General features: G+C 43.4%; 1 protein-coding gene across 1 annotated transcript; it reads left to right on the top strand.

Moving 5' to 3' along the window:
* The first annotated feature begins 37,768 nt into the window (after window positions 1–37,768).
* Window positions 37,769–68,528, top strand: LOC144250125 (dihydropyrimidinase-related protein 2-like). The gene is given in 13 exon segments (XM_077792587.1): window positions 37,769–37,854; window positions 45,225–45,389; window positions 47,306–47,367; window positions 47,626–47,706; window positions 48,202–48,270; window positions 52,534–52,654; window positions 60,279–60,435; window positions 60,935–61,076; window positions 62,667–62,779; window positions 62,781–62,832; window positions 65,477–65,656; window positions 66,431–66,596; window positions 67,998–68,528. Coding segments are annotated over 13 exon segments (1,446 nt in total). The 5' UTR covers window positions 37,769–37,808; the 3' UTR covers window positions 68,090–68,528.
* Window positions 68,529–72,089: the final 3,561 nt, after the last annotated feature.

The following is a 72,089-nucleotide window of genomic DNA, read 5'->3' as shown; positions in this document are numbered from 1 at the left end:
TTCGAGTTTTTCAATAAAAACTTCTTTCTCATTTATGACTTGTGTCAATCGCTCCTCTTCTTCTATATAAGATGCCAAAATTTCCTCAGTTTCTTTTTCATCAGCAGTCATTTGCTCAATATTCTTTTTGAGTCCTGCTATTTCAAAGTCCTTCTCTTGATTGAGTTGAACTGCACATTCGTGTTTCAGCTTTAAGGCCGAGGTATTCCAATCATGTGCATTGGAGAGTTCCTGAATAGTCTGCCTGTGATTATTTGCTTCTTCCAACAGTCTTTTTTCTGCCTGGTGCAGTTTGGCTTCAGTCTCTTCTTTGTCTCTTTTGAGAGTCTCCGTGATAGTGTCTTTTTCTTGAGAGATTTGATTGTAAGCAGCAATAGATTCTTCCAACTTACGCCTTACATCGTCACGTGCTAAAATCAACATTTCATTTTTCGTCTTGAGTTCAACAGCAACTTTCGTTAAGTTTTCGTTGAGCTGTTCCTCTTCAGAAAGATTTTGACTTAGGTTGCTAGCTTCAGCTTCTCGTTCTTTAGGCATGTCATCCTTACAATGACTGTTAGAGTCTTCATTCAGAGAGGTTCGATACTTACTCTTAAACCCAGACAGCTCCTCTTCAAGTTGTCTAATGTGATCCTTAAGCCCCAGGTTTTCCTGCTGGATGTTTGAACTATTTTTTTGTGACTGATTTAGCTGATCTACTAAATCTTCTACTTTTCCTTCAAGCTTCTGCTTGGTTAAATGCAAATCACTGAGGCTCCGTGCATTCTCAGTTAACTTCTCCTTCTGCACATGCAGCTCTTGGGATATGTTCATTTGCTCATCCTCAAGTTGATGAACTCTCTTTTTTTCATCATCGAGATCTTGTTCCAACTTCTTGATGACAAGGTCTCCTTCATTTTGTTGTTTTGATAGCTCATCTTGTATCAAAATCATGTGCTCTGTAGCTTCCCGATTCCGATGATCCAGTTCTTCTAACTCAGCCATCAGCATTTTCTTTTCATTGATAGTCTGATTCAGTTCTTCCTCCTTTGCCTTCAAGTGAAGTTTTAAGTCTAGTAATTGTACATTCAAATTCATGTCCGTTGAAGCTCTGTTTTTCATGACTTGATAGTCACGGCTCAGTTTTGACAGTGACATCTGAAGTTCCTCTTTTTCTTGACTCAATGATGACTTCTCTTTTTCTAGAGCTTCAACATGCATTTTAAGTTTCAGATTGTCTTCAGCAAGACGGTTATCCTGGTTTAAACCATTTAGTCTCACGATTTCCTTCTCCGCATCAGCCAGGGCTCGTTGAAGCCTGAACACTTCTTCCACTGCTGAATGCTGAGGAAGGGTTCTTCCCTTTTCTGCCACAGTAGAACTCTGCTCCCAAACTGAAATTTCATGCTGATGATCATATATGTCTGGACTTTGGTTTGGTTGAAGAGTCTTGATAGTATTTAGTACTTTGCAGATTTCACTTGAGTCAGAATGGTGCGTTCCCTGAGCCTCAGCAATCTGCCTCGAGTGGCCAACTTCAGATTCATGTTTTGCAACTTCAGTTGGTAATCCGTTTGTTTCTTGTTGTGATAAAATTATGTCACTAAAGTCCGTGTCATCATCACGAAAGGCTGAAAAATGACTACCGACCAGGGAACCGAACGGAGCCGGTGCAGTTGTTGTTGGTACACCACAAGCTCCCGAGCGTACTGATTGAGCAGCTGCCTGTAGTTGGAACATTTGATCTTGCAGTACAATCTGTCCTGCTTTAGGATGGCTGATCTCTACCTCTTTCTGTGGCAGTTGATTCTGGGAACTTACAGACTGATGGTTTATTTGTAGCTCTGATGCTTCATGCTTTTCTTCCAGGTCAGTACAGCACTTTTTCGGTCCTTCATTCTCACATCTTAGTGTGGAATCAGTAGTTTCCATTTCCTTTCTCGAACAATGATGTAAAGCTGCTTCTGGGTCTCCTAAGTCATCCAGAAGCATTTCCCTGTTGAAGGTGGAGCTCTGGCCGGTGAGGAAAGCCAAGCTGCTCCCCACCTGACCCAAGAAGTGGCCCAAGCCTGAGCCCAGGCCTCCAAACCAGGACCACATCGTGGCCACTTCAGTGATCCATCGGACCAGCTCTGAGAAGCGCGTCCATCACCATCCACTTCTCTGCCCCGAACGTCCTCCGGCGTTGCCGGGGTCGATTATGACCCAAGCGCTCAGAATTCCTCAGAGCGCGGGGTTCCTGGGGCTCCACCAACACTAATCATCCCTTCCTGCCTGTAAACTCAGAAGCCTGTCCTGCGCTTTGACCAGGGACTGGCATCCAGTAGCACACTCACCCCCTGCAGGGCCTCTGCTTCTTCCCTGCACTTGCCTGTCAGCTATTGGCTCACAGGATTGGGCAGGGTTGGCTGGGAGGAGCTAGAGATCCAGGAAAGTGTCCCAGTTTGAGTCCCAAGGCAGTGTGCTGTGGAGCCAGGAAGAATCAATGTTGTAGATGAAATCCAAAGGTAGTTCACTGGACAGTTCCCTCTTGTCTGGGAGAGGTGGGCTTTTTGTCCCATTCAGTTGCATTCAGTTGACGAGGTGAGGTCTCGATCCACATTAGAGAATGGAATCTATTTAACTAAAAGTCCCCGATTCAAAAGTAAATCTCACCCCATAACACCAGCACAGACACACCCAGAATAAAAGTTGGCCAAGTATCTGGGCATCGTAGCCCAGACGAGTTAACATATAAAATTAACCATCACAGAGTCTTAATCAGTCTCAGAATTCAAATTATAATACGGATTAAATTTCACTAAAGAACCATCTTTACCCTTTCCAAAAGTAAACTTTTGCTGTTAATCTATACATTTTCGAGTTCATTTTAATATTATTTGGTCCTTGTTGATTCTGATTGAAGTTTATTTAAGTGCTCAAAAATTCCGCTTAAATTTCACTTAAGAAAAATTTGTTTTAGAGCCAATAGGTTGATGTTCACTTCACCTATGGTTGTTTATCAGTGCCAAATATAATCCAGGTTTCAAGAGTACAGAGCGAAATAGAAAGTTGAGAAATTTTCTACTATGGAGTAACAATCCTAAATGTAATTCCCATACCTCTAAGGATCAGAAGGAGTTAAGATAAGGCCCTGCTTTCCAAGGTGTTTAAATTCCAACAAGTTAATGAGGAGGCAGTTTTGTAGAGTTGGGGACAAAGCAAAGAGAGGAAGCACGTGGGCTGTAACAGACAGACCAGTTGGGACCAAAGCAATTTTGGAGCTAAACTGACAGAATGCATTTATGAAACCTCTCTCACAAGCATGAGTTGAACAGTAAATGAGAACATAGTGTGTGTAGTTCTCACCTGATGGCTGGTGCAGAGAAAGTGGCCAACAAATGGAGCCTGCTGCCACTTTGTTCATATTTGCCTTTTTGTTTCCTTTAGGATCATTTTCCTTATTACCCTTTAGAAGGGGTTTGGGTTTGCTCCCATTACTCTCTTCCCAGAGCCCATATTCAGGAGACTCTTTTCCTTGAGCTGTTCTTTCTATATGTCTGTTCAGGAAACAAAACCCCAAGGTGGCAGAAATAAAATTTAAAAAAAGGAAGAATTTTTGGAAAATTAATGGTTAAATAGATTCTAAGGATCATATGAATCACCTCATAATGTCTCTTGCCTTCAAGATAGAGCAAGTAGACATAATTACTCAGATTGCTATCAGAAACTAGTGACTGCATTTGTGTCCTGTGCTAGAAAAGGAAATCTTCTTGGTCCTTCTTATTCATCTCCAAATCTGAGAGAGAAGTCAGGCCTGTGTTAGTCAATGTCTCCTCATAAAAGACTAAAATAAAAATTTAAGCCCCTTTTAGCATCTGCTGAAGTGAGAATCCACGCTGTACCCCAGCTGTGTCTACTGTTGAAGAAGGCATCAACAATACCAAGTGTCCTTTTCTCCCTTTAGACCATTCCTCCTGTGTGTGTGTGTGTGTGTGTGTGTGTGTGTGTGTTAGAAGACTTTTTCATCACTTTGACAACATACCTGAGAAAATTAAATGAGTAAATATTTATTTTGGTTCAATTTCAGGCTCCATTGCTGTGGCCTGAAGTGAGGCAGATTACCATGGCAGAGAGCCTGGCTTCAAAACAGAGCTTCTCAACTCATGGAGATCAGGGAAATGGTGAGGGGAAGAGAGGACTGAGGAATATGATGTACCCTTCCAGGGAATCAACTCCAGTGGCCTACCCTCCAACTAGGCCCTACCGCCCACAGTTTTGACCAACTCCCGATAGTCCTGTCCAATCATGAACCCATCAGTGGATTGATCCACAGACGAGGTTAGAGCTCAGGATTCAATTCACCTTTCTGTAGAGTCCGTTCTGAATGCTGGTGGATTGGGGTCCAAGCTTTCAACACATGACCTTTGGGCAACATTCCAGATCCAAATTATAGCAGGGTGCCTCCTTCTCTTTAGGTGTTCTGTGTTTGTTTATTGTTTTAAATCACAAATAATGATCCTTTTTCAGTGTAAGACCTATCCCATTTGGCTTGAATCTGGTTCCAGTGGTTGTTGCTCCTCCTGCTGAAAGGCATTTCTGATCACTCAGATTCGGTCTTCTAGCATGGTTCACTCTGACCACAGCTGTTTGTCATTTTGTATTTCTATCTGAGAGAGATACCTACCTAGTGTATTCGAAACTGACCGTCCAAATAAAAGCATTTCTCTTCTTCTCAATATGTTTGGAATATTCCTGGAAACTATGGGGGATATGGAGGGAAAACCCTGGCTCATTCGCGAGCACACGTGACAAAAAGGATCCAGTAATCATAAGTGTATCCTTATACATATATTCAGCGCCCAAAAAGTACAAGGTATTGTGGTAGATATTGTGAACAACATAAAGCTGTGTTATATACATTTCCTGCTATGAAGTGCAATTGAATACAGTCAGTCAATGGAGAAGATGTTACATAGAGTGATCCTTGAAATATAATGCAAGGTCAGCCATTGACGACTGTGGTGGTGAGGATCTCATATGGGGGAAAAGACTAAGTAAGAAAGAATAAAGCCAGAAGTAGAGAGCCCTGAATAATGTGGCTTTGTTAAAACACAGTTGAAGGTTAAAGTAAGGAAAGCTTTTTGAGTCTATAAACATAGGGTGATAAATTCTATGCAAGATATTAAGTTTGTACTTCTTTTAATACCTCATGATTCATTCAAACATTTTCTTATAGATTTCAGTAGAATTTTTAAATCTCTTTAATATGGGCCTTGTCTCGTTTCTTTTTTTAAATTTTTATTGGTTGCTTAAAAAAAAAATTACAATGATCTTGACATATCATATTTCATACATTTGATTCAAGTGGGGTATGAATTCTTATTTTTACCACGTGTACAGTTTGCAGGATCACATTGGCTGTACGTGCAGGTTTATACATACTGCCATACTAGTGTCTGTTATATTCTGCTGCCTTTCCTATTCCCTCCCTATCCCCCCTTCTGTCCCCTCCCCTCCCATAATCTCTCTCTACCCCAGCTACTGTAATTCATTTCTCTCCTTTTTTCCCCCTTTCCCCTCACATCCTCTTCTATGTAATTGTGTGTAACAATGAGGGTATCCTTCCATTTCCATGAAATTCCCCTTCTCTCTCCCATTCCCTCCCACCTCTTGTCCCTTCTAATTGGTAGTCTTCTTTTCATGCTCTTCCAGCCTGCTCTGTTTTGAGTCCCCCTCCTTATATGAAAGAAGACATTCAGCATTTCTTTCCTAGGGATTGGCTAACTTCACTTAGCATAATCTCCTCTAATGCCATCCATTTCCCTGCAAATGCCATGGTTTTGTTATTTTTTAGTGCTGAGTAATATTCCATTGTGTACAAATGCCACATTTTCTTATCCATTCATCTATTGACTGGCATCTAGGTTGGTTCCACATTCTAGCTATTGTGAATTGTGCTGCTGTGAACCTTGATGTAGCTGTATCCCTATAGCATGCTCTTTTTAGGTCTTTGGGAATAGTCCGAGAAGGGGAATAGCTGGGTCGAATGGTGGTTCCATTCCCAGCTTTCCCAGGAACCTCCATAATGCTTTCCAAATTGGCTGCACCAATTTGCAGTCGCACCAGCAATGTACAAGTGTACCTTTTCCCCCCACATCCTTGCCAGCACTTGTTGTTGTTTGACTTCCTAATGGCTGCCATTCTTACTGGACTGATTTGGTATCTTAGAGTGGTTTTAATTTGCATTTCTCTGATTGCTAGAGATGGTGAGCATTTTTTTCCGTGTATTTTTTGATTAATTGTGTATCCTTCTCTGAGAAGTGTCTGTTCAGGTCCTTGGCCCATTTGTTGATTGGGTTGTTTGTTTTCTTAATGTTTACTTTTTGAGTTCTTTGTGTACTCTGGATATTAGGGCTCGGCACATTTGTATCTTTAAGAATTGGCATAATCAATGAAATGTTCCGCACACGTTTGTAGGAAGATTAACATAACACTCCAGTGACAATACAGTAGTAGAAGGATTGATTTGGACTGAGAAGTTGTTCAGTGAATGATATATTACCCATAAATTTGAATTCTCATTATCATAAAGAAGCAAGGTGGAAATAAGAATTTAAGAGTGTTGGGTCTATGGCTCAAGTAGTAGCTCGTTCACCTAGCATGCGTGAGGCATGGGGTTTGATCCTCAGCACTACATAAAAAAAAAAAAAATAAATAAAATAAAGATGTTGTGTCCACTAAAGGCTAAATAATAAATATTTTTAAAATAGAATTTAAAATAATAGTCCATAAATGTTATGTACAAACTGTGAAAGTAGATTCGTCAACAGATTGTCTGCCTCGAACTAGAATCAGTTGCCTACTGATTTGCCTGGATGATGTTCTCAATTCTGGTTTTTTTTTTTTTTTTTTTTCTTTCATTCCACTGGGCAAACATCTGCCGGGCTTTCTTGATGGCAACATAGTGATTACTGAGCTCCACCCTATTAGAAATACAACTAGTTTTCAACTCATGAAAGTCTATAAAAGCCACTTTTTTAGAAGTCTCTAAACTTTGGAACTATTCAATGATACTCTATTTTTGCCAGCAATAAACTATATATATATATATATATATATATATATACACATATTTATATATATATATATTTATTTTAATGTAAAGGGCAAGGTAGTGAACAGACACTTCACAGAAGAAGCAATACAATCAGTCAATAAATATATGAAAAAATGTTCAACTTCACTAGTAATGAGAGAGATGCAAATCAAAACTACTCTAAGATTTCATCTCACTTCAATCAGAATGGCAATCATCAAGAATATAAGCAACAGTAAATGTTGGCGAGGATGTGGGGGAAAAAGGTACACGTATACATTGCTGGTGGCACTGCAAATTGATGCAGCCAGTCTGAAAAGCAGTATGAAAATTCCTCGGAAAACTGGGATCGGAAGCACCATTTGACCCAGCTGTCCCACTCATTGGTTTATAACTAAAGGACTTAAAATCAGTATACTAAAAATTCATTAAATTTCATTTAAATTAATACAATTTAACAAAGTCAATTTAAATAACATTTAATATAGATTAAATCATTTAATATGAACTATATAATAAAAATATTAATAAGATTAATTTTAATAAAAATCCACTTAGTGGTTTTAGAAACTACAGGTATCAGAGAAATATTAGCTATATATTCTACTTTTGTCTGCTCTCTCATTTTGCCTAACTTAAGCTAGAAACTTTTGTTTATCTTTTATCTTAATTTACCAAGATAAAAATGGGAAGACAAAACACCCAGTAGCTACACACATCAGCTTTTCCTTTGTTTTTTTCTAAATTTTGCCTTAACATTTACATTATTTTATCCAGTATCCAGGTATTTTCTTATGTTTTTATGTTAAAAGCATATGCCGTTTGATTTCAATCTCTTTTCAAATACATATATCTAAATCCCTGTTGCTTCTGCCATTATAGTATTTTAATTTAATTCCATCTTGATTTTTGCTTTAATCTAACAATTATTTGGAATTGTTTCTATGGCCCTAATTTCATTGTATATGGAATTTTTTTTTTTTTTTTTTTTTTTTTGAGGAGTCAAAATTCTTCTAATTTTAGATGCACAAGGAATTGCAGCCTGTGTGATAACACCTTTACGGAATTGGCTGGCGTTTTCATTGTGGTCTAGGGCATGGTAAATTTTGGTGGCTGTAGCCTGTGTGTTTGAACATGATATGTAGTTTTGTGTGCATGGTACAACTTCTTGGTATAGCTCCTCAGTCAGGCTTCTTAAGTGCATTACACAGCTCTTCTCTATCCCTCCCTGCTTGTTGGTGGTTCCTTGTTTGGGTTCTGAGAGAGGGATGTTCAGTTGATGCCTTTTATTCTGCAGGGTTTCCCATGTTTTTGCTCTATGTACCCCACGGTGTGGTACCCCAGATAACTATCTTATTGTTGTCCTGTGCTCTGTGATCCCTGGTATGTAATACTGAAAGCATGAAGCAGCCTGTTACCTCTCAGCTTCTGCAAGTGAACTGTTTCCTTGCACGTTCTATGTTTGCTTTTGTCTTTTCAACTTGATCTACTCTTTCATAATCTATTTTTGTGTTCAGTCCTTGAAATTCTCATTCTTATTTTGGATCACTGAGCATTTCAAATGTCCTTTTCTAATTTCTATGAGGATTTGGTGGTAGAAGGAGAAAGAGAGGTGAAACATGCTCATTTTCAGCCTTTAAGATTGAACCTCAAATCTTAGTGTAGTTTTGATTTTCACTTCTCTAAGTGCTAGTGATGATGAGCATATTTGCATAAATTTGTTGATTAATTTTATATCATCTTGGGAGAAGTGTCTGTTCAGGTCCGTGGCCCATTTATTGAATGGGTGATTTTATTTTATTTTATTTATTTATTTATTCGTTCGTTCATTCATTCATTCATTCATTCATTCATTCATTCATTTATTTATTTATTTATGTGTGTGTGTGTGTGTGTGTGTGTGTGTGTGTGTGTATGTATTTAGATTTGTGAGTTCTTTCTATACCCTAGAGATTAGTGCTCTATCTGATGTGTGATGGGGCAAAACTTTTCTCCCAAGATGTAGGATCCCTATTCACCTCCCAGATTGTTTGTTTTGTGGAGAAGAAACTTTTTTAGTTTGAATCTATCTCATTTATTGATACTTGATTTTAATTCTTGTGCTATAGGAGTCTTATTAAGGAATTTTGGGACTAATCCCATATGATTGGAATTAGGGCCTACTTTTTCTTCTGTTACATGCAAGGTCTCTGGTTTTATTCCTAGGTCCTTGATTCATTTGAGTGGAGTTTGGTGCATGGTGAGAGATAGGGGTTTAATTGCACCTCCCTCCAGTTAGAATGTCAGCGATTTTTGAAAATGGCAGCTATGATGAAGACAACAACAGTAAGTGTTGGTGAGGATTTCAGGAAAAATGTACACTCCTACACTGTCGGTGGGACTGTAGATTGGTGCAGCCAATATGGAAAGCAGTTTGGCGGCAATTCCTTGGAAATTTGGGAATAGAACCACCATTTGACCTAGCTATCCCTCTTTTTGGTCTATACCCAAAGGACTTAAAAACTGCATACTACAGGGACACAGCCGCATCAATGTTTATAGCAGCAAAATTCACATTAGCTAAATTGTGGAAACAACTTAGTAGATGAATGCATAAAAAAAAAATGTGGCATTTATACACAATTAATATCACTCAGATACTTACCCTCTCGCTCAGTCCAGGAGACGCTAGTGCCCTTCACTACCTCTGTCAGAGCCTGGTTCGGACAGCTGGTGCCTCGGAGAGGACAGGCTGATCCTGCCTGCCTCCCATGTACCCTTTGTCACAGGGAGCGACATTCATGTGAGACCAAGTAAAATCCAGTCATAGACATTAATAGAATATCTCAAAAAAGTATTTAATAAAAAGGCTAGCAAATACAGGGTCTTTAATGAAACTTTAATAAAATTTATGAGACAAGGAAACTGAAAGCACAATATTTTCTTAGGAACTTTTCTGTTTGGTGTTATTCTTTACAATATAGCAGCTTTTCCTAAGAATGCAGGGAGTATGAAATTTCTAAGGCTATCTTGCTGTGTTCTCCATTAAACCCCTTGTCTTAAAAAAACCTTGGATCTAGATTAATCTTTGTAATTTTCTGAGTACCTGTATAACATATTTTTCTCAAGAATGCAGTGAGGTCGCCGTTTCCAAGAGCTCTTCAATTCTGAAATATAAGAAGTGTGTTTCCAGGCATTGAAACCCAAAGGCTCACCTAGACACAATGGAGTGAGCAGAATATATAAAAATCTCTCATGACAAATCTGAACTCTGCTTTTCCCAACCGTGTGAAGTCTACTGGAATAAGATTCCAAGTAATTTGGCAAGTCGAAGCCAAATATATACTTTGATATTCTTCTCGGGAGTAAGCCGTGTGATGTTACAGGAAGGCAGATTTTAGTGCTGAATTTCTGATCGTATCCCCCCAAAAGTTGTTCCATGCATATCATGCAAGAATGTAACCTCCAAAAAATAAATAAATAAAAGAGAGGACATTTGACGTAAGAAGGCTGGATAATATTTGCATGTTCGTGTATTTTTACCACACATCATACCTTCTTATTTCTTCCTTGCTCTGATTTGAAGCATATGCTTTCATTTTTCATTTTGGCTTACCGTGTTATCACTTAATAATAATTCAGTAAATTTACTTAGAACAAGAAAGTCACCTAATGACTCATGTCTTAGAGATGCTTTCAAATAAAAGTAATTGTGCATTTTGTACCATAGAGTATTCCCAGTGTTTCCTAGAATTGTTGCAACTGATGCTGGAGGCTTTGAAATAGAGCAGGAGGCATAAGGGCCGTGGCTTGTGACCCTTCCCAAAGTATGTAAGATTGATAGACATTGAATGCAAATAAACAACTATGCATCATTGAATTTTTTCCTGTCACTAAAATGCTAGTAGAGCTCAAGGAATTGTGAGCCTCTTTGTCTGCAGTACAGGAAAAATAAGAAATTTAAAGACTTGAGTTACATACAATTTCTGATAACATACCTTAGGTTGGTTCTCAGCTTAAAAAACACAAAAAGAGAAATGTCATCATTTTCCATAGCATTGGGAAACTTTTCATAGGTGGGAAACTTTACTATCAGAGCTCATCGGTTCTCAGACATTTATATGTTTTGAATACTTGGCCAATGTGCCTTTGGGATGCGTCCTCCAGTTGTTGTTTCAGTGATTTTGTTCATGCCTAACAACTGATGGCATCTTAATTTTGGTAAAATAATGTAAATGTTAAGGTGAAATTTAGAAATAAGAAAGGAAAAGCTGATATGTGTGTAGCTACTAGGTGTTTTTCTTCCTTTTTTTTTTATTTTTGTAAAGTAAAGCAAAAGATAAACCAAAAGGTTCTAGCTTAAGTTAGGTAAAATCAAAGAGGAGAAAAAAGAAGATAATATTGCTAATACTTCACTGCCACCTGTAATTTCCAAAACAACTAAGAGCATTTTTATTAAAATTAACTTTATTGACATTTATATTAAATTATATAGTCAATATTAAATAATTCAATCTATATTATGTTAAATTTACTTTGTTAAATTGTATTAATTTAAATAAAATTTAATGAATTTTTAAATATAAATCATACTATAATTTAACATAAGTTAATAAACAATATCAATTAATAAAATAAATTTAAATCAAACCATCGTATTAATAAAAGAAATTTAAATAATACTACTAATAAAATTAATTTAAATTAGATTGATTTAAATTAGATTAACTTATATTAAATGATAGTATAATTTATATTTAAAAACATATTAAATTTTGTTTAAATTAATTTTAATAAAAACGTTCTGAATGGTTTTAGAAACTACGGGTGTCAGAGAAGTATGTGCTATGCAATCTGCTTTTTCGCTTCTCGGATTTCACCTACTTAAGCTAGAAACTTTTGATTCATCTTTTACCTTAATTTATCAAAAGGTTATAACTACTCCTGTTGTAAAGCTTTTCATCTTCCAAAAACTGTTGTCAGCTTATTTCTCTCCCCAACTTGTTTTGATCAAATGTTTTATAAAATGTGTTTATAAGAACGATTGTAGAGCCCCCAATAGTATGTAGATAAGCAGTCCAGATATTTAATGATACATTCTTACTAATTAACTTTTCCATTGGCAATGGATCATGTGATCCCACTTCGGGGTTGCCTCATAAAAATACTCTTCCTTCTGGACATATTTATCATCTGGAAAACTGAATTAATGTGAAGTGACTTTCGTAGAGAAATGGAAATCAGCAAAATGGATAGGGGTCATAGAATTTGGATTCAAAGCATCTTAGAATTTATCCACTAAGCTTCCTGTTTAGGTCCTCCCCATTGGAATTTTCGCTTGGTAGTTGTACAATGTTATCTTGGATAAACTAAATATTCTCAACGTTTTGCAACATTATATTTGGTTTTCATGTACTCTAAATCTGAGACATCCTTCTTATGGGTTGGATTTCTCTCGTTTCCTGTGATTGCATGTATCGTTTTTATCTTAATGCCATTAAGTGAGGTTGGAACTAGTGGTTCAAGAAGGCTGCTCTGTACAGTGGCTCACAAAAGTACATCAGAATTGATAACTGGTGATGATTATCTGCTACATTGGAACAAAATTCTATAAACAAAAAGTGCTACAAAAAACAAAAAACAAATTTTTTAAAAAGTACTATAGCAAAAAATCACAACAACAACAACAACTAAAGAAATAAAATAAAATACCTAGTAGCTATACACTTACATATACCAGCTGTTTTGCTTTCTCTTTTTGTCTACAAGCACATGCGTGCTTTTTCAAAAGGCCATGCTGTAAAACATCAAAAAGGGTTATGGCTTCTTTAGAATAATGCTAAATATTTAGAAGATCCTGGAGTACAGCTCTGGCCCTGTTGTGCAGGGACACTGGCGACGGTGTAAAGGTGGGCATGAAATCTGCAATGGGTGTGAAAAGAGGACGCCCAGGTCCACCAAGTCCAACTCCAGCGAGGTTACTAAGAGGCACCGCTGCAGAACGTGGGACCAAGAGTGGATTCCCGTTGGTGCTTCTGCCAGCTCTTAATTTGGCTCCATCTTTAACATTTCCTGGTAAAGGGGTTCTGAAAAAGAACTCTGAAGCACGGGTTGGGGTTGTTGATTTGGTTTCGGAGGTGTGCTGGGGACACTTGTTGAAGCCCCTCCAAGGCAACTCCTCATCCACTTTCTGACACCACCATAATCTTTATTCAACAAGTGCTCCATTTCGTCCTTCGGAACGTCCAGGATGCTCCCCATCAACTGCAATACTTCACGACGACGTTTGCCTTTTGTTATCTGGAAATGAGCGATTAGAAGGTTTCGCATGAGGACTTTGTCCACTTTTCCTTCTGCGCTGTTGACCAAAGTCGACAATTTCTGTTGTGCGTGGTCCAGCATTTCTTTTCGGAGCTCGTTTTGTTTTTTCAGTTCTGCCATCTGCTCTTCCTTGAGATCTAAGTCTTCTCTCAGCCTGGAAGCAGAATCCCACAGAGCATTCGCTTGATCCAAACGTTCCTGCAGTGATGTTACTTCTCCTTCTAGCTTTTCGGCCTTGTTCTTCCATTCAGCTATTGACTGTTTTTCTTTGGCTAGTTCAGCAGAATGCAGAGCTTTCTCTTCTTCTTGGAAGTGTTGAACCTCGTTTTCTCTTAGGATTTTTACTTTGGTCTCTTGAAAAATATCAGAATTCAGTGTTTGAGCGTCTCCTCTCTCTCCAGGCAACTGGGCTTTTAGTTCTTCAATAGTTTTCTGCAAGTTCTTAATTTCCTCCTCTCTTTCTAAAATTAACTGGCTATGCGCAGCATTCATCTGCTCATACTTGTACTTAAATTCATGCATTTCCTCCTTCTGCTCCTGTAAAGACTGAAGTAGTTGCATTTTATGCTGGTTTTGATTTTCAATTATATTCAGATGGTCTTGAATTTCATCTTCCAGATGATTTTTGACTATGTTCAGTTGAGATACCTCCAATTCTAGTTCTGTGATAGCATCAAGAGCTTCAGGCTCAGCCACTGGTGCAGCTTGATTGTGCTGTTCCGTAAGTATTTCCAGTTCTACTCGCAGATAGTTGTTTTCTGCTCTCATGTAGGTAAGACTTTTGTCCTTTCTTTCAACGGATTGCCTTAAAGTTTCATTTTCTCTTAAGGCCTGAGAACACTTATGTAAATCCTTTTGTAGTTGTGAAATTTTTTCTTCGAGTTTTTCAATAAAAACTTCTTTCTCATTTATGACTTGTGTCAATCGCTCCTCTTCTTCTATATAAGATGCCAAAATTTCCTCAGTTTCTTTTTCATCAGCAGTCATTTGCTCAATATTCTTTTTGAGTCCTGCTATTTCAAAGTCCTTCTCTTGATTGAGTTGAACTGCACATTCGTGTTTCAGCTTTAAGGCCGAGGTATTCCAATCATGTGCATTGGAGAGTTCCTGAATAGTCTGCCTGTGATTATTTGCTTCTTCCAACAGTCTTTTTTCTGCCTGGTGCAGTTTGGCTTCAGTCTCTTCTTTGTCTCTTTTGAGAGTCTCCGTGATAGTGTCTTTTTCTTGAGAGATTTGATTGTAAGCAGCAATAGATTCTTCCAACTTACGCCTTACATCGTCACGTGCTAAAATCAACATTTCATTTTCCGTCTTGAGTTCAACAGCAACTTTCGTTAAGTTTTCGTTGAGCTGTTCCTCTTCAGAAAGATTTTGACTTAGGTTGCTAGCTTCAGCTTCTCGTTCTTTAGGCATGTCATCCTTACAATGACTGTTAGAGTCTTCATTCAGAGAGGTTCGATACTTACTCTTAAACCCAGACAGCTCCTCTTCAAGTTGTCTAATGTGATCCTTAAGCCCCAGGTTTTCCTGCTGGATGTTTGAACTATTTTTTTGTGACTGATTTAGCTGATCTACTAAATCTTCTACTTTTCCTTCAAGCTTCTGCTTGGTTAAATGCAAATCACTGAGGCTCCGTGCATTCTCAGTTAACTTCTCCTTCTGCACATGCAGCTCTTGGGATATGTTCATTTGCTCATCCTCAAGTTGATGAACTCTCTTTTTTTCATCATCTAGATCTTGTTCCAACTTCTTGATGACAAGGTCTCCTTCATTTTGTTGTTTTGATAGCTCATCTTGTATCAAAATCATGTGCTCTGTAGCTTCCCGATTCCGATGATCCAGTTCTTCTAACTCAGCCATCAGCATTTTCTTTTCATTGATAGTCTGATTCAGTTCTTCCTCCTTTGCCTTCAAGTGAAGTTTTAAGTCTAGTAATTGTACATTCAAATTCATGTCCGTTGAAGCTCTGTTTTTCATGACTTGATAGTCACGGCTCAGTTTTGACAGTGACATCTGAAGTTCCTCTTTTTCTTGACTCAATGATGACTTCTCTTTTTCTAGAGCTTCAACATGCATTTTAAGTTTCAGATTGTCTTCAGCAAGACGGTTATCCTGGTTTAAACCATTTAGTCTCACGATTTCCTTCTCCGCATCAGCCAGGGCTCGTTGAAGCCTGAACACTTCTTCCACTGCTGAATGCTGAGGAAGGGTTCTTCCCTTTTCTGCCACAGTAGAACTCTGCTCCCAAACTGAAATTTCATGCTGATGATCATATATGTCTGGACTTTGGTTTGGTTGAAGAGTCTTGATAGTATTTAGTACTTTGCAGATTTCACTTGAGTCAGAATGGTGCGTTCCCTGAGCCTCAGCAATCTGCCTCGAGTGGCCAACTTCAGATTCATGTTTTGCAACTTCAGTTGGTAATCCGTTTGTTTCTTGTTGTGATAAAATTATGTCACTAAAGTCCGTGTCATCATCACGAAAGGCTGAAAAATGACTACCGACCAGGGAACCGAACGGAGCCGGTGCAGTTGTTGTTGGTACACCACAAGCTCCCGAGCGTACTGATTGAGCAGCTGCCTGTAGTTGGAACATTTGATCTTGCAGTACAATCTGTCCTGCTTTAGGATGGCTGATCTCTACCTCTTTCTGTGGCAGTTGATTCTGGGAACTTACAGACTGATGGTTTATTTGTAGCTCTGATGCTTCATGCTTTTCTTCCAGGTCAGTACAGCACTTTTTCGGTCCTTCATTCTCACATCTTAGTGTGGAATCAGTAGTTTCCATTTCCTTTCTCGAACAATGATGTAAAGCTGCTTCTGGGTCTCCTAAGTCATCCAGAAGCATTTCCCTGTTGAAGGTGGAGCTCTGGCCGGTGAGGAAAGCCAAGCTGCTCCCCACCTGACCCAAGAAGTGGCCCAAGCCTGAGCCCAGGCCTCCAAACCAGGACCACATCGTGGCCACTTCAGTGATCCATCGGACCAGCTCTGAGAAGCGCGTCCATCACCATCCACTTCTCTGCCCCGAACGTCCTCCGGCGTTGCCGGGGTCGATTATGACCCAAGCGCTCAGAATTCCTCAGAGCGCGGGGTTCCTGGGGCTCCACCAACACTAATCATCCCTTCCTGCCTGTAAACTCAGAAGCCTGTCCTGCGCTTTGACCAGGGACTGGCATCCAGTAGCACACTCACCCCCTGCAGGGCCTCTGCTTCTTCCCTGCACTTGCCTGTCAGCTATTGGCTCACAGGATTGGGCAGGGTTGGCTGGGAGGAGCTAGAGATCCAGGAAAGTGTCCCAGTTTGAGTCCCAAGGCAGTGTGCTGTGGAGCCAGGAAGAATCAATGTTGTAGATGAAATCCAAAGGTAGTTCACTGGACAGTTCCCTCTTGTCTGGGAGAGGTGGGCTTTTTGTCCCATTCAGTTGCATTCAGTTGACGAGGTGAGGTCTCGATCCACATTAGAGAATGGAATCTATTTAACTAAAAGTCCCCGATTCAAAAGTAAATCTCACCCCATAACACCAGCACAGACACACCCAGAATAAAAGTTGGCCAAGTATCTGGGCATCGTAGCCCAGACGAGTTAACATATAAAATTAACCATCACAGAGTCTTAATCAGTCTCAGAATTCAAATTATAATACGGATTAAATTTCACTAAAGAACCATCTTTACCCTTTCCAAAAGTAAACTTTTGCTGTTAATCTATACATTTTCGAGTTCATTTTAATATTATTTGGTCCTTGTTGATTCTGATTGAAGTTTATTTAAGTGCTCAAAAATTCCGCTTAAATTTCACTTAAGAAAAATTTGTTTTAGAGCCAATAGGTTGATGTTCACTTCACCTATGGTTGTTTATCAGTGCCAAATATAATCCAGGTTTCAAGAGTACAGAGCGAAATAGAAAGTTGAGAAATTTTCTACTATGGAGTAACAATCCTAAATGTAATTCCCATACCTCTAAGGATCAGAAGGAGTTAAGATAAGGCCCTGCTTTCCAAGGTGTTTAAATTCCAACAAGTTAATGAGGAGGCAGTTTTGTAGAGTTGGGGACAAAGCAAAGAGAGGAAGCACGTGGGCTGTAACAGACAGACCAGTTGGGACCAAAGCAATTTTGGAGCTAAACTGACAGAATGCATTTATGAAACCTCTCTCACAAGCATGAGTTGAACAGTAAATGAGAACATAGTGTGTGTAGTTCTCACCTGATGGCTGGTGCAGAGAAAGTGGCCAACAAATGGAGCCTGCTGCCACTTTGTTCATATTTGCCTTTTTGTTTCCTTTAGGATCATTTTCCTTATTACCCTTTAGAAGGGGTTTGGGTTTGCTCCCATTACTCTCTTCCCAGAGCCCATATTCAGGAGACTCTTTTCCTTGAGCTGTTCTTTCTATATGTCTGTTCAGGAAACAAAACCCCAAGGTGGCAGAAATAAAATTTAAAAAAAGGAAGAATTTTTGGAAAATTAATGGTTAAATAGATTCTAAGGATCATATGAATCACCTCATAATGTCTCTTGCCTTCAAGATAGAGCAAGTAGACATAATTACTCAGATTGCTATCAGAAACTAGTGACTGCATTTGTGTCCTGTGCTAGAAAAGGAAATCTTCTTGGTCCTTCTTATTCATCTCCAAATCTGAGAGAGAAGTCAGGCCTGTGTTAGTCAATGTCTCCTCATAAAAGACTAAAATAAAAATTTAAGCCCCTTTTAGCATCTGCTGAAGTGAGAATCCACGCTGTACCCCAGCTGTGTCTACTGTTGAAGAAGGCATCAACAATACCAAGTGTCCTTTTCTCCCTTTAGACCATTCCTCCTGTGTGTGTGTGTGTGTGTGTGTGTGTGTGTGTGTTAGAAGACTTTTTCATCACTTTGACAACATACCTGAGAAAATTAAATGAGTAAATATTTATTTTGGTTCAATTTCAGGCTCCATTGCTGTGGCCTGAAGTGAGGCAGATTACCATGGCAGAGAGCCTGGCTTCAAAACAGAGCTTCTCAACTCATGGAGATCAGGGAAATGGTGAGGGGAAGAGAGGACTGAGGAATATGATGTACCCTTCCAGGGAATCAACTCCAGTGGCCTACCCTCCAACTAGGCCCTACCGCCCACAGTTTTGACCAACTCCCGATAGTCCTGTCCAATCATGAACCCATCAGTGGATTGATCCACAGACGAGGTTAGAGCTCAGGATTCAATTCACCTTTCTGTAGAGTCCGTTCTGAATGCTGGTGGATTGGGGTCCAAGCTTTCAACACATGACCTTTGGGCAACATTCCAGATCCAAATTATAGCAGGGTGCCTCCTTCTCTTTAGGTGTTCTGTGTTTGTTTATTGTTTTAAATCACAAATAATGATCCTTTTTCAGTGTAAGACCTATCCCATTTGGCTTGAATCTGGTTCCAGTGGTTGTTGCTCCTCCTGCTGAAAGGCATTTCTGATCACTCAGATTCGGTCTTCTAGCATGGTTCACTCTGACCACAGCTGTTTGTCATTTTGTATTTCTATCTGAGAGAGATACCTACCTAGTGTATTCGAAACTGACCGTCCAAATAAAAGCATTTCTCTTCTTCTCAATATGTTTGGAATATTCCTGGAAACTATGGGGGATATGGAGGGAAAACCCTGGCTCATTCGCGAGCACACGTGACAAAAAGGATCCAGTAATCATAAGTGTATCCTTATACATATATTCAGCGCCCAAAAAGTACAAGGTATTGTGGTAGATATTGTGAACAACATAAAGCTGTGTTATATACATTTCCTGCTATGAAGTGCAATTGAATACAGTCAGTCAATGGAGAAGATGTTACATAGAGTGATCCTTGAAATATAATGCAAGGTCAGCCATTGACGACTGTGGTGGTGAGGATCTCATATGGGGGAAAAGACTAAGTAAGAAAGAATAAAGCCAGAAGTAGAGAGCCCTGAATAATGTGGCTTTGTTAAAACACAGTTGAAGGTTAAAGTAAGGAAAGCTTTTTGAGTCTATAAACATAGGGTGATAAATTCTATGCAAGATATTAAGTTTGTACTTCTTTTAATACCTCATGATTCATTCAAACATTTTCTTATAGATTTCAGTAGAATTTTTAAATCTCTTTAATATGGGCCTTGTCTCGTTTCTTTTTTTAAATTTTTATTGGTTGCTTAAAAAAAATTACAATGATCTTGACATATCATATTTCATACATTTGATTCAAGTGGGGTATGAATTCTTATTTTTACCACGTGTACAGTTTGCAGGATCACATTGGCTGTACGTGCAGGTTTATACATACTGCCATACTAGTGTCTGTTATATTCTGCTGCCTTTCCTATTCCCTCCCTATCCCCCCTTCTGTCCCCTCCCCTCCCATAATCTCTCTCTACCCCAGCTACTGTAATTCATTTCTCTCCTTTTTTCCCCCTTTCCCCTCACATCCTCTTCTATGTAATTGTGTGTAACAATGAGGGTATCCTTCCATTTCCATGAAATTCCCCTTCTCTCTCCCATTCCCTCCCACCTCTTGTCCCTTCTAATTGGTAGTCTTCTTTTCATGCTCTTCCAGCCTGCTCTGTTTTGAGTCCCCCTCCTTATATGAAAGAAGACATTCAGCATTTCTTTCCTAGGGATTGGCTAACTTCACTTAGCATAATCTCCTCTAATGCCATCCATTTCCCTGCAAATGCCATGGTTTTGTTATTTTTTAGTGCTGAGTAATATTCCATTGTGTACAAATGCCACATTTTCTTATCCATTCATCTATTGACTGGCATCTAGGTTGGTTCCACATTCTAGCTATTGTGAATTGTGCTGCTGTGAACCTTGATGTAGCTGTATCCCTATAGCATGCTCTTTTTAGGTCTTTGGGAATAGTCCGAGAAGGGGAATAGCTGGGTCGAATGGTGGTTCCATTCCCAGCTTTCCCAGGAACCTCCATAATGCTTTCCAAATTGGCTGCACCAATTTGCAGTCGCACCAGCAATGTACAAGTGTACCTTTTCCCCCCACATCCTTGCCAGCACTTGTTGTTGTTTGACTTCCTAATGGCTGCCATTCTTACTGGACTGATTTGGTATCTTAGAGTGGTTTTAATTTGCATTTCTCTGATTGCTAGAGATGGTGAGCATTTTTTTCCGTGTATTTTTTGATTAATTGTGTATCCTTCTCTGAGAAGTGTCTGTTCAGGTCCTTGGCCCATTTGTTGATTGGGTTGTTTGTTTTCTTAATGTTTACTTTTTGAGTTCTTTGTGTACTCTGGATATTAGGGCTCGGCACATTTGTATCTTTAAGAATTGGCATAATCAATGAAATGTTCCGCACACGTTTGTAGGAAGATTAACATAACACTCCAGTGACAATACAGTAGTAGAAGGATTGATTTGGACTGAGAAGTTGTTCAGTGAATGATATATTACCCATAAATTTGAATTCTCATTATCATAAAGAAGCAAGGTGGAAATAAGAATTTAAGAGAGTGTTGGGTCTATGGCTCAAGTAGTAGCTCGTTCACCTAGCATGCGTGAGGCATGGGGTTTGATCCTCAGCACTACATAAAAAAAATAAATAAATAAAATAAAGATGTTGTGTCCACTAAAGGCTAAATAATAAATATTTTTAAAATAGAATTTAAAATAATAGTCCATAAATGTTATGTACAAACTGTGAAAGTAGATTCGTCAACAGATTAATTGTCTGCCTCGAACTAGAATCAGTTGCCTACTGATTTGCCTGGATGATGTTCTCAATTCTGTTTTTTTTTTTTTTTTCTTTCATTCCACTGGGCAAACATCTGCCGGGCTTTCTTGATGGCAACATAGTGATTACTGAGCTCCACCCTATTAGAAATACAACTAGTTTTCAACTCATGAAAGTCTATAAAAGCCACTTTTTTAGAAGTCTCTAAACTTTGGAACTATTCAATGATACTCTATTTTTGCCAGCAATAAACTATATATATATATATATATATATATATATATATATATATACACATATTTATATATATATATATTTATTTTAATGTAAAGGGCAAGGTAGTGAACAGACACTTCACAGAAGAAGCAATACAATCAGTCAATAAATATATGAAAAAATGTTCAACTTCACTAGTAATGAGAGAGATGCAAATCAAAACTACTCTAAGATTTCATCTCACTTCAATCAGAATGGCAATCATCAAGAATATAAGCAACAGTAAATGTTGGCGAGGATGTGGGGGAAAAAGGTACACGTATACATTGCTGGTGGCACTGCAAATTGATGCAGCCAGTCTGAAAAGCAGTATGAAAATTCCTCGGAAAACTGGGATCGGAAGCACCATTTGACCCAGCTGTCCCACTCATTGGTTTATAACTAAAGGACTTAAAATCAGTATACTAAAAATTCATTAAATTTCATTTAAATTAATACAATTTAACAAAGTCAATTTAAATAACATTTAATATAGATTAAATCATTTAATATGAACTATATAATAAAAATATTAATAAGATTAATTTTAATAAAAATCCACTTAGTGGTTTTAGAAACTACAGGTATCAGAGAAATATTAGCTATATATTCTACTTTTGTCTGCTCTCTCATTTTGCCTAACTTAAGCTAGAAACTTTTGTTTATCTTTTATCTTAATTTACCAAGATAAAAATGGGAAGACAAAACACCCAGTAGCTACACACATCAGCTTTTCCTTTGTTTTTTTCTAAATTTTGCCTTAACATTTACATTATTTTATCCAGTATCCAGGTATTTTCTTATGTTTTTATGTTAAAAGCATATGCCGTTTGATTTCAATCTCTTTTCAAATACATATATCTAAATCCCTGTTGCTTCTGCCATTATAGTATTTTAATTTAATTCCATCTTGATTTTTGCTTTAATCTAACAATTATTTGGAATTGTTTCTATGGCCCTAATTTCATTGTATATGGAATTTTTTTTTTTTTTTTTTTTTTTGAGGAGTCAAAATTCTTCTAATTTTAGATGCACAAGGAATTGCAGCCTGTGTGATAACACCTTTACGGAATTGGCTGGCGTTTTCATTGTGGTCTAGGGCATGGTAAATTTTGGTGGCTGTAGCCTGTGTGTTTGAACATGATATGTAGTTTTGTGTGCATGGTACAACTTCTTGGTATAGCTCCTCAGTCAGGCTTCTTAAGTGCATTACACAGCTCTTCTCTATCCCTCCCTGCTTGTTGGTGGTTCCTTGTTTGGGTTCTGAGAGAGGGATGTTCAGTTGATGCCTTTTATTCTGCAGGGTTTCCCATGTTTTTGCTCTATGTACCCCACGGTGTGGTACCCCAGATAACTATCTTATTGTTGTCCTGTGCTCTGTGATCCCTGGTATGTAATACTGAAAGCATGAAGCAGCCTGTTACCTCTCAGCTTCTGCAAGTGAACTGTTTCCTTGCACGTTCTATGTTTGCTTTTGTCTTTTCAACTTGATCTACTCTTTCATAATCTATTTTTGTGTTCAGTCCTTGAAATTCTCATTCTTATTTTGGATCACTGAGCATTTCAAATGTCCTTTTCTAATTTCTATGAGGATTTGGTGGTAGAAGGAGAAAGAGAGGTGAAACATGCTCATTTTCAGCCTTTAAGATTGAACCTCAAATCTTAGTGTAGTTTTGATTTTCACTTCTCTAAGTGCTAGTGATGATGAGCATATTTGCATAAATTTGTTGATTAATTTTATATCATCTTGGGAGAAGTGTCTGTTCAGGTCCGTGGCCCATTTATTGAATGGGTGATTTTATTTTATTTTATTTATTTATTTATTCGTTCGTTCATTCATTCATTCATTCATTCATTCATTCATTCATTCATTTATTTATTTATGTGTGTGTGTGTGTGTGTGTGTATGTATTTAGATTTGTGAGTTCTTTCTATACCCTAGAGATTAGTGCTCTATCTGATGTGTGATGGGGCAAAACTTTTCTCCCAAGATGTAGGATCCCTATTCACCTCCCAGATTGTTTGTTTTGTGGAGAAGAAACTTTTTTAGTTTGAATCTATCTCATTTATTGATACTTGATTTTAATTCTTGTGCTATAGGAGTCTTATTAAGGAATTTTGGGACTAATCCCATATGATTGGAATTAGGGCCTACTTTTTCTTCTGTTACATGCAAGGTCTCTGGTTTTATTCCTAGGTCCTTGATTCATTTGAGTGGAGTTTGGTGCATGGTGAGAGATAGGGGTTTAATTGCACCTCCCTCCAGTTAGAATGTCAGCGATTTTTGAAAATGGCAGCTATGATGAAGACAACAACAGTAAGTGTTGGTGAGGATTTCAGGAAAAATGTACACTCCTACACTGTCGGTGGGACTGTAGATTGGTGCAGCCAATATGGAAAGCAGTTTGGCGGCAATTCCTTGGAAATTTGGGAATAGAACCACCATTTGACCTAGCTATCCCTCTTTTTGGTCTATACCCAAAGGACTTAAAAACTGCATACTACAGGGACACAGCCGCATCAATGTTTATAGCAGCAAAATTCACATTAGCTAAATTGTGGAAACAACTTAGTAGATGAATGCATAAAAAAAAAATGTGGCATTTATACACAATTAATATCACTCAGATACTTACCCTCTCGCTCAGTCCAGGAGACGCTAGTGCCCTTCACTACCTCTGTCAGAGCCTGGTTCGGACAGCTGGTGCCTCGGAGAGGACAGGCTGATCCTGCCTGCCTCCCATGTACCCTTTGTCACAGGGAGCGACATTCATGTGAGACCAAGTAAAATCCAGTCATAGACATTAATAGAATATCTCAAAAAAGTATTTAATAAAAAGGCTAGCAAATACAGGGTCTTTAATGAAACTTTAATAAAATTTATGAGACAAGGAAACTGAAAGCACAATATTTTCTTAGGAACTTTTCTGTTTGGTGTTATTCTTTACAATATAGCAGCTTTTCCTAAGAATGCAGGGAGTATGAAATTTCTAAGGCTATCTTGCTGTGTTCTCCATTAAACCCCTTGTCTTAAAAAAACCTTGGATCTAGATTAATCTTTGTAATTTTCTGAGTACCTGTATAACATATTTTTCTCAAGAATGCAGTGAGGTCGCCGTTTCCAAGAGCTCTTCAATTCTGAAATATAAGAAGTGTGTTTCCAGGCATTGAAACCCAAAGGCTCACCTAGACACAATGGAGTGAGCAGAATATATAAAAATCTCTCATGACAAATCTGAACTCTGCTTTTCCCAACCGTGTGAAGTCTACTGGAATAAGATTCCAAGTAATTTGGCAAGTCGAAGCCAAATATATACTTTGATATTCTTCTCGGGAGTAAGCCGTGTGATGTTACAGGAAGGCAGATTTTAGTGCTGAATTTCTGATCGTATCCCCCCAAAAGTTGTTCCATGCATATCATGCAAGAATGTAACCTCCAAAAAATAAATAAATAAAAGAGAGGACATTTGACGTAAGAAGGCTGGATAATATTTGCATGTTCGTGTATTTTTACCACACATCATACCTTCTTATTTCTTCCTTGCTCTGATTTGAAGCATATGCTTTCATTTTTCATTTTGGCTTACCGTGTTATCACTTAATAATAATTCAGTAAATTTACTTAGAACAAGAAAGTCACCTAATGACTCATGTCTTAGAGATGCTTTCAAATAAAAGTAATTGTGCATTTTGTACCATAGAGTATTCCCAGTGTTTCCTAGAATTGTTGCAACTGATGCTGGAGGCTTTGAAATAGAGCAGGAGGCATAAGGGCCGTGGCTTGTGACCCTTCCCAAAGTATGTAAGATTGATAGACATTGAATGCAAATAAACAACTATGCATCATTGAATTTTTTCCTGTCACTAAAATGCTAGTAGAGCTCAAGGAATTGTGAGCCTCTTTGTCTGCAGTACAGGAAAAATAAGAAATTTAAAGACTTGAGTTACATACAATTTCTGATAACATACCTTAGGTTGGTTCTCAGCTTAAAAAACACAAAAAGAGAAATGTCATCATTTTCCATAGCATTGGGAAACTTTTCATAGGTGGGAAACTTTACTATCAGAGCTCATCGGTTCTCAGACATTTATATGTTTTGAATACTTGGCCAATGTGCCTTTGGGATGCGTCCTCCAGTTGTTGTTTCAGTGATTTTGTTCATGCCTAACAACTGATGGCATCTTAATTTTGGTAAAATAATGTAAATGTTAAGGTGAAATTTAGAAATAAGAAAGGAAAAGCTGATATGTGTGTAGCTACTAGGTGTTTTTCTTCCTTTTTTTTTTATTTTTGTAAAGTAAAGCAAAAGATAAACCAAAAGGTTCTAGCTTAAGTTAGGTAAAATCAAAGAGGAGAAAAAAGAAGATAATATTGCTAATACTTCACTGCCACCTGTAATTTCCAAAACAACTAAGAGCATTTTTATTAAAATTAACTTTATTGACATTTATATTAAATTATATAGTCAATATTAAATAATTCAATCTATATTATGTTAAATTTACTTTGTTAAATTGTATTAATTTAAATAAAATTTAATGAATTTTTAAATATAAATCATACTATAATTTAACATAAGTTAATAAACAATATCAATTAATAAAATAAATTTAAATCAAACCATCGTATTAATAAAAGAAATTTAAATAATACTACTAATAAAATTAATTTAAATTAGATTGATTTAAATTAGATTAACTTATATTAAATGATAGTATAATTTATATTTAAAAACATATTAAATTTTGTTTAAATTAATTTTAATAAAAACGTTCTGAATGGTTTTAGAAACTACGGGTGTCAGAGAAGTATGTGCTATGCAATCTGCTTTTTCGCTTCTCGGATTTCACCTACTTAAGCTAGAAACTTTTGATTCATCTTTTACCTTAATTTATCAAAAGGTTATAACTACTCCTGTTGTAAAGCTTTTCATCTTCCAAAAACTGTTGTCAGCTTATTTCTCTCCCCAACTTGTTTTGATCAAATGTTTTATAAAATGTGTTTATAAGAACGATTGTAGAGCCCCCAATAGTATGTAGATAAGCAGTCCAGATATTTAATGATACATTCTTACTAATTAACTTTTCCATTGGCAATGGATCATGTGATCCCACTTCGGGGTTGCCTCATAAAAATACTCTTCCTTCTGGACATATTTATCATCTGGAAAACTGAATTAATGTGAAGTGACTTTCGTAGAGAAATGGAAATCAGCAAAATGGATAGGGGTCATAGAATTTGGATTCAAAGCATCTTAGAATTTATCCACTAAGCTTCCTGTTTAGGTCCTCCCCATTGGAATTTTCGCTTGGTAGTTGTACAATGTTATCTTGGATAAACTAAATATTCTCAACGTTTTGCAACATTATATTTGGTTTTCATGTACTCTAAATCTGAGACATCCTTCTTATGGGTTGGATTTCTCTCGTTTCCTGTGATTGCATGTATCGTTTTTATCTTAATGCCATTAAGTGAGGTTGGAACTAGTGGTTCAAGAAGGCTGCTCTGTACAGTGGCTCACAAAAGTACATCAGAATTGATAACTGGTGATGATTATCTGCTACATTGGAACAAAATTCTATAAACAAAAAGTGCTACAAAAAACAAAACAAATTTTTTAAAAAGTACTATAGCAAAAAATCACAACAACAACAACAACTAAAGAAATAAAATAAAATACCTAGTAGCTATACACTTACATATACCAGCTGTTTTGCTTTCTCTTTTTGTCTACAAGCACATGCGTGCTTTTTCAAAAGGCCATGCTGTAAAACATCAAAAAGGGTTATGGCTTCTTTAGAATAATGCTAAATATTTAGAAGATCCTGGAGTACAGCTCTGGCCCTGTTGTGCAGGGACACTGGCGACGGTGTAAAGGTGGGCATGAAATCTGCAATGGGTGTGAAAAGAGGACGCCCAGGTCCACCAAGTCCAACTCCAGCGAGGTTACTAAGAGGCACCGCTGCAGAACGTGGGACCAAGAGTGGATTCCCGTTGGTGCTTCTGCCAGCTCTTAATTTGGCTCCATCTTTAACATTTCCTGGTAAAGGGGTTCTGAAAAAGAACTCTGAAGCACGGGTTGGGGTTGTTGATTTGGTTTCGGAGGTGTGCTGGGGACACTTGTTGAAGCCCCTCCAAGGCAACTCCTCATCCACTTTCTGACACCACCATAATCTTTATTCAACAAGTGCTCCATTTCGTCCTTCGGAACGTCCAGGATGCTCCCCATCAACTGCAATACTTCACGACGACGTTTGCCTTTTGTTATCTGGAAATGAGCGATTAGAAGGTTTCGCATGAGGACTTTGTCCACTTTTCCTTCTGCGCTGTTGACCAAAGTCGACAATTTCTGTTGTGCGTGGTCCAGCATTTCTTTTCGGAGCTCGTTTTGTTTTTTCAGTTCTGCCATCTGCTCTTCCTTGAGATCTAAGTCTTCTCTCAGCCTGGAAGCAGAATCCCACAGAGCATTCGCTTGATCCAAACGTTCCTGCAGTGATGTTACTTCTCCTTCTAGCTTTTCGGCCTTGTTCTTCCATTCAGCTATTGACTGTTTTTCTTTGGCTAGTTCAGCAGAATGCAGAGCTTTCTCTTCTTCTTGGAAGTGTTGAACCTCGTTTTCTCTTAGGATTTTTACTTTGGTCTCTTGAAAAATATCAGAATTCAGTGTTTGAGCGTCTCCTCTCTCTCCAGGCAACTGGGCTTTTAGTTCTTCAATAGTTTTCTGCAAGTTCTTAATTTCCTCCTCTCTTTCTAAAATTAACTGGCTATGCGCAGCATTCATCTGCTCATACTTGTACTTAAATTCATGCATTTCCTCCTTCTGCTCCTGTAAAGACTGAAGTAGTTGCATTTTATGCTGGTTTTGATTTTCAATTATATTCAGATGGTCTTGAATTTCATCTTCCAGATGATTTTTGACTATGTTCAGTTGAGATACCTCCAATTCTAGTTCTGTGATAGCATCAAGAGCTTCAGGCTCAGCCACTGGTGCAGCTTGATTGTGCTGTTCCGTAAGTATTTCCAGTTCTACTCGCAGATAGTTGTTTTCTGCTCTCATGTAGGTAAGACTTTTGTCCTTTCTTTCAACGGATTGCCTTAAAGTTTCATTTTCTCTTAAGGCCTGAGAACACTTATGTAAATCCTTTTGTAGTTGTGAAATTTTTTCTTCGAGTTTTTCAATAAAAACTTCTTTCTCATTTATGACTTGTGTCAATCGCTCCTCTTCTTCTATATAAGATGCCAAAATTTCCTCAGTTTCTTTTTCATCAGCAGTCATTTGCTCAATATTCTTTTTGAGTCCTGCTATTTCAAAGTCCTTCTCTTGATTGAGTTGAACTGCACATTCGTGTTTCAGCTTTAAGGCCGAGGTATTCCAATCATGTGCATTGGAGAGTTCCTGAATAGTCTGCCTGTGATTATTTGCTTCTTCCAACAGTCTTTTTTCTGCCTGGTGCAGTTTGGCTTCAGTCTCTTCTTTGTCTCTTTTGAGAGTCTCCGTGATAGTGTCTTTTTCTTGAGAGATTTGATTGTAAGCAGCAATAGATTCTTCCAACTTACGCCTTACATCGTCACGTGCTAAAATCAACATTTCATTTTCCGTCTTGAGTTCAACAGCAACTTTCGTTAAGTTTTCGTTGAGCTGTTCCTCTTCAGAAAGATTTTGACTTAGGTTGCTAGCTTCAGCTTCTCGTTCTTTAGGCATGTCATCCTTACAATGACTGTTAGAGTCTTCATTCAGAGAGGTTCGATACTTACTCTTAAACCCAGACAGCTCCTCTTCAAGTTGTCTAATGTGATCCTTAAGCCCCAGGTTTTCCTGCTGGATGTTTGAACTATTTTTTTGTGACTGATTTAGCTGATCTACTAAATCTTCTACTTTTCCTTCAAGCTTCTGCTTGGTTAAATGCAAATCACTGAGGCTCCGTGCATTCTCAGTTAACTTCTCCTTCTGCACATGCAGCTCTTGGGATATGTTCATTTGCTCATCCTCAAGTTGATGAACTCTCTTTTTTTCATCATCTAGATCTTGTTCCAACTTCTTGATGACAAGGTCTCCTTCATTTTGTTGTTTTGATAGCTCATCTTGTATCAAAATCATGTGCTCTGTAGCTTCCCGATTCCGATGATCCAGTTCTTCTAACTCAGCCATCAGCATTTTCTTTTCATTGATAGTCTGATTCAGTTCTTCCTCCTTTGCCTTCAAGTGAAGTTTTAAGTCTAGTAATTGTACATTCAAATTCATGTCCGTTGAAGCTCTGTTTTTCATGACTTGATAGTCACGGCTCAGTTTTGACAGTGACATCTGAAGTTCCTCTTTTTCTTGACTCAATGATGACTTCTCTTTTTCTAGAGCTTCAACATGCATTTTAAGTTTCAGATTGTCTTCAGCAAGACGGTTATCCTGGTTTAAACCATTTAGTCTCACGATTTCCTTCTCCGCATCAGCCAGGGCTCGTTGAAGCCTGAACACTTCTTCCACTGCTGAATGCTGAGGAAGGGTTCTTCCCTTTTCTGCCACAGTAGAACTCTGCTCCCAAACTGAAATTTCATGCTGATGATCATATATGTCTGGACTTTGGTTTGGTTGAAGAGTCTTGATAGTATTTAGTACTTTGCAGATTTCACTTGAGTCAGAATGGTGCGTTCCCTGAGCCTCAGCAATCTGCCTCGAGTGGCCAACTTCAGATTCATGTTTTGCAACTTCAGTTGGTAATCCGTTTGTTTCTTGTTGTGATAAAATTATGTCACTAAAGTCCGTGTCATCATCACGAAAGGCTGAAAAATGACTACCGACCAGGGAACCGAACGGAGCCGGTGCAGTTGTTGTTGGTACACCACAAGCTCCCGAGCGTACTGATTGAGCAGCTGCCTGTAGTTGGAACATTTGATCTTGCAGTACAATCTGTCCTGCTTTAGGATGGCTGATCTCTACCTCTTTCTGTGGCAGTTGATTCTGGGAACTTACAGACTGATGGTTTATTTGTAGCTCTGATGCTTCATGCTTTTCTTCCAGGTCAGTACAGCACTTTTTCGGTCCTTCATTCTCACATCTTAGTGTGGAATCAGTAGTTTCCATTTCCTTTCTCGAACAATGATGTAAAGCTGCTTCTGGGTCTCCTAAGTCATCCAGAAGCATTTCCCTGTTGAAGGTGGAGCTCTGGCCGGTGAGGAAAGCCAAGCTGCTCCCCACCTGACCCAAGAAGTGGCCCAAGCCTGAGCCCAGGCCTCCAAACCAGGACCACATCGTGGCCACTTCAGTGATCCATCGGACCAGCTCTGAGAAGCGCGTCCATCACCATCCACTTCTCTGCCCCGAACGTCCTCCGGCGTTGCCGGGGTCGATTATGACCCAAGCGCTCAGAATTCCTCAGAGCGCGGGGTTCCTGGGGCTCCACCAACACTAATCATCCCTTCCTGCCTGTAAACTCAGAAGCCTGTCCTGCGCTTTGACCAGGGACTGGCATCCAGTAGCACACTCACCCCCTGCAGGGCCTCTGCTTCTTCCCTGCACTTGCCTGTCAGCTATTGGCTCACAGGATTGGGCAGGGTTGGCTGGGAGGAGCTAGAGATCCAGGAAAGTGTCCCAGTTTGAGTCCCAAGGCAGTGTGCTGTGGAGCCAGGAAGAATCAATGTTGTAGATGAAATCCAAAGGTAGTTCACTGGACAGTTCCCTCTTGTCTGGGAGAGGTGGGCTTTTTGTCCCATTCAGTTGCATTCAGTTGACGAGGTGAGGTCTCGATCCACATTAGAGAATGGAATCTATTTAACTAAAAGTCCCCGATTCAAAAGTAAATCTCACCCCATAACACCAGCACAGACACACCCAGAATAAAAGTTGGCCAAGTATCTGGGCATCGTAGCCCAGACGAGTTAACATATAAAATTAACCATCACAGAGTCTTAATCAGTCTCAGAATTCAAATTATAATACGGATTAAATTTCACTAAAGAACCATCTTTACCCTTTCCAAAAGTAAACTTTTGCTGTTAATCTATACATTTTCGAGTTCATTTTAATATTATTTGGTCCTTGTTGATTCTGATTGAAGTTTATTTAAGTGCTCAAAAATTCCGCTTAAATTTCACTTAAGAAAAATTTGTTTTAGAGCCAATAGGTTGATGTTCACTTCACCTATGGTTGTTTATCAGTGCCAAATATAATCCAGGTTTCAAGAGTACAGAGCGAAATAGAAAGTTGAGAAATTTTCTACTATGGAGTAACAATCCTAAATGTAATTCCCATACCTCTAAGGATCAGAAGGAGTTAAGATAAGGCCCTGCTTTCCAAGGTGTTTAAATTCCAACAAGTTAATGAGGAGGCAGTTTTGTAGAGTTGGGGACAAAGCAAAGAGAGGAAGCACGTGGGCTGTAACAGACAGACCAGTTGGGACCAAAGCAATTTTGGAGCTAAACTGACAGAATGCATTTATGAAACCTCTCTCACAAGCATGAGTTGAACAGTAAATGAGAACATAGTGTGTGTAGTTCTCACCTGATGGCTGGTGCAGAGAAAGTGGCCAACAAATGGAGCCTGCTGCCACTTTGTTCATATTTGCCTTTTTGTTTCCTTTAGGATCATTTTCCTTATTACCCTTTAGAAGGGGTTTGGGTTTGCTCCCATTACTCTCTTCCCAGAGCCCATATTCAGGAGACTCTTTTCCTTGAGCTGTTCTTTCTATATGTCTGTTCAGGAAACAAAACCCCAAGGTGGCAGAAATAAAATTTAAAAAAAGGAAGAATTTTTGGAAAATTAATGGTTAAATAGATTCTAAGGATCATATGAATCACCTCATAATGTCTCTTGCCTTCAAGATAGAGCAAGTAGACATAATTACTCAGATTGCTATCAGAAACTAGTGACTGCATTTGTGTCCTGTGCTAGAAAAGGAAATCTTCTTGGTCCTTCTTATTCATCTCCAAATCTGAGAGAGAAGTCAGGCCTGTGTTAGTCAATGTCTCCTCATAAAAGACTAAAATAAAAATTTAAGCCCCTTTTAGCATCTGCTGAAGTGAGAATCCACGCTGTACCCCAGCTGTGTCTACTGTTGAAGAAGGCATCAACAATACCAAGTGTCCTTTTCTCCCTTTAGACCATTCCTCCTGTGTGTGTGTGTGTGTGTGTGTGTGTGTGTGTGTGTGTGTGTGTGTTAGAAGACTTTTTCATCACTTTGACAACATACCTGAGAAAATTAAATGAGTAAATATTTATTTTGGTTCAATTTCAGGCTCCATTGCTGTGGCCTGAAGTGAGGCAGATTACCATGGCAGAGAGCCTGGCTTCAAAACAGAGCTTCTCAACTCATGGAGATCAGGGAAATGGTGAGGGGAAGAGAGGACTGAGGAATATGATGTACCCTTCCAGGGAATCAACTCCAGTGGCCTACCCTCCAACTAGGCCCTACCGCCCACAGTTTTGACCAACTCCCGATAGTCCTGTCCAATCATGAACCCATCATCAGTGGATTGATCCACAGACGAGGTTAGAGCTCAGGATTCAATTCACCTTTCTGTAGAGTCCGTTCTGAATGCTGGTGGATTGGGGTCCAAGCTTTCAACACATGACCTTTGGGCAACATTCCAGATCCAAATTATAGCAGGGTGCCTCCTTCTCTTTAGGTGTTCTGTGTTTGTTTATTGTTTTAAATCACAAATAATGATCCTTTTTCAGTGTAAGACCTATCCCATTTGGCTTGAATCTGGTTCCAGTGGTTGTTGCTCCTCCTGCTGAAAGGCATTTCTGATCACTCAGATTCGGTCTTCTAGCATGGTTCACTCTGACCACAGCTGTTTGTCATTTTGTATTTCTATCTGAGAGAGATACCTACCTAGTGTATTCGAAACTGACCGTCCAAATAAAAGCATTTCTCTTCTTCTCAATATGTTTGGAATATTCCTGGAAACTATGGGGGATATGGAGGGAAAACCCTGGCTCATTCGCGAGCACACGTGACAAAAAGGATCCAGTAATCATAAGTGTATCCTTATACATATATTCAGCGCCCAAAAAGTACAAGGTATTGTGGTAGATATTGTGAACAACATAAAGCTGTGTTATATACATTTCCTGCTATGAAGTGCAATTGAATACAGTCAGTCAATGGAGAAGATGTTACATAGAGTGATCCTTGAAATATAATGCAAGGTCAGCCATTGACGACTGTGGTGGTGAGGATCTCATATGGGGGAAAAGACTAAGTAAGAAAGAATAAAGCCAGAAGTAGAGAGCCCTGAATAATGTGGCTTTGTTAAAACACAGTTGAAGGTTAAAGTAAGGAAAGCTTTTTGAGTCTATAAACATAGGGTGATAAATTCTATGCAAGATATTAAGTTTGTACTTCTTTTAATACCTCATGATTCATTCAAACATTTTCTTATAGATTTCAGTAGAATTTTTAAATCTCTTTAATATGGGCCTTGTCTCGTTTCTTTTTTTAAATTTTTATTGGTTGCTTAAAAAAAAATTACAATGATCTTGACATATCATATTTCATACATTTGATTCAAGTGGGGTATGAATTCTTATTTTTACCACGTGTACAGTTTGCAGGATCACATTGGCTGTACGTGCAGGTTTATACATACTGCCATACTAGTGTCTGTTATATTCTGCTGCCTTTCCTATTCCCTCCCTATCCCCCCTTCTGTCCCCTCCCCTCCCATAATCTCTCTCTACCCCAGCTACTGTAATTCATTTCTCTCCTTTTTTCCCCCTTTCCCCTCACATCCTCTTCTATGTAATTGTGTGTAACAATGAGGGTATCCTTCCATTTCCATGAAATTCCCCTTCTCTCTCCCATTCCCTCCCACCTCTTGTCCCTTCTAATTGGTAGTCTTCTTTTCATGCTCTTCCAGCCTGCTCTGTTTTGAGTCCCCCTCCTTATATGAAAGAAGACATTCAGCATTTCTTTCCTAGGGATTGGCTAACTTCACTTAGCATAATCTCCTCTAATGCCATCCATTTCCCTGCAAATGCCATGGTTTTGTTATTTTTTAGTGCTGAGTAATATTCCATTGTGTACAAATGCCACATTTTCTTATCCATTCATCTATTGACTGGCATCTAGGTTGGTTCCACATTCTAGCTATTGTGAATTGTGCTGCTGTGAACCTTGATGTAGCTGTATCCCTATAGCATGCTCTTTTTAGGTCTTTGGGAATAGTCCGAGAAGGGGAATAGCTGGGTCGAATGGTGGTTCCATTCCCAGCTTTCCCAGGAACCTCCATAATGCTTTCCAAATTGGCTGCACCAATTTGCAGTCGCACCAGCAATGTACAAGTGTACCTTTTCCCCCCACATCCTTGCCAGCACTTGTTGTTGTTTGACTTCCTAATGGCTGCCATTCTTACTGGACTGATTTGGTATCTTAGAGTGGTTTTAATTTGCATTTCTCTGATTGCTAGAGATGGTGAGCATTTTTTTCCGTGTATTTTTTGATTAATTGTGTATCCTTCTCTGAGAAGTGTCTGTTCAGGTCCTTGGCCCATTTGTTGATTGGGTTGTTTGTTTTCTTAATGTTTACTTTTTGAGTTCTTTGTGTACTCTGGATATTAGGGCTCGGCACATTTGTATCTTTAAGAATTGGCATAATCAATGAAATGTTCCGCACACGTTTGTAGGAAGATTAACATAACACTCCAGTGACAATACAGTAGTAGAAGGATTGATTTGGACTGAGAAGTTGTTCAGTGAATGATATATTACCCATAAATTTGAATTCTCATTATCATAAAGAAGCAAGGTGGAAATAAGAATTTAAGAGAGTGTTGGGTCTATGGCTCAAGTAGTAGCTCGTTCACCTAGCATGCGTGAGGCATGGGGTTTGATCCTCAGCACTACATAAAAAAAAATAAATAAATAAAATAAAGATGTTGTGTCCACTAAAGGCTAAATAATAAATATTTTTAAAATAGAATTTAAAATAATAGTCCATAAATGTTATGTACAAACTGTGAAAGTAGATTCGTCAACAGATTAATTGTCTGCCTCGAACTAGAATCAGTTGCCTACTGATTTGCCTGGATGATGTTCTCAATTCTGGTTTTTTTTTTTTTTTTTTTTTTTTCTTTCATTCCACTGGGCAAACATCTGCCGGGCTTTCTTGATGGCAACATAGTGATTACTGAGCTCCACCCTATTAGAAATACAACTAGTTTTCAACTCATGAAAGTCTATAAAAGCCACTTTTTTAGAAGTCTCTAAACTTTGGAACTATTCAATGATACTCTATTTTTGCCAGCAATAAACTATATATATATATATATATATATATATATATATATATATATATATATATATATATATATATTTATTTATTTTAATGTAAAGGGCAAGGTAGTGAACAGACACTTCACAGAAGAAGCAATACAATCAGTCAATAAATATATGAAAAAATGTTCAACTTCACTAGTAATGAGAGAGATGCAAATCAAAACTACTCTAAGATTTCATCTCACTTCAATCAGAATGGCAATCATCAAGAATATAAGCAACAGTAAATGTTGGCGAGGATGTGGGGGAAAAAGGTACACGTATACATTGCTGGTGGCACTGCAAATTGATGCAGCCAGTCTGAAAAGCAGTATGAAAATTCCTCGGAAAACTGGGATCGGAAGCACCATTTGACCCAGCTGTCCCACTCATTGGTTTATAACTAAAGGACTTAAAATCAGTATACTAAAAATTCATTAAATTTCATTTAAATTAATACAATTTAACAAAGTCAATTTAAATAACATTTAATATAGATTAAATCATTTAATATGAACTATATAATAAAAATATTAATAAGATTAATTTTAATAAAAATCCACTTAGTGGTTTTAGAAACTACAGGTATCAGAGAAATATTAGCTATATATTCTACTTTTGTCTGCTCTCTCATTTTGCCTAACTTAAGCTAGAAACTTTTGTTTATCTTTTATCTTAATTTACCAAGATAAAAATGGGAAGACAAAACACCCAGTAGCTACACACATCAGCTTTTCCTTTGTTTTTTTCTAAATTTTGCCTTAACATTTACATTATTTTATCCAGTATCCAGGTATTTTCTTATGTTTTTATGTTAAAAGCATATGCCGTTTGATTTCAATCTCTTTTCAAATACATATATCTAAATCCCTGTTGCTTCTGCCATTATAGTATTTTAATTTAATTCCATCTTGATTTTTGCTTTAATCTAACAATTATTTGGAATTGTTTCTATGGCCCTAATTTCATTGTATATGGAATTTTTTTTTTTTTTTTTTTTTTTGAGGAGTCAAAATTCTTCTAATTTTAGATGCACAAGGAATTGCAGCCTGTGTGATAACACCTTTACGGAATTGGCTGGCGTTTTCATTGTGGTCTAGGGCATGGTAAATTTTGGTGGCTGTAGCCTGTGTGTTTGAACATGATATGTAGTTTTGTGTGCATGGTACAACTTCTTGGTATAGCTCCTCAGTCAGGCTTCTTAAGTGCATTACACAGCTCTTCTCTATCCCTCCCTGCTTGTTGGTGGTTCCTTGTTTGGGTTCTGAGAGAGGGATGTTCAGTTGATGCCTTTTATTCTGCAGGGTTTCCCATGTTTTTGCTCTATGTACCCCACGGTGTGGTACCCCAGATAACTATCTTATTGTTGTCCTGTGCTCTGTGATCCCTGGTATGTAATACTGAAAGCATGAAGCAGCCTGTTACCTCTCAGCTTCTGCAAGTGAACTGTTTCCTTGCACGTTCTATGTTTGCTTTTGTCTTTTCAACTTGATCTACTCTTTCATAATCTATTTTTGTGTTCAGTCCTTGAAATTCTCATTCTTATTTTGGATCACTGAGCATTTCAAATGTCCTTTTCTAATTTCTATGAGGATTTGGTGGTAGAAGGAGAAAGAGAGGTGAAACATGCTCATTTTCAGCCTTTAAGATTGAACCTCAAATCTTAGTGTAGTTTTGATTTTCACTTCTCTAAGTGCTAGTGATGATGAGCATATTTGCATAAATTTGTTGATTAATTTTATATCATCTTGGGAGAAGTGTCTGTTCAGGTCCGTGGCCCATTTATTGAATGGGTGATTTTATTTTATTTTATTTATTTATTTATTCGTTCGTTCATTCATTCATTCATTCATTCATTCATTCATTCATTTATTTATGTGTGTGTGTGTGTGTGTGTGTGTGTGTGTGTATTTAGATTTGTGAGTTCTTTCTATACCCTAGAGATTAGTGCTCTATCTGATGTGTGATGGGGCAAAACTTTTCTCCCAAGATGTAGGATCCCTATTCACCTCCCAGATTGTTTGTTTTGTGGAGAAGAAACTTTTTTAGTTTGAATCTATCTCATTTATTGATACTTGATTTTAATTCTTGTGCTATAGGAGTCTTATTAAGGAATTTTGGGACTAATCCCATATGATTGGAATTAGGGCCTACTTTTTCTTCTGTTACATGCAAGGTCTCTGGTTTTATTCCTAGGTCCTTGATTCATTTGAGTGGAGTTTGGTGCATGGTGAGAGATAGGGGTTTAATTGCACCTCCCTCCAGTTAGAATGTCAGCGATTTTTGAAAATGGCAGCTATGATGAAGACAACAACAGTAAGTGTTGGTGAGGATTTCAGGAAAAATGTACACTCCTACACTGTCGGTGGGACTGTAGATTGGTGCAGCCAATATGGAAAGCAGTTTGGCGGCAATTCCTTGGAAATTTGGGAATAGAACCACCATTTGACCTAGCTATCCCTCTTTTTGGTCTATACCCAAAGGACTTAAAAACTGCATACTACAGGGACACAGCCGCATCAATGTTTATAGCAGCAAAATTCACATTAGCTAAATTGTGGAAACAACTTAGTAGATGAATGCATAAAAAAAAAATGTGGCATTTATACACAATTAATATCACTCAGATACTTACCCTCTCGCTCAGTCCAGGAGACGCTAGTGCCCTTCACTACCTCTGTCAGAGCCTGGTTCGGACAGCTGGTGCCTCGGAGAGGACAGGCTGATCCTGCCTGCCTCCCATGTACCCTTTGTCACAGGGAGCGACATTCATGTGAGACCAAGTAAAATCCAGTCATAGACATTAATAGAATATCTCAAAAAAGTATTTAATAAAAAGGCTAGCAAATACAGGGTCTTTAATGAAACTTTAATAAAATTTATGAGACAAGGAAACTGAAAGCACAATATTTTCTTAGGAACTTTTCTGTTTGGTGTTATTCTTTACAATATAGCAGCTTTTCCTAAGAATGCAGGGAGTATGAAATTTCTAAGGCTATCTTGCTGTGTTCTCCATTAAACCCCTTGTCTTAAAAAAACCTTGGATCTAGATTAATCTTTGTAATTTTCTGAGTACCTGTATAACATATTTTTCTCAAGAATGCAGTGAGGTCGCCGTTTCCAAGAGCTCTTCAATTCTGAAATATAAGAAGTGTGTTTCCAGGCATTGAAACCCAAAGGCTCACCTAGACACAATGGAGTGAGCAGAATATATAAAAATCTCTCATGACAAATCTGAACTCTGCTTTTCCCAACCGTGTGAAGTCTACTGGAATAAGATTCCAAGTAATTTGGCAAGTCGAAGCCAAATATATACTTTGATATTCTTCTCGGGAGTAAGCCGTGTGATGTTACAGGAAGGCAGATTTTAGTGCTGAATTTCTGATCGTATCCCCCCAAAAGTTGTTCCATGCATATCATGCAAGAATGTAACCTCCAAAAAATAAATAAATAAAAGAGAGGACATTTGACGTAAGAAGGCTGGATAATATTTGCATGTTCGTGTATTTTTACCACACATCATACCTTCTTATTTCTTCCTTGCTCTGATTTGAAGCATATGCTTTCATTTTTCATTTTGGCTTACCGTGTTATCACTTAATAATAATTCAGTAAATTTACTTAGAACAAGAAAGTCACCTAATGACTCATGTCTTAGAGATGCTTTCAAATAAAAGTAATTGTGCATTTTGTACCATAGAGTATTCCCAGTGTTTCCTAGAATTGTTGCAACTGATGCTGGAGGCTTTGAAATAGAGCAGGAGGCATAAGGGCCGTGGCTTGTGACCCTTCCCAAAGTATGTAAGATTGATAGACATTGAATGCAAATAAACAACTATGCATCATTGAATTTTTTCCTGTCACTAAAATGCTAGTAGAGCTCAAGGAATTGTGAGCCTCTTTGTCTGCAGTACAGGAAAAATAAGAAATTTAAAGACTTGAGTTACATACAATTTCTGATAACATACCTTAGGTTGGTTCTCAGCTTAAAAAACACAAAAAGAGAAATGTCATCATTTTCCATAGCATTGGGAAACTTTTCATAGGTGGGAAACTTTACTATCAGAGCTCATCGGTTCTCAGACATTTATATGTTTTGAATACTTGGCCAATGTGCCTTTGGGATGCGTCCTCCAGTTGTTGTTTCAGTGATTTTGTTCATGCCTAACAACTGATGGCATCTTAATTTTGGTAAAATAATGTAAATGTTAAGGTGAAATTTAGAAATAAGAAAGGAAAAGCTGATATGTGTGTAGCTACTAGGTGTTTTTCTTCCTTTTTTTTTTATTTTTGTAAAGTAAAGCAAAAGATAAACCAAAAGGTTCTAGCTTAAGTTAGGTAAAATCAAAGAGGAGAAAAAAGAAGATAATATTGCTAATACTTCACTGCCACCTGTAATTTCCAAAACAACTAAGAGCATTTTTATTAAAATTAACTTTATTGACATTTATATTAAATTATATAGTCAATATTAAATAATTCAATCTATATTATGTTAAATTTACTTTGTTAAATTGTATTAATTTAAATAAAATTTAATGAATTTTTAAATATAAATCATACTATAATTTAACATAAGTTAATAAACAATATCAATTAATAAAATAAATTTAAATCAAACCATCGTATTAATAAAAGAAATTTAAATAATACTACTAATAAAATTAATTTAAATTAGATTGATTTAAATTAGATTAACTTATATTAAATGATAGTATAATTTATATTTAAAAACATATTAAATTTTGTTTAAATTAATTTTAATAAAAACGTTCTGAATGGTTTTAGAAACTACGGGTGTCAGAGAAGTATGTGCTATGCAATCTGCTTTTTCGCTTCTCGGATTTCACCTACTTAAGCTAGAAACTTTTGATTCATCTTTTACCTTAATTTATCAAAAGGTTATAACTACTCCTGTTGTAAAGCTTTTCATCTTCCAAAAACTGTTGTCAGCTTATTTCTCTCCCCAACTTGTTTTGATCAAATGTTTTATAAAATGTGTTTATAAGAACGATTGTAGAGCCCCCAATAGTATGTAGATAAGCAGTCCAGATATTTAATGATACATTCTTACTAATTAACTTTTCCATTGGCAATGGATCATGTGATCCCACTTCGGGGTTGCCTCATAAAAATACTCTTCCTTCTGGACATATTTATCATCTGGAAAACTGAATTAATGTGAAGTGACTTTCGTAGAGAAATGGAAATCAGCAAAATGGATAGGGGTCATAGAATTTGGATTCAAAGCATCTTAGAATTTATCCACTAAGCTTCCTGTTTAGGTCCTCCCCATTGGAATTTTCGCTTGGTAGTTGTACAATGTTATCTTGGATAAACTAAATATTCTCAACGTTTTGCAACATTATATTTGGTTTTCATGTACTCTAAATCTGAGACATCCTTCTTATGGGTTGGATTTCTCTCGTTTCCTGTGATTGCATGTATCGTTTTTATCTTAATGCCATTAAGTGAGGTTGGAACTAGTGGTTCAAGAAGGCTGCTCTGTACAGTGGCTCACAAAAGTACATCAGAATTGATAACTGGTGATGATTATCTGCTACATTGGAACAAAATTCTATAAACAAAAAGTGCTACAAAAAACAAAACAAATTTTTTAAAAAGTACTATAGCAAAAAATCACAACAACAACAACAACTAAAGAAATAAAATAAAATACCTAGTAGCTATACACTTACATATACCAGCTGTTTTGCTTTCTCTTTTTGTCTACAAGCACATGCGTGCTTTTTCAAAAGGCCATGCTGTAAAACATCAAAAAGGGTTATGGCTTCTTTAGAATAATGCTAAATATTTAGAAGATCCTGGAGTACAGCTCTGGCCCTGTTGTGCAGGGACACTGGCGACGGTGTAAAGGTGGGCATGAAATCTGCAATGGGTGTGAAAAGAGGACGCCCAGGTCCACCAAGTCCAACTCCAGCGAGGTTACTAAGAGGCACCGCTGCAGAACGTGGGACCAAGAGTGGATTCCCGTTGGTGCTTCTGCCAGCTCTTAATTTGGCTCCATCTTTAACATTTCCTGGTAAAGGGGTTCTGAAAAAGAACTCTGAAGCACGGGTTGGGGTTGTTGATTTGGTTTCGGAGGTGTGCTGGGGACACTTGTTGAAGCCCCTCCAAGGCAACTCCTCATCCACTTTCTGACACCACCATAATCTTTATTCAACAAGTGCTCCATTTCGTCCTTTGGAACGTCCAGGATGCTCCCCATCAACTGCAATACTTCACGACGACGTTTGCCTTTTGTTGTCTGGAAATGAGGGATAACTATAAATAAATAAATAGAATAAAAATACAATGTGTAGAGAAAAGGTATAGAGGAAACGTACCAAATTCGAGTAGGGTGGTTTTTGGCAGGGTGATGGTGGTAGAGATTGGATTAGATGTGATATTAACTTTGCCTAAAATTTGAGATTTTCTTTTTTTTTTTCTGCAGCACTGGGAAATGAACCCAGGGCCTCATATGTACTAGCAAGGGCTCTACCACTGAGCCACACCCTGAGCCCTAAAACCTTTTTTTTTTTTTTTCAAGCAGTCTTTCCTCTTTCTTTGTTCAGTACTGAGGATTGAACCCAGGCCTTACTCGTGCTTGGCAAGCCCTGGACATCTCCATCTATCCCAAGAAAACAATTGTCTCCCGCATCCCCTGCCACCAGTGGAAGACGGCCCTCTGATTGGCAGGCAGCATGGCTGCGCAGGGGCCCTCTGGGCTTCACAGCAGCTCTGGGGCATGAGCAGGAAAAGCTGCTGGGCTCTAGGACAGTACAAATGTCCCTTCATATCGACACATACTGCGTCTGTGAATTCAACCCACTGTGGGTTCAACCAACCACAGGTCGAAAATGTTTGGAAAAAAACATTCCAGAAAGTACCAAAAAGCAAAACTAAAATGTGCTTCAAAGCAAGTAGTAATGCTGAATCCACTGAATCCGCTCCAACGGAGGCATGCAGGCATCCCTCTAGGTATTATGAATAATCTAGAGATGATATAAAGTATGTGGGATTTAGCTAGTGGTAGGGGGCCTGCTTGGGGGCCCTGGATTTGATCCTGAGCACAATAAAGCAAAAGGAAGGGAGGAAAGAAGGAAGGAAGGAAGGAAGGAAGGAAGGAAGGGAGGGAGGGAGGGAGGGAGGAAGGAAGGGAGGGAGGGAGGGAGGGAGGGAGGGAGGAAGGGAGGAAAGAAGGGAGGGAGGGAGGGAGGGAGGGAGGAAGGAAGGAAGGAAGGGAGGGAGGGAGGGAGGGGACACTCAAGGTTTTGAATGGGTCATATGCAAATGCTATGCCATTTTACATAAGGGACCTGAGCGTCTGTGGATTTTGGCAGGGGCAAGACTTTGCCTCGCAATACCAAGGGGTGACTCTAACTCTGGCTGCTTCACCTGATCCTGTGTGGCGGAACGTGAGAGCTGAGAGGCGACATTCTTTTACTTACTTAGTTCATTTATTGAGCTCTTCCTGTGTCCCAACCCTCAGTCCCTGCTCTGAGGAATTTGTCCTAGTGGGGGCGTGGTCAGACAGCACATTATTAGTGATGCCTGTATGGAAACTATTTCAAATCGTGGTGTCCCCATGGGATGGTGACAGACCTGATGAGAAAGATGAGGAACAAGGACAGTAGATTTCCAGAGAGGGGGCATCTGGGATGGGCAGGTGCTGGGCTGCCCAAAGAAGTGACAAGCTGTCAGGGTGGCCATGGCCGTGAGCAGGTAGGGGACAGAGTGCATTGGGGATGTCAGCTGGGCCCAGACCCACGGGACCTGGGGAAGGAGTCTGAATTTGACTCTGTAGATGGAGGCTGGCCCCTGAAGGATTTCAGCCGGCGACTGGCAGCAGCTGAGTAAAGGTTTTAGAAAACTCACTTGGCTGCTTGGGAGGGAGGTTTGGAGGAGGGCGAGAGGTGAAGCAGGGGAGTGGCCGTGGAGACTGTCCAAACTGATTGTTGCTGAGGTTTTTCTGTTTTTTTTTTTTTCTTTTTCTTTTTTTGTGAGGAGGGAGTCAGGGGCACAATTTAAGAAGAAGAATTAGAATTGTTTTGTCATAATTTCTGGTAACATTTTACCAACGGAACAGAATTGCATTTAAAATGTGCATCGATTTTACTTTTTTAGATAATGTTAGCGTATTACAGATATCAGGACTGATCGATTATATAGACATGCATATATTTTATACTAATGCTTGCAAATATTTATGGAAAAGTGGATTCTATCCAAAGAAATTTACCACAGTGTGCCATATTTTTATAAATTTTTTAATTGACACATAGTAACTGCATGTACTTTCATATGGTGCAGTGTGACATTCAGTGCATATATACAATTTGTAATGATCTGATCAGGGTAGTCAATATGTCCGATGACCATATCCCTGACATATATAAAGGCAAGCTCAGGGGATCCCAGTTTAGCAGCATCTGCAAGTTTGATTCATTTCAGAAATCTGAGCTCACCGTGTTGCCAAGGCTGGCATTTTCTTAGCTCAGAACTGCTTACCTGGGTGCAGAACATCTAATATTTTATTTAGGAAGAATGCCTCATTGCTTTAGGCATCTGGAATCCTGGGCTTCATCTTTCTTGTTGCCCAAGTTTGATTCAACCTTGGACAAATCCTTTTGCTTTGTATTTCTGAGGTGCTTCCTGTAAAGCTGGGTGACAGTAGTCTAGAAAGCCTGTCATCACAGTGGCTGGGTGAGAGCTCCCCTAGGCCTAGGAGAGACAATGGCACCTGCAAGGGCCCTGTGGTGGGAGGACGGGCTGGGGGTGCAGCACCCCCAAAACAGCCTTTGGCGCTGGAGAGCAGAATGCAAGGTGGGGCTGATCTAGGATCGTGTGTGGAGGTTGGCTGGGATTCTAACCTTTATATGACGTGCAATGGGACACTGTTGGAGGGTTTAAATCAGGGAGCTCGATAAGGGTGATAGCTACGCCTCTCATTTAATCCCCATAATAAATGTCTGTGCTGGGTAATATTGTCCCCCATTTTAAACCAGCAAGACATTTCTGACCATGGAGATTAAGTAGTTTACCCAAGGGTACCTTGAAGGGGGAGCCAGGAAACAGACCCCAGGTAGCCTGAGCCATGGTCCTTTGTCCTCCGGGTCAGCCTACCTCCATAATAATATCACAGCAGCCACCGTTTTAGAATGCTTTGAACTCTTAAGATGAAAGATTTCCCTTAAATTACAGACTGGTATTATGCTGCAGAAACATGAGCGGCCACGGGAGAGTGGCTGAGCCTGGGCACTTTGGAAAGGCCCGAGTGTGTGGCTGCGCTCCAGTCCCCCCAGTGCCTAGCTGTCTGGTGGGGGCGTCTCATGGCAGCTATCAGCACAAAGAAGTTCTGGCTCCTCTGGCCGGTCATTTGACACTGCCATTGTTCATAAGGACACATTGTCCATGAAGCGTGCCCCCGGGGTTAGGGACTTGGAGTTGGGAAATTAGATCCGGGCAGTTCACGTGTGGTTTCCCCGGAGCATCCAAGGACAGGTTTCTCCTTCGTCCCTCCTGAGTACTCAGCTGGCTTCAGAGCATTCTTAGGGGCTGACGAAGGCATCGCTGTCTCGGTTGGGAACCCAAGAAGCCCTGTTCAGGGGCCAAGTGGGAAAACACCTGCCAGCCGTGGCCTGTGAGTTTCTTGAAGATGACGACGTGTGTCTCTTCTCTCCTAGTTGACCACGTTGTTCCCGAGTCTGGGACGAGCCTGCTGGCCGCCTTTGACCAGTGGAGGGAATGGGCCGACAGCAAGTCCTGCTGTGACTACTCTCTGCACGTGGACATCACCGAGTGGCATAAGGGCATCCAGGAGGAGATGGAGGCGCTGGTGAAGGACCACGGTAGGTGGCGCTGCCCTGACACCTGCTGCTGATGGCTGCGCTTCCGCCCAGGCATTGGCAGGGCCCTGGGGAAACTCTGGGTACTGCCTCTGGATCCCAGTTGTGCTTTTTGCTGGTGCCTGGCCCTGAGCAAGGAGAGCGGGCTTTGGGCAGCAGCCTGTGCTCACTGGAGGGCCTAACCCCCTGCAGTCGTGGTTGGTAGAGAATGTGAGCCCTGCTACTGGCCTGTTTTTGGGTGGCAGCTGCCTACAGCTTGCTGGTCTCAGGGACCCTTGCTCTCTAGCCAGGCTGGGAGTTGGGGATGTGGTGAGCGTTGGTTGAGCCCCCTGAGGCTGCTGGGCAGTCAGGGTGCACCTGAGCCGTGAGTCCAGGGTCGATGTGAAAGTAGGGGGACACTTCACACCTAAGGGGGCTTTTCTGTTTCACAATTTCCAGGGATTGGAGAGATTCACTGGGAGGTGGGAGGAATCCACCTTAAGGTGTCTCCAGGACTCCGGTTCACAGGAGCCTGGGGGCTCAGGGGTTTGGTGGGGAAGTCAAACCACGTGGTGTTTCCAGGTCTTCTTGAACTTGGCTGGGGACTGGGTTTCTGGGGCCACTTGTTGACCTCACTGGGTCTTGACCTTCAGGGAAGCATCATGCACGTAGGGGACTTCCAGGCTCAGGCGTGCTGTGTGCTGTGATCCACAGCAGGAGGGAAACCTGGACGTGGATGTGGATGTGGATGGGGTGGGGATGGGGGGCAGCCACAGATGTGGTGCAGAATCTGCAGGATGGAGAGCTAGAACCTCAGCCTTATTTCTTTGCCCTTCCACAGGCTAGCTCTGTGACCTTGGGCAAGTTGCTTAAAGTTTATGGTTCTCCCTTTAAAAAAAAAAAAAAAAATCTCCCACATGAGCATACTGCACTGCGATGTTTCTTTCCAGCCTGAAGATTCCACAAACAAGAAAGTGGGTAACCTTTGACCTTCTTCACATTTGAGAATAACCAGACTCCAATGGATTTAACTCTCAATATTTAGAGTGAATCTACTTTAAACCAGGCCTGAGAGTTACCATGACAACTGTTGCCTAGCAAGGAGAGAAGGGTCAGGATGTCCAGGAGCATTTAACTCAGGCAGCGCCCAGCACCCCAGGTGGCTTGAATTAAGCTCCAAGGCGAGGAGGTTGTCAGGACGATTGTTTAACATTGTGATGAATGTTGGGCAGGGGTGTTTGGTCTGTTGCCTCGGGAGGCGGGGAAGCAAGAACTCCGAGAAGAGAGGATGGACCCGGGATGTCTGCTTATTGAGCCAATGGACCTTTTTTTATTTAAAAAAGAGTTTCTTAAAAATCGGCAAGGAGTATAGTCTGCACATTAAACAATGCGTCTCCACGTGCCCTTGTCTGTAGCCCCAGGCAGCCAGCCCCATTCCACTTCCTGTCTCTCCAGGCCCCTCACAGGAGTGGATCACATGGTATTTGTCTTATTGAAGGTGTCAGAATGTCCTTTTTAAGGCTCAGTGAAATTCTGTTGCATGTATAGACCAGATTTTATCTCATCATCCATTGGATGGCCACTTGGGCTGCTATGAACATGGGTGTATAACCACTTCAGCTTTTCATTTTGATATCATTTTAAGCCTCCTGAACAACTATAAGACTACTCAAAGGAATTCTCATGAACCCTGTCCCCAGAATTCATTGGTTGTTTATGTTTTACCCGGTTTGCTTTATCATTCTCTCTGTATCTCCATCTCTGTCTCTTTTCCTTTCTCCCCTCTCTCTCTCTGTCTCTCTGTCTGTCTGTCTCTCTCTCTCTCTCTCTCTCCCCATACACACACACACATGTGGTAGCATCACTTTCTCATTCCCTTCCAGATTATTTGGTTTGTGTATTAAAAGTCACGTCTCCCTCTCTATTTTGTCTGTCCCCAGGGGTCAACTCCTTCCTCGTGTACATGGCTTTCAAAGATCACTTCCAGCTAACGGATTCCCAGGTACGCATCAGCTCTTCTGAATGGGCTGGTGGGCACGTGGTCACTGCTGCCCCCTGGGAAAGCATTCTCCAGTATACGTACATCCTTGGCTTTGTGGGGCTCGGCTGGTGGAGTCATTTAGGGATGTGATTCAGCCTTTGGGGAGATTGTGAGCCCAGGGCTTTAGCCCTGGCTTCTTGCTCTCATCCGTGTCCTTTCAGTTTGTGCTGCTTTGTAAATTGCAGAGTCCTTGACTGATCCCACCTTCCTCTCTCTCAGATTTATGAAGTACTGAGTGTGATCCGGGATATGGGTGCCATAGCCCAAGTCCACGCGGAAAACGGCGACATCATTGCAGAGGTAGGGGGCTTTCGTTTGCATCATTTCTGCATCTCCTGGAGGGTGACGCGGGTAGCTGAACACCAAGGAGGGAGATCAGAGGGCCTGGTGTTCCTGGGCTGGACTCCGCTGCAGTCTCCCTGCAGGCATGAGCGTCCCGCCAGCCAGTCCCTGTTTCAAGGAGGCTGTTTCCCTTGGGACCGTAGTGCAGCTGCCTTGGGTGGGGTTCGGAAGCTCCCTGGTCACGCCTGGGCATCTTACACTGTGGCTGAGGCTGAGGACCAGGAGCATATTGCTCTCAGCCTCCCAGGGGAAGGCTGAGTGGTTTGCAGAGGCTGGTCAGACAGGCCAGGGTATAGGGCAGTGAACCTTTTTCTTTATAAGGTCTTGGGACGAGGGCAGAGTGATCAGCAGAGCCAATTTCACATTTTGCTCGGGTCACCCTGGTCCCAGGTCTCTGTTGGTCAGACCTGAAGGCCAGCTTCCTGACCACCTGGCTTTCTTTACACATTTCAGGAACAGCAGAGGATCCTGGATCTGGGCATCACAGGCCCTGAGGGACACGTGCTGAGCCGGCCTGAGGAGGTGAACATCCCCAGATGGGATACGGGACTTGAGGTCCCTTGGGTGCTGTGCAGAGCATGCAGAGCCTTCTTTGTGCCAGTTGAGAACGGGGCTTTTGTCGTGCAGACTGGTCTCTCTGAGAAGCTATGGCTCACATGTGTGTGCAGACGTGCGTTGTATGTCTACACAGGCAAAATGAAGTGTTCTACGGAGCCCAGAGGTAGAGGGTGGGATTGTGTGGCCTGAGTGCTCCTCTCTGGTTTTCCAAGCCCCTCCTTGGGAAGCTCTTGATTATCTTCCTGTCGCCTAGTAGTTTATAACCAGCAGCCAGTTACCAAAACAGGAACGCAGATCACCAAGCTCTTCTGTGTCTCTGGGGGGTTGTAAGCTTTTCCGTGGTAAGCCTGCACACAGCACAACACGATCAGCAGAGTTTGGTGGACAGACCCTTAAAACTGGGGAAGGAAAATTTAGAGCAGGATCCTGTTTGGCACCACAGCCAAGAATCAGGGCCCTGGCTGGGATGAGTGAGTCACGATTGTGAACAGGAAGGGGGCTCACAACCATGTAGGTGTAGGTGACGGACAATCTCTTCTTCCCAAGTAGAATTTTTGGCCTTTAAATGCTTTTCAGATTTTGGTCAAGGTCAAGCTGTGGCAGACCTGGCTAAGGCCGAGTCTGGCAGCTCTGAGCCAAGAGAACAATGAGGGAGTCTGAACAGATGTTCTCAGAAAGAAAGAAACAGATGTTCTACAGAAAGAACTGGTGGAAAAACAGAAGGTGTGGAGGAGGAAGAGCAACCGCCAAGGCCCTGGGCAGATAGAGGCTTGAAATTAGGAGTTTTCCTCCAGAAACAGGAGAAGGAAGATGCTTGACCAGAGGGCTGTAAAGGGGCAGGACCACTGAAGCAGAGCTTTAGGGCTGTCCCACAGCAAACAGGAAGGCAGCTCGCCTGGGTTTACTGGGAAGGAGAGCTGCAGGGGGGAAGCTGTTCTGGTTGCACCGGGTGCAGCTAGTTGGCAAGGCTCCTCTGGATACACAACTCAGGGCAGGCACCAGTCAGGGAATGTCTTTTCATCTGACTTGGAGGCACCTGCACTGTGCCCGGGGTGTTTCCCCTGAGTAATTTCACCCTGTGACAGTCCTTCGAGGTGAGGAGGGGACACAGGGAGTCTTCGAGGCCTGATGGGTGGCACAGTAGAGTTCGAGCTCTACGCTCACTCCAGCTGCACCTCCTCTCCCTTTGTCAGTTTGCCAAGAGAGGTCTGTTGTGAGCTACCCCCTGAGTGGGCGGTAAAGGGAATGAAACATGGAAACATTCTGAGTGGCTCTGAGCACCCCCGTCCCATTGGGGAGAGCCCCCAACACATAGGAAGCAGCAGCTAATACCACAGTCCAGTTTCCATGCGGTTTCAGGGTCTTTCAACCACTCACATCATGATGTTAACGGAGTTTGAACTTACCAACACCTTCCTGCCGCCATGTTTTTCTTCCCAACCCACCATGTGAGACCACTCAGTAGGGTTTTCCCTGGTCATTATCTGAGAAGATGGAGGAGATTGGAGAGAATTCTGGAGATCACTGTCTGTAATAGGCGAGAGGTGACTGAGCATGTGTTCTTTCTTTTTTTTTAATTTAATTTTTTAAATTGCTTTTTTTTTTTTAAATACATGACAACAGAATGCATCACAATTCTTATTACACATATATAACACAATTTTTTTATATCTCTGTATATAAAGTGTGTTCACACCGATTCATGTCTTCGTACATGTACTTTGGATAATGATGTTCGTCACATTCCACCATCCTTGCTAATCCCCTGCCCCCTCCCTTCCCCTCCCACCTCTCTGCCCTCTCTAGAGTTCGTCTATTCCTCCCATGCTCCCCCTCCCTACCCCACTATGAATCAGCCTCCTTATATCAGAGAAAACATTCGCCATTTGTTTTCTTTTGGGATTGGCTGACTTCACTTAGCATTTCTTCTCCAACTGCAAATGCCATGATTTTATTCTCTTTTATTGCTGAGTAATATTCCATTGTCGAGCAGGTGTTCTGATTTGGGCTGTGCAGGCTTCTGCAGGGCAGAGAGATGAGAGAGACATGGTCCTTTCTGAAGGGACTCACGAGCTGGGGACAAAGAGGCAGATAGGAAGCAAGTACATAGGACGGAATGTGATGAGCTAGGAGCAAGGAGCGACCCAAAGACCCTGGTACTAGGAAGAGCCTGGGGACTCAGATGCAGGTGAAGAATGCCTCGTGGAGAGGGGAACTCCCGCCTGGGCCTCACAGAATGTCATGCACTGTGTCTGCCAGGAGTCCAGGGGGCCAGTGCGGTTGAGCAGGTGGTGTACTGACAGTGTGTGTCTCTGGATAGGTCGTCTCCTTTGCAGAAGGTGGGAATAGATGACTTCCCAAGTCCCCGAGAGCCCTATAACGAGGCAGAGATTTTACTTTTAAACTATCCTACTCTTTCAGCATTGTGTGGAGCAGTGTGTGATTATGCACCAGAAGCCCACACCTAAGGAGGGTAAACTCGTGGTACAGGTGGAATTTAACTGACTTCTCTTCTGAGGAGCGAAGGTTTCGGTTGAGCCTCTTGCTGGCTGGGGCAGGGGTGGGGACCAGCTCACTTCACACACAGCACATAGCACACAGCAGGTATGCAGATCCAGACAGAGCCCTGGACCTGGATTCTTCTGTCCAAGGCTGGTCCTGGTGGGAGTCAGTCCCCCAGGGGTAGAGCCCCTGGTTAAAGGCTCCTTGTCCCCCTAATTAGACCCATTGCACTCACTAGTTTGCTTGGGACAGTTCAGGGCTGGCCCTTCTGCAGAATGTTACTTTGCAAATGTGATCTCTGCGGGGTCGGTCAGAAAGCCTCCTTAGGGAATCCTTGATAGTGCCTCTTCCCCGTCAGAAGTGTCTGTGTGGGACATTGAACTGGGTAGCTTCTGGCATCCCTGGGGAGTGCTGAGGACCGAGGCAGAGCCCTCTTCATACTTCACTCTGGGGACTTGTGAAGCCCTGGAGAGGGGGGGGGTGGGTCCCTTCCCCAACTATGCCAGGAATTAAAAAGATTTGGGTGCTTCATGAGCATGTTCAAGAGCCATTTGCCCTGCCTGTGGACCTCCAGACAGCCCTCTTCACATAGGTGGTGCCCAGACGGCCACATGTGAATGGAGCTGTCTTACTTCTCGCCATTAGTTTACCCGTTACAGCCAGAGGGGAACCTGAGCCCCAGGCCAACTTGGGGATTCTGGGTTAGCGACTCCAGGTGGAAAGTACCAGCTCTGAGGAATGCCCAGCTTTAAGTACCCTTAATAAAGTGAAGTCATTTATTTGTGCAGCAAACATTATCGAGCATCTGCTGCAAACCAGGCACTACCCTGGGAGAGTTGGGGGCAGGGCAAGGAGGAGCAGGCCACCCCTTCCCTCCCCTTGATGAGTGCACACCACAGGCTGCTGGAAGGAGCCCGTGACCTCTCGAGGCTGCATGGACACAGCCTTACCTGCCATTTTAGACACACATAGCTGATTGCCCTGAAGATAAACTGCATCTGGGGAGTCTTCCCTGATGGGTATTCATGGGGGATCTTTAAAATACTGTCCACTGAGGCAGCCGATGTGCAGAGCCAGGTTTACCAGTTACAGCCAGTGGGGAACCTGAGCCCCTGGCCAACTTGGGGATACTGGGTTAGTTTATGAGCTCAGTCCTCCCCTCTGGGGCTCAAGGGCGTACCAGGCAGCGGCTGGCCGGCCGTGTTGGTGTGTGCACACAGAGGCCCTTGGTGCTCACAGCTGCTGCTGCCTGTCCCTGTCCTGAGCCCTGTGAGGGTGCATTGTTTTGGGGGTGATGCTGGTTTCGTTCATGAGCTTTTGACAGAAGCCCAGTCCAGAGTCACAGTACTCAATGTCTTGGCTCAAGACTTGCTGCTGAACCAATGTACTGAATAGAGATCAGCCAGTTCCCTGGACGTGGTGGTTCTCAAATATTAGCATGTTTTATCCCCCATGGCTGGGCCCTGCTCCTGGAGTTCTGGTCCCCGGGTTTTGGAATCTGGTCCCTGGGCCAGGAATCTGGGTTTCTTATGGACCTGGTTGATGCTGATGTTGTCAGCTTGTGGAATAAGGCCCTATCCCTGCCACCATTCCTATTTTGATTGACACTGGGTACTCCCTGGGGCAGAACCTTTGGGACACAGCACTCAGTCTCTTGGTGGGTAGAGGATAAAGATGGGGGCTCTGGGGTGGGCTGAATTCTTATACCTCGCTCTTCTGCTGCAGGTCGAGGCGGAAGCCGTGAATCGTTCCATCACCATTGGCAACCAGACCAACTGCCCTCTGTACATCACCAAGGTGATGAGCAAGAGCGCGGCTGAAGTCATTGCCCAGGCCCGGAAGAAGGGTGAGTGCTGTGGGCTGGGCCACCTGGCTGTGGACAGGTTGGCGGGAGGGAGGGCTCCTCACCCAGGAGGGCTCCTTTTCTGACCCTCATGCCAACTGGGACACTTTTATCACGTTCCAGCATTAACCTAATTACAGCCCAGCGAGGCAGGGAGCTCCAGTTTCCTGCCTTTGTTCCTCTGCTGCGGCCTTGTTCTTATCTATTTAAAGCCGCAGCCGGCTGGTGGGCGCCCCCCGCCCTGTAGAAAAGTGGGATTTAGTTTGATGCCGTCTAAATAAACTAGGCACATACGTGGGTGACGTCGTTTTTCATTTGCTACAGAGCCTTTCTGGGGAACGTTACTTTGCAAAGGTGTCTCCCCTTGGAGGCTGGTGATCTTGGCGGGGTAGGTCAGAAAGCCTCGTGGTGGGCAGGGGTGCCTTTCTGCCCCAGATAAGATCCTGGGCTTGAGTACACCCCCGCCCCTTTAATAAACTATGGATGCATCCTGGGCAAGGCTGGCTCTCTGTTCATACTAGGGAGTCATTGAGAAGGCTCTGGAAACTAATTCATTGAGTGCAGCTTCCAGCGCTTCCCTCAGGGGACGCTTCCTTGTGTGGAGCATCTTCTGCATAATGAATGCAGCAGAGACCTGTTGTCCCCAGCTTGGGAGCTCGCTCCTCACACAGGGAGCCTGAGAGCCCAGAGTTGGCTTTGATGGTGGATCTTAGTCTGATCTGAAATGAACACGAGAAAAGGAGGCCCTTCTTCCTAACTTTTTTCTCTCTCCCTACCGCTTGCCTCTCTACCTGCCCATTTCTAATTTTCTCTTGACTGGGTCTTGTCTTTCTCAGCCTCTCTTTCTCTTAGTCTCTGTCTGTACCTGTGTCTCTCTCTGTTTCTGTCGGTAGGGAGCACTTGGACCTCTGCAGCTCCGTTTCCACTTCCCCGAGGAAGGTGATCCACACAGATCGGGGAGGGCTGTGGGATTTATTTCACTGGTGGGTGACTTCATACAAGCCCCAGAACAAATTGCTCAATGACCACTAAGTCAGCTGGTCCCAGGAGATGGCTTCCAGATGGACCTAGCACTGCCTGCTCAGACCCAGCAATTCCCAGCCCCTGTGCTTGGGAGCTCTCTGGGGCTCTCAAGGGGTTGCTTTGCTGGTGCGTTCTTGGGAACCTGCCCTCTCCTGGCAGGTTCAAGGAATTGCTTTTTTGCAGTCAGCATTCCCCTAAAGTGATATGATCTCCTCAGACGTAATATAATCCACCCAAGGAGACCTTGCGGATGATGTCTTCATCGCCCAGACACACATTTGCACGACGGCCAGGTGGGGCTCAGCCACAACACTGACCACCTGTCGCAGTACCGTGTAGCGTGGGGGCTATTCACACAGTGTCCAAAAAGGAGAATCTAGAGGGCAGGTGACTTTTGTGTCTTTTATCAATTATTCTGTGCCTGGATGATGATAATTCACCAGTCAGGCAAACAGTTTAAAATAATCTTGATTTGTGGCCCTGTTATCTAGTGTGTACCTGAATTCAGACACTCAACCTGCCCAGACTGGAGCATGGACCTTGTGGACCCTCACCAGACTGCACTCAGGGCAGGTGGTCTTGGGGGACCAGCCCCCTGAGCGGTGCTGAAGCCCTTTCTTCCTGTACCTGAGTTTTCTCATCTAAATGAGGGTCTGGAGTGTCACTGAAGCATCCAGGGGGCCGGTGCCCTCTATTGTTCCACTAACTTTCAGCTCTGTGTGTGTCTGCGGGGTGAGCACCCAAGGGAACGATTTCAGTCTTTTCTAGTTCCAGAACCTCCCAGGATCAGTCCAGCTGTACCCACACCATGGTTGCCAACGTGGCTTTTGCATTTGGACTTGTCACCCTTTTAGTCCTTGAAAGCCTTCGTGTCAGACCTGAGCTGCTGGAAGGAATTTCAATGCTCTTGGGTGCTAACGAGCAGGACAGGAACCCTGGCCAACCACACCGGCCATTAAAGTTCTTTCCACCTTGTTGGGACTCCCTGACAACTTCAGGAGGCAGCTCAGGCAGCAACTTTTATGTTTTGTTTTCCTTTGCAGCTGAGTCAACAAGGTCAGGGCTATTAAAGTGTGGAACTGGGGCTCGATTGCCAGGCGTCTGACTTCAGCCCACAGATCTCCACGTTAATGTTTGACTGACTTACCTGCACACTTGGAGATTATGTTAGACTAGGAAATGCTGTGGTCTCCCTGGGCTGGGGCTTCCCTCCTCAAGAACCTGGTAGAAACTGGAGCCTGACACCTGGCAGAAGCTTGGGGAATGTGGAAGCAAGGATTCCCATGCAACCTCCTCCCACCTGCAAGGGGAGGGTAGTCATCCTCACTCATCTCCTGGGGCAATGATGCCGTTTAAATGTGATCATGTAGGTAAAGGTGTATACAATAACTTCTGCCAGTTATCCTCAGGATGAAAGAATGAAGGGCTGCTTTATCCTCAGACTTGTTAGGCAAGCAGAGGAAAGACACTGCCAACTCAGGGCAAAGGTTTTCTGCTAAGGATTGCTTTTCTGCCTCGGAGGGTTCTTCTGGCCCCCAGGTCTGAGGTCTGAGGTCTGAGGCTTTAGCCATTCCACTCCTTCATCTGTGAAATGGAGAGAGATTTCTTTTTTTTTGCTTCAGCAAACTTTTCCTATGTGATACTTTAGGCCTAGGTATCAGGGACAAGACACAGTCCCAAGCCTCAGCCAGCTCCTTCACCAGTAGGAAAGGGACTCTTGACCATAAAGTGACCGTGGGACGTGGTCAGTGCTACCGAGGAGGTATAAGCCAAGCAGGGCTGGGGACCTACACAGAGCCTCAGGGGGCCAGAACTCAGAATTTCTCTACCAATGTGGACAGTTGGTAACTCATAACCAGCAGTGACAGGTGCTTCTCTTGTGAGCCCCTGTACCTCGGTGTCTCCCGTGTCCCCTGTGGTCCTTTACGACGTCTGTGTGTCTAGATGTTTAGGAAAGTGAGGGTCTGAGATAAAAGGGAGACGCTGAGATGAACATCGGTGAGGACTCTTTTCTCCCATGCTGGCCTGACCCGACCCGACTGAGCCCGTCTTTCCTGGACACAGGCTGCCTCCATCCTTCTGTGCCAGGCCATAGCAGGACAGATGGCGTCAACCCATTTTGCAGATTAGGAAATGAAAGCACAGCGAGGACCAGGATGCCTGGGACAGTTTTTGTGCTTGAAAGGATCTCAGACACTGGTCAGTTTAGTGCTTTGTTTCCTGGAAGAGGAACCAGAAGGCAGAAATTGAATCTTACCCCAGATCATGGGGCCTGGGGGAAGTAGTTCCAGACTCCCGGGCATCTTTCTGTCCAAGGGGTTCACTGTGGGTCTTTCTCTCCTAGAATGGTCTCCTTCCCACTGCCTTTGTCACTACATGAAAACTGGTGTGTGAATGGCAGATTTCACAGGTGAATGGCGGCCCGTGGGCGGTGCCCAGTGACATCATTTGTGGACTTGCTATTTTTTCTTCCTCCTCAAACCACCCCCAGAACCCAGAGGCAGACACATTCAGCTGTGGCTGCTGAGGGCTTAAGCCCTGGGAACCCTGATTCAGGACAGGAGTTCTTATGCCCTGCAGGCCAATAGGTGTGCTCGGGCATCGGGAGGACCCCCTCAGCTTGGGATGAACCCTTAGGGCTCAGCTAGTGCACCACATAGCAACCTAGAATTAGAACTGAGAGTGGCAGGTTGGTTGGGTTGTGAAATAAAATTTACCAAAGTCTGGATTAGTCAGGATTATCCAGAGAAACAGAACCAAAGGGGGTGGGGGATGGAGACAGACCTATTTTAAGGAATTGGCTCATGCAAGTGTGGGGCTGGCAAGTCTGAAGCCTGCAGGGTGGGCTAGCAGGCTGGAGACCCCAGGGAGGAGGTTTTCACCTGAGTCCACAGGCTATCCAGAGACGAGCCCTTCTGGGTCAACACTCTCTCCTTTGAACAACACGTGCCCTTGGATCCTGCTTTTGATTTTCAGCCACCTCACTTCTGCATCTGTGAGACTTAGGAGTCTCTTTCAGGCCATTTATGTGGTGCTTGATGTGGGAATTCGAACCCCTGAATCCATTGTTTTCTTTCCCCACTTGGTTCCAGCACCATTAAGAGCAACAGTCAATCTCATGACATTTTGTCAGTTTGACAAAAATGTTCTACAGTGTCGCCCAGAATCTTGCCTCTTAGAAGTGTTGATAGGGAGCATCAGGAGTTGGATTCTGTGTATCTGTCGCCCCATTGTGCCATCGACGGCAAGGGCTGTCTTTACTGGAAATAGAAACCTTAAGGCTTTTAAATTGAATTGGATTAGAAAACCAATTCCAACAACCTCAGAAGCAATCCTGAAAATCAGTCTTGAGATTTTTGTTTCCCTAGAACCACTCTTAGTACCAAAATCTGATAGCACGGTCCTAAGGCTGATGGGTGCGGCATGGGTTCTCTGAAAGAGCAAGTCTGGTGTGTGTGTATGTGTGTGTGTGGTGTGTGCCTGTCTCTCTGTCTTTCTGTCCCAGGCTCTTTTCTGTCTCTCTTGTGCTTCATTCTGAGTTATACATACATGTGATCTTCCATTGTTCCTCCTTTGGATTTGTCCTCCTGCTTCTCATTCATGGGAAATGATGAACTGTAGGAGCAAGGAGCTGTCAAACATTTTTAAACCCCAACCTTGCATTTATTCTTCACGAATGCACCCTGGCCCCAGGCTGGTTGTGAATAAACACCACCCGTGTGTCCCCTGTGAGTCCCTGCATTTCCCAGGGTTACGAGTGAGCCTGCCAGAGGCTGGCTTGGGGTCACATCCTTCAGTTTAGACTTTCCCTGGAGAAGAAAATCATGAAGCTCCGAGGGCCGCCAAGAAAGCGTCAGCAGTGTGTTTAGAGAAGTGCAGAAAGGCCGATTAAGCCATTCCGTGGTTTATTATTATGAGTGGCAATTGTTTCTGGCATGCAAGCTCCCTGGTGTCCATGGCCTGACTGAGCTCTGGAAGCTCATTCAGCGCTCCTTGTGCACGCTGTTTAGAGAATGGGGAGACGAGCCCTGGGGGAGGCACCAGGCCACTGGTGACCAGGCCACTGGGGAGAGCCTCATTCTGTAGACCCATGCTGCCTGGAGGTGGAGGCCTTGGACTGGTAGTTAATCCCTGCCCTGCCTTTGGAACTGAAGAACAGAAATAAAGTCCAAAGACAGCAAGAACCTCTGAATCCCTCCGTGAATTAGAACAGAACAAAGCAGAAATGACCCTCCAGAGGCTCCCCTTTTCTCTTAGTGCCCCCTTTCTTGTCCATGCTGCTGCCATCTTGGTTTGGCTCAGGTTTAGGAGTCCTTGCTTATCCTGGTCTAAGCAGGGAGGCTCTGGTCAGCAGTGGCCTTGGGAGCCCCAACCCATCAAGTTAAGAGGTTTCCAGAGGCTGAAGGCTGAGTTTGTTCTCTTGTGAGGTGGGTGTCCTGGGTGCTGAAGGAAGAGACCTTTGAGCAGCTCCCTACCCCAACCCGAGTGGTATATCACAGGGAGAGATGAAGCCAGCACTCCTAGCACCATCCCCTCCTGGTGCTCAGTTTCCAAGGGCAGGACTGAGCAGCAAATTCAAGTGAGAGGATGAGTCACGACAAGTTACGTGGAACCCTGGGAAATGTGGGCATTGGTTCAGGGACCTCCAGGCCCTCCGACCATGGGTTTTTACTGGTTGTTGGGTTGGTTTTTATTACTCCAAGCACCCTTTCTCTCATGAACTTTCTCACAGCCGTGGGGATAGAACCAGAAGACCTTCAGGACTGTGAATCCTTGGTGTTCCTAGGGCTTACACAGATGTCACCTTTGGGCTCAGACAGGCAGGCAGCAGTAGGTGGGACGTCCAGACCTGGCTGGGTCGGGAGAGTGAGACTTAACCAGATCAAGTTAGACTTAACAAGATCTTTTGGATGCACCACCCCAAAGCTGGGAGCTGAGGTCCTGTGAGAGGCTGCCCCTGGGTCCTGGTCAGCTGTTGGCATCTGGTGAAGGACCTTGGCTGTAACAAGTCCTTGTCACATAGGCTGTTTTTCTGCTTTGGGGTGAGCTAAGTGGGCTCTCTGCACCAGCTTCTGGGGGAGTCCTTGAGTGGATCAGGAAGGCAGGGTCCCTTCCAGTCGTCCTGAGTGGCACTCTTCTTCCTGGGGGCTTTCTTCTGGGCAGGCCCCCTGGTCCTGGGGTCCCTCCTCCTGCTTGGGACTGGGACTGATTGCCCGGAGCCAGCGGCCTGCCGGAGCCTCCACCACTCCCAGCTGAACAGCGACTTCTTTGTGGAATTCCTGAGGCAGGAGGGGGCAGCTCCTCCGAGCCAACTCTAAGTGGCGGGCAAAGAGGGTGCTGTGGAATATTATCTGGTGATAAGGCTTTGGAAGCTGTGGAGAGGAAGGGAAGCGCATTCCTGACTGGGCCCTGTGTTTGGGGAGAAGGGAATCTAGGCTGGCCGATGTGGGTGGAGGCGAACCCTGCGGTAGGAGAGGTGGATGTGGCTGGCCGAGCTCAAATTCCGGCTCTGATGCCTTTAATTAATACATGATTGGGCCGTTTGATCCATCTAACGTGTAGTTTTTGAGTGCCTACTCTGTGCAAATGAATAAATTGCCTTCAATGTGTCGCCATTGAGAGGAGTCAAAAAAATTCAAAATTGGGCATTCATTCAGTGGAGCGGAGGATGGGATTCTGGGGCAGATGGTGTGAGGCCGAGTTGTTCTTAGCGTGGTGTCAAAGGGGAGACCTTTGGATAGTGAGGGCAGTAGATGTTTCAGTGAGGAGTGGTTTTTATTTATTTTTATTTTTATTTTTTAATTTTTAAAATTTTTGTGCTTAGGTCACTAACAGTTTGCCTTCCCGTGTATATAAATGACTCCCAACACCCTGGCTGGCTCTGCATTGACAGAGTTGGGGACAGGACTTGGGCAGCAGGAGCTGGCATTCTTTCTTGGACACTGTAGCAAATTCGCCAAGGCTTTGGAAGCTCTGAGACCGCACTAGTGTGGCTGTGGCCACTCCACCAAAGTCGGCCATGGGTGTGGCAGCTGACATGGGCAGCTCCCCTCACGTGGCCACCCGGGTCCAGGCTTCCTCTCGGGAGGTCTGGAGGTGGTGTGTTTGCTGTCCAGGGCTTCGGCTCGTCCTGTCCTGGGTGATTTCCTCTCGCTGGCCTTGCAACAGAACTAGACAGGGCAGGGCACCGGCACGTGTGAGTGGAGAGGGCGCTTGCTGAGCCCCAAGGGCACGTTTGAGTGCATCCGAGAAGAGCCGAGGTGGCACTTGGGGCGGGGTGCTTGAAGCCAAGTAAGCTGGAGATTGTTCCCGGAGCTTGGGAGCAGGCGTGGGAGGCAGAAGCCTGGGGGCTGTTTGGGACCACCAGGAGACAATGCGCAGGCTTCACAGGGGGGTTCACAGGAAATTCCCGGGAGCACCTTCCCTATCTGGCTTTGGCCAGATGAGGGACGTGGCCTCCCTGGCATGCATTGCCTTACCTGTGACAAGGCTGCCGTCCCCTTCACAGGGCTGGTGAGAGCAGTGGGGGCTGCCAGTGTCCCCCAGTGAAGGTGGCCCCACTCCTCCTCCTGTCTGACTGAGCCACGTGTGTTCTGACCCTCAGGAACTGTGGTGTACGGCGAGCCCATCACCGCCAGCTTGGGGACTGACGGCTCTCACTACTGGAGCAAGAACTGGGCCAAGGCCGCTGCCTTTGTCACCTCGCCACCCCTGAGCCCAGATCCAACTACTCCAGACTTTCTCAACTCCCTGCTGTCCTGGTGAGTCCTGGCCCCCTGCTCACACTCCACATTCTCTGACTCCTCAGGCCAAGCTGACCTGCAGGTGACCATGCGGTGGCCCAGAGCAGGCTTGGAAATAGACCCTTATGCATGCACCAAACTGGGGTCGATAGATGCGAACAAGGAATTGTCATTGTGTCACTGTCCCTGGAGGGTGTTCCTGATAAAAAGCTGGGCCATCGTGACAGTCAGCCATGAGGCATGAGTTGATATCCGAAGACCCCTCTTTGGCTGCAGGACTTGACCTCCCTGACCACAAGTTGTCTCACCTGTGCATCGAGGATGCCATCTCCTTGGAGGCCTGAGGAGAGTGCTGGTGGGCTGCCGGCGAGTGTCCCCTGGTGAAGGTGGCCTCCATACTCTTTAGTGTTGTTGGACTGAGCCCTGGGTGTTCTGATTCTCTGGTGCCACGAGTTCCCCCAGATTCCTCATAGGACAGATTGGGCACAGTGTTATCCGATGATATGTTTCCTTCCAGTGGAGACCTCCAGGTCACTGGCAGTGCCCACTGCACTTTCAACACTGCCCAGAAAGCCGTAGGAAAGGACAACTTCACCCTGATTCCCGAGGGCACCAACGGCACGGAGGAGCGGATGTCCGTCATCTGGGACAAGGCTGTGGTAAGGACCAAGGGCCTCACTCATGGTGCGCCTTGGTGCTCCCCTGCCTCCTCATCTGCAGGCATGGACTTGAGATGCTGGTTGAGAACATTCTAGAAGCTGGTACTTGTGTGGCAGTCTCCTACACAAGTAGGAGTAGTCTCCATGACTACTCCTGAAAGATCATTTCACCTTAAGTATTACATGTCTCTTATCATCATCTCTGGGACAGCGGAGCCTGAAAACATGTAGTCTTTAAATGTGACTTCTGTGCCCGTCAGGAGAGAACTTCCTCAGCCACCTGGTGACTCAATCAGCTACCTCTTGTCCCTTTGGAAATGGGCTCTCTGAAGGCTGTCTGGATTTAGCATTTCTGTCCCACCTCAGGCTTCTGGAATGCCCAGTTTGAACAGGCACTGAGCTTTGGGGAAATCTTTGGTCTATTTCATTTTAATGTTTTAAAATGTAACAGCAACAGGTTTTCTGTTTCTTGATGAATTTTTAGATTATGTAAATAAAAATCACCTTGTTTCAGACCCAACTACAGGGAGCATGCTAGCAAGTGCCTTTCCATTTTTAAGGAGTGCTTAAGTGCACGGGTTACATATGTTATGTGAGAGTGTGTCGATAACATTAGCATCATGCATAGTATTTTGAGATCTGTTTTTTGGGCAGTTTTAATATACCATGAAAAAGTTTCCATATCCTTAAATGCACTTGGTTTTTGATAGCAGACTTTTCCATTTGGTGCTAAATGATGATTCACTGGCAATGCTTTGAACATTTCTGATATTTTTTACCGGGATAGGCATCCATGTAGATACATCCTTGGACACATCCTTAATAATGTTTCTAGGCATCATCAGGGAAAAGGGTGTGTGCATTTTTAAGGCTGTTGATGCATATTATTGTTAGCATTCCTTCTAGGAAGATTGCACCCCAGTGTTTTCTCCATGTCCAAATGGGTACTATGAGCCAAAAGCTCAAAGTAGTACTGATTTGATAGGTGAATGTTGAGTCTTATTGTTTGACCTTTAATTTCTTCAGCTACTGATTAGAGTGAATATTCTTTTGTGTGCTTTTTGGCCATTTGTACCTTTTTTACTCTCTCTTGCTGCATGATCATTTCCTGTGCCCATTGTTGTACTGAATTTAGAACAGATTTGGAAAGGAAAGGACTTGAGCTAATGTGATTGGCGCCTACTGTATTCTGTGGAGCCAGAGGCAGAGCTGAGACCTGCAGGTAGACTAGATGCGAGGCGACATCTATGCCTCTCTCCCTCTTTTTTTTTGGTACCAGGTATTGAACTCAGGGGCACTTGGCTACTGGGCCACATCCCCAGCCTTATTTTGTATTTTATTTAGAGAGAGGGTCTCACTGAGTTGCTTAGTGCCTCACTATTTGCTGAGAGGCTGGCTTTGAACTCGCAATCCTCCTGCCTCAGCTTCTGGAGCCGTTGGGATTACAGGCGTGTACCACCCAGCTGCACCTCTCTTTTGTTGAGAGGCACATGCAACCTCTGTGTTCCAATGGCATGTCCCTTCTCTATGCTGGATAGCATCCCACCTTGCAGCTCTCTGACCTGCTGTCGTGTGTGCTCTGCCCCTCAGGTCACTGGGAAGATGGACGAGAACCAGTTTGTGGCTGTAACCAGCACCAATGCAGCCAAAGTCTTTAACCTTTACCCCCGGAAAGGCCGCATCGCTGTGGGATCTGACGCCGATCATCTGGGACCCTGACAGCATCAAAACCATCTCTGCGAAGACGCATAACAGTGTAAGCCTCACACCTCATCCACATGGATTACAGGCACACAAGGGGCAGAGGAAGGGAGAGGCCCAGGGGCTGTAAAAAGTACTTGCTGGGCTGGGAATGAATTTTCCCCAGGATGTGTGATAACTTGAAATTTGTTGAGGGAGCAAACAAAAAGAAAAAAGCCATTTCACTTTCTTCAGTGAATTCATTAAGAATGTTACTCTCACCCACATTTTAGAGTACGCTTTACCTTCAGCATCCCCAAGGTGATATTGGGTCCTAAGAAGCTTCTAGAAGTTGGGCATCATTCCAGCATCATGGTTTGTGGCAGCACCTCTTTTGCTGGTGCTTGGTGCCAGGGACCTGAATAGAGAAGTCACTGTACAGTCCTGAGAGTCACCGGGCACTTTAATTTTCACATGTCATTGTTTTCTGTGGGGGTGGTGTTACCCCGGAACCTGACGGAAAATGACAGCTGGTTTTACTGTCCTAAGTGAATTGATCAACCTTGACTTCGCCCCAAAGAGAAGAAATACGGGCAGCCGTTGGATGGTGGTTAGGACCTGCAGGTGTGGGGAGCTCTCGCCTCTCAGTTAGGCTCTCAAGCTTGGGAATGTGCTGTCTTTAAAGGTCTCGGTCTCCGCAGCAGCTGAGGTCTGTGTGTCTTGTGATGCTGTGGGGCAGTGGGCATGAGCACAATTCCTCTGTAAAAATCATCTGTGTGTAAAATCGAAAGAGCATGGACCAGGTGAGCTGTGGAAAAGAAGGGTGCCTCTGGCCGAAGTGTCTTCTCAGGACCTCACTTGAATCTTGAAGTGTTTCCTTAACGAAACAAGAGGAGGTTCTGGGTGCAGTTCTCGGTGGAGAGCTGTTGGCTCCAGTGGACCGGTTCTAGTTGATCTAGCCAGCACGGACCCCACCCGAGTGCCTCGCGTCATGGGGCATCTGGGATTCTGGCATCTCTCCAGGACAGGCTGGGGCGCTCACTTGGACAGAGGTTCTGGGGCTGCGGCAAGGCGGGCTCCAGTCCATGTGTGGGGCTGCCTTTCCTTCCCTCTGTCCCCGTTGGCTGGCCCACTTCCAGCCTCGATCCCGTCTGGGGAACCTACGTATCCTTGGGCACCTAGCTTGGCACTCCCGCCTGCTCTGTCATGTGACCCCCAGTAAAGGGCGTTTTCTCACCCTACGAGGGGAGATAAATAGATGGAGGCCTTGAGAGTGGAAGTGACTGGTCTATGTCACACGGCGATTTTGCAGTCGAGCCAGAATTGGAACTGAACATCGTCCAGGGCCCTTCACTGCCAGGCTGAGCACGCAGCCCGCGGTCAGGGTTGATGGAGACAGTGCTTCCCTCCCGCACACAGTCCTCCCCCAGAGGCAATGGAAAGAGCAGACAGGGTCCTGGCTGGAGGTCAGATGACCTGGGGACTCGCCTCTGGCGTGCTCCCTCTGGACCGTGGAGGATGAGCCTCAGGAAGACAGAGGCTGGGCTCCGTCTGTTCCCACTCAGACCTGTTAGAGGGTCAGCACTGCCTGCCTTTCCTGCAGGTGACCCTGTGGGGAAACAGCGGCTTTCAGATCGCCTCTCTTCTGCCCTCACCTGCCTCACAGCCCCGGCACTCAGCATGCCATGTGTCATTAGTCACAGCAGGAGGTTTACCCTGTGTCACTCGTGTCTCCTGCCACGGAGCAATGAGCATGGGTTTTGGGGAGCTGGGTGGATATCTCGTATCGGAGCCCCTGCCTACAGGTGCCTGAAGGGCTGAGTACCCAGTGCTGTGACCCACCCCGGGATGCTTCGGTTTTATGGTACTTTGAGCCGTGGGGCTGGTCCCTCCATCCAGCGTTTGAAAGTGAGATGTCCCCAGAGCCCTTCCAGGGGCTCATTCCTAGGTGACAAGGCTTAGTACAAGTGTCACATGAGGCCTTGGTTGCCAAAGGGCTCACACCCTGGTAGGCAAAGCCCAGTAAAGAGCCAAATGTCCCTCGGTGCCAAGCCCCAGATAGCTGCTTTCATTTCATTTGCTCTTGGCCTCTGTCCTTTGAAGTGGGTCTTAGCCACTTACGGATGAGGAAGGTATTAGGGACTTGTCCAGGTTCACACAGCTGGGAAATGGCAGACCTGGGGTGGGGACCCAGGAAGATGGCCCTAGGTTCAGTCTCTGTCTGGAAGGGTTCAAGCAGAGGTATTTATTAGACAAGGGGTTGTGGGATAATGTGGATGGCTTGACCCAGGTTGACACACACCTTCTGAAGGGCTTTTCAGAGATGTCAGGGTTCTCTGACGAACTACACAGGGATGAAACCTTTTGTGTTGTCATTGTCAGTGAAGACTTGGAAAGGTGACAGATGAAGAAACCAAAGCTCTGAGACAGGGTTAAAGTGACCTAGCCCAGAGTCACACAGCTCCTGGATGTTACTGTGGCTGAGATGCCATGGGTGGTAAGAGAGTCCCTTAGTTGATGATGGAGGAGAGCCAACAGGAGAAGTCTCATAGGAGACGCCTGTCAAAATGCTGGGCCACGCAGCCCAGCCTGGGCCTAGAGGGTCAGTGAGAGGTGGGGCTGCCCTGCCGGAGAAGGTGGCAAGAGACCTTTCGTGCCCCGACTCTGGCAGGGGCAAGGGGCGGGGCCTGCTCTGAACTTCCTGTGCTCCCCTCTTGCAGTCTCTGGAGTACAACATCTTCGAGGGCATGGAGTGCCGGGGCTCTCCTCTGGTGGTCATCAGCCAGGGGAAGATCGTCCTGGAGGACGGCACTCTGCACGTCACCGAGGGCTCAGGGCGCTACGTTCCCCGGAAGCCCTTCCCCGACTTTGTTTACAAGCGCATCAAGGCAAGGAGCAGGGTAAGTGCTTTTGTTCTTAGGAATTTCTTTTCTTTTTTTAAGTCTTGGATTAAGTTCAGTTCCACCGACATGTATGAAGCACTGACGTCAGAATCCTGGGATGAGCACAGAGGGACGTGGGGATGAGGAGACCTGATCTTCTTATTCCTGGTGCTGGAGGTCCGGGTGGAGAAGCCTGCTCAGAGCCAGCCAGGGCAGCGTGTGCCTCCCTGTGGTCCTGCAGCGTGTGCTGTGGCGAGGAGCTGCCGTGAGCCCAGAGCAGGGAAGGTGTCCTGGGAGGGGGCATTTCGAGTTGGGTTTTGAAGGTGAAGTAGGAGTTTATCAAGTCAGAGAAGGGAGGTGCAGGAACTGGAGAGGGAGGCTGTCATGAGCTTGGAAGCCGACCGTGTCTGGGCACAGCTGGTGCTTGGGGTCTGGGAGGCAGGGGAAGGATGGAGCCCTATGAGAATTACAGGAAGAGAGAGATTAGAAAGAGCTTGGGGCAGATCTCGGACATGACACTGTAAGTTTAGGGGACTCTTCCAGGGTCTAAGGTTGAGGGGCCTTGGGAAGAAATCTAAAAAATGTTAGTTACTGTGGAATAACCAGTTACCTGTAGCCCACCTCGTGGGAGCTGGGCCTGGAGCTGCGGGATCCTCCGCCACATGAGTCCCTGTTGTTCCCGTCTGTAAGGAAAGCCCTCCATCTCCTCACGCCTGGGCTCCAGGCCATGTTCCTTCCCAGCAGGGGAGGTGTCCTCTGTGGCCTGAGCAGAGGGGCTCTTGTGTTTTGCAGCTGGCAGAGTTAAGAGGAGTCCCTCGCGGCCTGTATGACGGACCTGTGTGCGAGGTGTCCGTGATGCCCAAGACGGTCACCCCAGCCTCCTCAGCCAAGACGTCTCCCGCCAAACAGCAGGCCCCGCCTGTCCGGAACCTGCACCAGTCTGGATTCAGCTTGTCTGGTAGGTTCCCGGCTTGCCCAGGGGCCCCTCTGCAGGCCAGCTCCATGAGGTTGCAGTTGCAGTGGGAGGTGGGACACACTCCTGTCATCCGAGATGCATCTTTAGAGTCAGAATCTCCACATTCGTTTATGCCACCTGTGGCACTACCAGGCCCCTCCTAGGTCCAGGGTCTAATAGATGGCAAGGACATTTTTTTTAGTTGTATCCATCCTCAGGAAGGACACTACTATTTCAGGGGGAGTAGTCCCGGAGTCTGGAGCAAACTCGATAGCCCAGCTCCACGTGGGCCTCAGTCTCCTCTTCCGTGGAACAGGGACTACGGTAGCAGCTCCCTTATGGGATTGTGAGGATCAGTTGAGTTGACGTTCGACCAAAATGCTGAGATCAGAGCCATTGGAGAGCTGTTAGCTATTTGCTGGGATAAAATATGTGATGTTCCCTTGGTGAGAGGAAAGGTCTAGATTTTAAGGTTTCCTTCCTTGAAACTTCCTTCCCCTCTTTCATTGGGCCTGTGACCAGAGCTTCCCACCCTCCAGAGTCCTGCGATATGTTAAAGAAATAACTCATTAGATGTTTTTCTTGTCAGGTCTCTTTTTTTTTTCTAGAAAATTGCCATATAGGCCATATATAGATTACCCATTTTCAAAAAGTTTAAAGAATGAACCTTGTTTTTGTCATGCAGTTATATAAAAGTGTAGGTCCCTCATCCCAAGTACTTGGAATGAGAAGTGTTTCAAATTTCAGGTTTTTTTTTTTTTTTAAATATTGGGGATACTTGCGTAGACATAATGAAATATCTTGGGGATTGGCCCCGAGTTTAAACATGAAGTTCACTCATGTTTTGTATCTACCGTCCATGATCAGAAGGAAATTCTATATGCCATTTTAGAGTGCATGTGTTCCGACTGCAGCCCCCACACGCGGCCAGCTGGGGAACTGTCCACTAGTGAGGTCACGTGGACTTTCAAAAAGTTTCAGATTTGGGAGTGTTTCGGATTTGGGATTTTGGTTCCCAGATGCTCCTGTGTTCCTGCTCCTCATTGCGTGTGTAGGACTAGGAAACATGATACCAGAGGGGGAGATTGCTGTGTCCTCAGAAAAGCTGCCCCCCTAGGAACCAGGACAGGCTGCAGGGTGAAAAGTCGGGGTCTTATCTGTGGTTTTACTTCCCCACTAATGGATCCAGCCAGGCCCCCACGAGGACTGCTTGTCCTGGATGTAATTCTTGGGCTAACTTTGGTCCATCTCCTTTTTGGGGTTTGAGCTCATGTTTTAAAAAAAAAAAAAAAAACGGAGAAGGCTGTGCCCGGCACCCCTTCTAGACTGCTTTTTGGGTTTAAAGCAGGAGACTGTTTTACTGCTGTGTCCCCTCACCCCTGTCTTCTCTCCCCTTCCCTCCAGGCGCTCAGATTGATGACAACATCCCCCGCCGTACCACCCAGCGCATCGTGGCGCCCCCTGGTGGCCGTGCCAACATCACCAGCCTGGGCTAGAGCTCTGGCCTGCAGGCCACTGGGGAATGGGGGATGGGACACCTGAGGACATTCTGAGACTTCCTTCCTTCTCCTTCTCCTTCTTCTTCTTCTTCTTCCTCTTTTTTTTTTTTTAAAGAGCCTGTGATAGTTGCTGTGGGCAGCCAGTTCCTGGGGCTCCCTCTTGGGCCCTGCACTCCGTCTCTCACTTGGAGTTACGAATTTGTCACCTACATCCCTGTACATGAGTACCACACCCAAGCCTAGCCACCCGTCCCCACACGGAGCTGCACCCAACACTCAGACATGCTACAAAGCAAACCCCATCGAGGGCGCCCTCCACGGCGCCCCCCTGTGCCCGTCAGCATCTTTCCTTCTCATGGGGGGAGATACAGTGAATTGCCCAGAGCTGCCTTTTTTTCCTTTTCTTTTTAAATTTTTTAAAAAGCTTTTTTTTTTTTTTTTTTTTTTTTGTGGGGCTGGGGAGGGGTAGGGGGTGGGCTAGAGTTTTGTTCTTTTTTTTTTTAATACTAAATTGGAAAGTCTGATTCAATATTAACACACAGGGTTTGAACTGGACATCCTAATGATGCAATTATATAACCATCATGCTGACTCAGGGGGGTTGGCAGACTCGCTTTGTCCCTCCTGAGAGGCTCCAAAGTGTCCACATCGCCATTCTGTAATCTTCTGGGTCAACTGTTGAGAAAGGGCAAGTTTTCTTTTTGGGCCTAGATTTTGCAGCAGATTAGATCTTTTGAGGATTCTCTTTGCCATTTTTCTGCTCTCTCTCTCTCTCTCTCTCTCTCTCTCTCTCTCTCTCTCTCTCTCTCTCTTTCTCTTTCTCTCTAGTGTTGTCAGTCATGAGTACCTTCAGATATCTGGCTCTTTCTCCATGTTTCCTCTGGCCCTTGTCTCTGAGATGGTATTTTTCCCCCGTCCCCGTTGTCTTTTCCGATTGCCAGGGTAACAGTTTTACTGAGGCCAGAACCTGTCCAGCAGGACTTGAGCTTTGCCCTTGTGACCATAGTACATGTTATCCTGGTCCTGGAAGAGTGGTGCTACCCGCCCACCGTCACGAAGAGGTGTGTCTGACTTTAAGACTCTGACCAGGTGCAGGGATGGGCTGGGTTCTCACCCACACTGTCCAGGACGGGCCCAGTATGGAGCCACACAGAGCCGAGCATTGGAGAAAAATGCAGAGCTAACTGGCCCAATCCATAAATCCAACCCAGTAACCCGGTGAACCAGCCAACCGCAAGCCATCTACCACCTTAGAGGGGCCTTGCCCATGGGAGTCTGGCCCTGAGGGTCAGATCTTTTTTCTCCTGGAAAGTTTCTATATTGGGCCTTTTCCCTTAGGGGGAAAAGACCATTTTTTTTTTCCCCGTTCAATTATTTCAAAAGATGTAATGCAACATAGGGAGAACTTGTCAACCCAGAAAATCCCTTGGAACTTTGACTTCAAGACCTGTTCACTTTGCAAGAGGAAAGAAAAATGTTGTATGTATTGTATGTCACATCAGGGCTGTTGTGGGAGAAAACCTTTCAAGTCCAGCATGTGGCCCACTTAGACCACGGTGGCCTCGTGTCTCACACTCCTCCCTTCCCTTGGCTCAGAGAACCCCCCTACACTAGCTGGCTGCTTTCTGTCCCTGCTGACTTGTGTCGCATTTCTTTCCAAACCTGTTTCCAGGTCCTTGTAAGCAATGTCAGGTCTGCAGGCTTCTATGAAACCAAATCTGCTTTTGTCAAGTGCAACATCAAAACGTAGGTCATCACATCTTGACGCTTGTCTATCCTCACGTTTTGCCTTCAGGGTTATGGTCGGGGTTTTGGTTTGTTGTTGTTGTTGTTTATTTGTTATTTTAAAGGTGAATTGCACTTTTGAAAAATTAATTGGTTGACTTAATATATTTCTTTTTTTTTTCTTTCTTACCTTCACTTAGAGGAAATTTGAACAAGTTGGAAAACATTTTTGTTTCAATTCTAAGAAACACAAGCAGCTCGTCAGTATTCACTTGTCTTCCTGTTTTTCCTGTACCAGGTCATGGTAACTTTGGTTGTTTTGATTGTTTTCTTAAAAAAAAAAAAAGAAAAGAAAAGAAAAGAAAAACAGTTTAAAATCTGAAGATTTCTGCAAGCTGTGTAAGCATGTTTACCTGTTGGCTTGCTATGTGTGTCTGTTAAACGAATGTCATATGTAAATGCTAAAATAAATCGACAGTGTCTCAGAACTGAATAACTGCAGTGACTTGATGCTCTAAAACAGTGTAGGACTTAATAATAGATGGTTTTTAATCCTTGCGATTGTGATTGTGACCCCTGAGTGGAGGACCTTTCAGTGCTAAAGCTGATCATGTGTGTAACCAGAAGAGACTTTTGTTTTTGTTTGGTTTTTTTTGTTTTTTTTGTTTTGTAACCACTGTCTTAATGGCAAAATAATTATGGTAAAAGACAAGTCTCATGTTTATTATTCCTTAAGAACTCTGTTATATCACCATGGAACACCTAATAAAGCAAAATGTGGTTGTTTCAGGGGTGTGTCTGTGTTGGGGTGCTCAGGAGGTGGCTGCTTGGTTTCCAAAAATGCTTCTCCCCTGGATATTCACGGAAGCTCTGGCTTGGCTTGGTTTTGGTGACTCTACCAGTTAAGGAGCTCTCGGACCACATCACGGTGGCCATGTCCAGGCCATAGGATAAGGTCTCATCCCAAGCAAAACTATATCCTGTGGGGTGCACGGAAGCCGAATGTCAGAATTTTTTTTTTAAAGTAGCATCTTTTAGAAATATTTTTTTAGTTGTAGATGGACAAGTGCAGCATCAAAACGTAGGTCATCTTATCTTGACACTCGGTCCCCATCACGGTGGCCATGTCCAGGCGACCTTTATTCTATTCATTTATTTTTATGTGGTGCTGAGGATCGAACCCAGTGCCTCACACATGCCAGACGAATGTGCTACCACTGAGCCACGACCCCAGCCCACAAACGTCAGAAATTCATAGAACACGTCCCAGAGAGGCCAGAGGTCCCCAGGAACCTGCTGTGGACATATGACTGATCCTGGGAGTCAGTGGAGCACCTGAGGTTCAGGTGGGGTCCCTCTGTCTCAGGGCCTCCTCCTTCTGTACCGTGGAAAACCCTCGTGCTGCCTGGGTGCGTTAAAGGTGGGTGACTGAATCACGCTGACTTGAACCCACCCTTCAGCAGAGGAGCTGCTAGGGAACCAGAGAGAAAACCCCAGTGCTTCCCTCGACCCTCAGCCAAGGGCCAAGGGTGCGGCTCAGAGCCAGGTCTTGCTCCTGCAGTCGCCGGTTAACCGACACGTCGCAGGCATTGCTGCTCCTGAGAACTGCGTGAGGTGCTGGCCTCGGGTTCCGGGGCCATCACAGGGTCGAAGTCGTTTTCTCTGTTTTCCCCCTTCCTCCTCTTTCCTTCCCTCCCTTATGGACTTCTGTCCAAACTTATCCAAACAGGAAATGAGTGACTTACAAAAATATGTACCTGGTCCCAAGATTTCATAAAGAAAGACTCATCGGGTGAAAGGAAAATAAAAGCGGGGATCCCAAGACCCAAGTGGGTCGGCACTGAGTGTCTGCCCTGGGCCTGGAAACTTCCGGAGCTCTGAGAGCACTGATTTTGCCAGTTCCAGCATTTACAGTGACCAGTGACAAAAGAAATAAATGAGGCCTTGAGAAGAAATCCAGAAAATCCCGAGTCAGCTTAGAGGGAGAGTCCTGGGTCCTCTCGGTAGCCACAGTGCTGGGAGCTGCCTCTGTGGTCCAGTGGAATCACATCTGCCCAAAGAGGGGGATGAGACACCTCACCCTAATGTGTGAAGGCCTGCGGTGAGAGAAAGCAGAGACCCCAGAGCCACAGCCCGTCTCCAATGCCCAGACCACACCAATGTCCTCCCACACCTCAGAGGCTCAGGTTCCTGTCCATGCCAACAGAGGTGTGTGTGCACATGCTGACAAGGGCTGTCCTTCACAGCCGACAGGGCCACTGTCTGCAGGACA

This window comes from Urocitellus parryii, chromosome 14, assembly GCF_045843805.1.
Source record: "Urocitellus parryii isolate mUroPar1 chromosome 14, mUroPar1.hap1, whole genome shotgun sequence".
Classification (NCBI taxonomy): domain Eukaryota; kingdom Metazoa; phylum Chordata; class Mammalia; order Rodentia; family Sciuridae; genus Urocitellus; species Urocitellus parryii.
This window is presented reverse-complemented; position numbering and strand designations above follow the sequence as displayed.